At 39.4% G+C, this 72,089-nt stretch overlaps 1 protein-coding gene across 1 annotated transcript; it reads left to right on the top strand.

The window, feature by feature from the left end:
- Positions 1-35,496: 35,496 nt before the first annotated feature.
- Positions 35,497-39,694, top strand: HDGFL1 (HDGF like 1). The gene has a single exon (XM_042237526.2). It carries the CDS (start codon positions 35,564-35,566, stop codon positions 36,275-36,277), a length of 714 nt encoding a protein of 237 aa, XP_042093460.1. The 5' UTR covers positions 35,497-35,563; the 3' UTR covers positions 36,278-39,694.
- Positions 39,695-72,089: the final 32,395 nt, after the last annotated feature.

Genomic DNA, 72,089 nt, shown 5'->3' with positions numbered 1-72,089 from the left:
AACCTTAGCCCCGACTTTGACATATAAATACTCCACTCAGATTATTCAGTAGAATAAATATATTTGGTTGTAGTTCTCCCTTTGGGCAGTAGTCACTGCTTTCTTTTCCTCCTTATATGTCAAGTCATAAGTTTTTGAGGCTGTTCTTGCATTTCTACTAAATAGTTGCTTGAATATGTGCCACTTCGTGAGATAAGAAACCTCTATTCCCAACATATATGGAAAGAACAAACTATATTTACATAGTATTTTCATAAATATTAAAAGTGATGCTTTAAAATAAAGAAGATATTTTTACCTTTCCTCAAAAAGATAGAACAAGAAAATAGAAATGCAAGTACTCATGCGTGGGAGGAAGGTGATGTTTCATTATACTTTAAACTACTTTGGCAGTTGTTTTCCTTACATATATGCAGGATATTAAAGTGTTAGCTGTGTGTGTGTGATTTATTGTGAAGCCTCTTTGCCCAAAAAAGCCCTGCTATTTTAGGGAAGTTCAATATATTTCCTTTGGGGGAGATTAAATAAAATATGTTAACTCAGTTAAATTTGGAGTCTGATGACAAATGACTAAATGTGTTCAAATGAGGCAGGCACAGGAAATCTGTCCAGCAAAGGACTAAACTGGGAAATAATGTTTGAATGTCCACTGGCACAGTTTTGCAGTGTGTTGCTCTAGAGTTCGGTATTACAGTATGCCATTAATTTTAAGTAGTGAATTAAACAAGAGAAATAAGATTCCTTTATTCTGGCACATGCACGCAACTCAGCTCTTCAGCTGTACACTAAAATTCAAATGTACACATAAAGATAAAATTAGGATGGGAAAGTGGAACATATTTTAGATTTTAGTCTATGATATTTAAAAAAGAGAAGGATGTCTCAACCCCAAATTGCATGTCGAAGTACAATCAGGAAGTATTGGTATTATATTCTGATACTGAAACTAAAGTATCCTGGAGGTAGGAATGCTCAGTTCAGTTCAGTTCAGTCGCTCAGTCATGTCTGACTCTTTGCGACCCCTTGAATTGAAGCGCGCCAGGCCTCCCTGTCCATCACCAACTCCCGGAGTTCACTCAGACTCATGTCCATCGAGTCAGTGATGCCATCCAGCCATCTCATCCTCGGTCGTCCCCTTCTCCTCCTGCCCCCAATCCCTCCCAGCATCAGAGTCTTTTCCAATGAGTCAACTCTTTTGCATGAAGTGGCCAAAGTACTGGAGTTTCAGCTTCAGCATCATTCCTTCCAAAGAAATCCCAGGGTTGATCTCCTTCAGAATGGACTGGTTGGATCTCCTTGCAGTCCAAGGGACTCTCAAGAGTCTTCTCCAACACCACAGTTCAAAAGCATCAATTCTTCGGCACTCAGCCTTCTTCACAGTCCAACTCTCATATCCATACATGACCACAGGAAAAACCATAGCCTTGACTAGATGGACCTTAGTTGGCAAAGTAATGTCTCTGCTTTTGAATATACTATCTAGGTTGGTCATTACTTTTCTTCCAAGGAGTAAGAGTCTTTTAATTTCATGGCTGCAGTCACCATCTGCAGTGATTTTGGAGCCCCCCAAAAATAAAGTCTGACACTGTTTCTACCGTTTCTCCATCTATTTCCCATGAAGTGATGGGACCGGATGCTGTGAATGTTACATCAATTATTTTCTATAAGGAGCAATTGTAAAGATAGTCTTAGGAATTGACTTGGGTCCAATCAAGTTCATGCCAGTTGACTTGTTAGATAAAGCTAGGGCAACAAGTACTGAGGCATAATTGTTAAGTGTTTTGCTTAAGATCAAAACTGGAGTTGATGGCAGTTGGATATCCCAACTATACATGCTTCTGAAAGTAAAATTTCAGAATTAAGATAATCTTGATAATTTCACAATGACTTATGCTGAGAGGTTTAAAAGACAGCCTATTGCTATTAATGCTAAACTCACAAATGTAGGAGTAATTCTATGGTGTGAATTTCAAACCTTAGAAAAACATATACAGATATCAATAGAGACCTGGAGAATACTACTTATGCCTTAACATTTTCCTTTTAGTTACCTCTTGATGCTCAAACAGAGCTATACTCTTTAGTAAATACCCAGAGCACCCCTTTCATCCTCAGAATAGAAACTGGGTTCCACTGCTATGTCTGTTCATAGAATAACCTCAAGGGCAATTCATATGTCCAGCCCCTCATCTTCATTAAAGACAGAATCAAACTTAATGAGAACAGAATGCTGTTAATAGTAAAGTAATGTAACAAAATGGTTTATCTCAGTTTTTCTTACATTTCCTATGAAGCCTAGTCTGCTTTCCTAATGCCATAAAGCTCAACAGATTATCATAAGATCAATCTTTTCTCCTATACCATCCAAAATACATCTCTGGTATGATGTTTCCTACTGAAGATAAATTAAAAGAGAAGGTATTCATATCATTAAATCACACTGATCTGCCTTTTTTTTTTTCAATAAACTTATGTGTATAAACCCATTTCTGGTGTCTAAAGGAATTACAGCCCACCATTGAGGACAGGCCACTGAATTAAGGATGGATAGGATTTCTCTGACAAGTGGAATTTAATCTCACATCATGAACCAAAAGGATTTTAAAAGTTGATATTTTCAATGATGTTGAGTTAGCAATATTTTAAAATGATGCTTGTATTACCTTGAAGAAATGACCTCTCTATTTTTGTTTAATATATGATGCTACAGAAAATGTAAAATAAACCTGTACATATGAGACCCTGCATGAGCAGAGATAGGAGCTAAAAAAAATGGGAAAGTAAAACATAAGACTTCGTAACAACAAAACAAAAAAATAGGGCCTGGAAAAATATCTTCCACCAGACAGAAAATAAACTATTTAAACTATCCTTAGAGTGTTATGCAAAATCGGATATGTAATTGTAGTTTAGTTTGAAAGTTTCCCTAGGTCTTTGAAACTGTTCTGATACCATTTTTCTGTCTTGACACCAATGCGCTGCAACCAACCACTCGCATAAAGCATTAGTAGCAGAAGATACCATCACCTGTGGTGCAGTGTTGAACCTCTGTCGATTTTGATCAGTTTTAAGTGTAAATGATTGAATAGCTTAAAAATGAGTAGCTTTTAGAGAACTATTATAGGTGAGTAGAACTGCACTTAAAAGATCACAAGATGGGAGTAGGTTAATGTGTCTGGCAGTCTAATTGTTATTGGAAAAAATAATCTTGAGCCTAACAGCCATGGAGAATTAGGCAGCAGGACTTTGACAGATAGGCATCAGATCTCTTTGAACTAAGTGTTTTTGCTTTTATCTCTGTCTATTCATGATAACTTCTGAGGAAGCTGGATGACTCTGACCCAATTTAGTAGTAAGTTCAAGGTGTACCTTAATGTCAATTAATGTGTTAGTTTGCCACCTTGATTGAAAAAAAGTTTGGATGATTTGGGCTTATTTTTAAAAATTATTTTTTCTATCTTTTTGTATCAAAGAAAATAGCTAGGACCTTTCATATTTCCTTCCTTGATATAACTGTTGATTGATAGTACTTCTTCCATGGAGGCAATTTGTTTCAGATAATGTCTACATTTTGTTATGCGTGCTAAGTCACTTCAGTAGTTTCTGACTGACTGACTCTTTGAGACCCTATATACTGTAGTCCGTCAGGCTCCTCTGTCCATGGAATTCTCTGGGCAACAGTACTGGAGTGGGTTACCATTTCCTTCTCCAGGGGATCTTCCTGACCCAGGGATCGAACCTGTGTCTCCTGCATTGGCAGGCAGATTCTTTACCACTAGTGCCACCTGCAAAGACCTTTCAACATAAATAATAGTGGTGAAACTTATTCTCTTTTTAAATCAAATAATGTCTAGAAAAAATTTTCTGTAGTAGATAAAATGGAACCATGTCAATCTCTGAAAGCTCTAGCAACAAGCTAAGTTTGGTGAGACACCTGGTAGAACCTGAATCTTTTATAACCTATAGCTGGCAAATTTTGTGCTCTACCCATGTCTACCAATATATACACAACATTTTCAGGAACTACAGTATCTTAAAATACTACCCAGAAGATATCTTAGATGTACCACGAAGCAGGTCTAGTCAGTTCCTATGCAGTATCATTCCATTTTCCTCCTCTTCTACTCAATTCTCCTGCACTGTTAGAAAGTCTGTGCTTCTAAGACCCATTGACATGGCTTATTGCTCAATTCTCTGGGGTTGTCCAAGTATAAAGGCAGGTTGTATTCTAAGCAGTGGTTTGGAAAATCAGTTTCAACAACCTAGTGTTTCATATGTCCATAATGGTCATTTTCAAAATAACCCTTAAAAAATGATAGACCCTCCCCTTCAAACATTTCCAAGGCTCCTACTACTCCATTAAGTGGAACTTGGGCTGGGACTTATGGTTTAAGGTGGTGCAGTGGTAAAGAATCCACTTATCAAGGCAGGAGACAAGCATTCAATCCCTGGGTTGGGATGATCCCCTGGAGATGGAAATGGCAACCCACTCCAGTATTCTTGCCTGTAGAATTCTGTGGACATAGGAACCTGACAAGCTACAATCCATGGAGCCACCAAGAGCCGGACACAACTGAGCATACATTCACACATACAACAAATGTCCCTAGGAACAGCTCTCCCCACTGCTAATTAGGCTTTCTTACTGGACCACATTGGTCTGTAGGTTTTCTGTTACCATAGAGTTATCTTCCAGGAAACTGATCAGTCTCTTTAGCTGGTAGCCTTAAGTTAGGCTTAAATGCAGCTGTTTCAAAGCAGTAGCTTGTTAAGGTGGAGGCCATTTACATTCAGTTCAGTTCAGTTCACTTCAGTCGCTCAGTCATGTCCGACTCTTTGCGACCCCATGAACTGCAGCACGCCAGGCCTCCCTGTCCATCACCAACTCCTGGAGTTCACTCAGACTCACGTCCATCGAGTCAGTGATGCCATCCAGCCATCTCATTCTCGGTCGTCCCCTTCTTCTCCTGCCCCCAATCCCTCCCAGCATCAGAGTCTTTTCCAATGAGTCAACTCTTTGCATGAGGTGTCCAAAGTACTGGAGTTTCAGCTCCACTTCAGGATTCTTGCCTTGAGAACCCCATGAACAGTATGATAAGGCAAAATGATAGGATACTGAAAGAGGTACTCCCCAAGTCAGTAGGTGCCCAATATGCTACTGGAGGTCAGTGGAGAAATAACTCCAGAAAGAAAGAAGGGATGGAGCCAAAGCAAAAACAATACCCAGCTGTGGATGTGACTGGTGATAGAAACAAAGTCTGATGCTGTAAAGAGCAATATTGCATAGGAACCTGGAATGTCAGGTCCATGAATCAAGGCAAATTGGAAGTGGTCAAACAAGAGATGGCAAGAGTGAACGTTGACATTCTAGGAATCAGCAAACTAAAATGGACTGGAATGGGTGAATTTAACTCAGATGACCATTATATCTACTACTGTGGGCAGGAATCCCTCAGAAGAAATGGAGGAGCCATCATGGTCAACAGAAGAGTCCTAAATGCAGTACTTGGATGCAATCTCAAAAATGGCCATTTGCTTATCATCTCCATTACTTTTATAGATGAAAATCCTCTGGAGGATAATAAGAACTATTTTGGTGCAAACTGTTAGTAAATCTTCCCAGTCATCCTTTGGAGACTGGTAACTGCTGAGGGCAGAATTCGAATCTGGAGGTAGCTTAAGATGGGTGCTGTTGCAGGTTTCCCAATGAGCTAGCACATGCATTATTATTTTGGTTGTTGTTGCTGTTATTGACTCTTATGGGGCAGTCGTTCTCTGGAAATGTATTAGTGAAACACAACCACCCCATATGAGTAGCCACATATCAAAATACATGTATATTTTAAGATGCATGGAGATTTTCTCTGAACTAGAGAGATGCTGTGTCTATGGTCTTCTCTCAGAATTCCATGGCTTACGTTCATCTGGTGTCTGTAGAAACGTTCTCGAGATCTCATGAGCTTTTCAATACCCCACAGCCTTTTCGGTAATGACAGGGAAGCGGAAAGGGCTACCCTGTAGTTTAGTGAATCTCCCATCAGCCTTGGTGTGTGCAAGCAACAGCTTCATGGTCAGAAGTCCCCATCCAAAGAGCAAATGTATGTCTGATCCGTCTTCTTTCTTGGATGGACCCAGGACACACCTCCCTTCTCTGACTCTACCTGACTCCACAGACAATAATTCTTTTAGCGTCAAGCCAGTGCCAGAACTCTGGTACCAGCTTCCTGATTCTCCATAGTCTGTGATTACTGAAATATCATTGAAATTTGGACACAAAACTGAAGATAGTCAATGTAATATATGTGCTATATTGAGGATGTGTCTCTTTTTGCTTTTGCTAGCAAGTATCACAGGAAGAGTGTGTTGTTCCTAGAGACCTAATAAATCAAGAAGTTAAAATAGTTCACCCAGAAGGTAACTCCATCTCCTAAGGGCACAGCTGGAGAAAGCAAAGAAGAAATCTCCATAAATGGTATTTCCCCTGCACTTCAGCATCTTGCTCTTAAAATGTGTCTCAGATATTTTATACCATTTCAGGCAAGCAAAATACTATACTCTCTTCAAAAGAATAAGATAACCAAATTTCTCGAAGAAAAAGAACACACATTTCAAAATATTTTTTTCTAATTGTGGAAATAATAGATGTTTATTCTGGAAATAAAAAAGTTATATAAAGTAGGAAAATAATGTCCTTTAATCCCATCAGTGAATGTTAACAGATGTTAATGTTTTATTCAATTTATTTGGAGTCTGTCTGTCTATGTATACATACCTATCTATAAACTGCCCATACAATAACAAGAATAATGGCAATAATGAAAGCTAATATTAACTAATTTAGTCTTCATGTATTTCTGTGAAAGAAATGATATTAAAAAGAAGTAGTATTATTGTAGTATTGTAAAGAAATAGTATTATCCCTATTTTAAAGAAGAGAAAACTGAGATACAGAAAAGTTAAATAACTTTTTTCAGTGTCACATAACTTGCATTTGGTAAATAAAAGAAAGTCACACACACACACACACACACACACACACACACACACACACACGGAAACTCCCAGACCCACATATACATACTAACACACTTACCTAGACACCACACACACATACATTTTATGCAGCTTGGTAACAGTTAGCATTTTGCAGTGAAAGATCTAAAAGTAATATAAGCCTATTATGAAAACATAGAAAATGCACAAAAATTATAAAGAGAAAAGAATAGTCATCTAATCCCACCATTTAAAATAACCACCGTCAACACATGTAAACTATTTTGTTCTATTCAACTGGTGCTAAGTTTTAAAATATTTTTAAGTGGCTTTTTAGGCCACTGTGTGTTTTCACTCAGTACTAAAACAAATACATTTTTTCATAATATGTCATACCCAACATCCTGATTCCCTACTTTTCTATTCTGGATTTCCCTCAAGAACTGCCCACTTTTCTCCTCCTATTATGCAGAACAGTTTAGCACATGTTCTGACATCTTAGTGTGAGACAGCTCTTAGGCTCCAGGGAGGGAAAAGACAAGAACTCCCAGGCTGCACAAAGCATGGATTAAATAATTTTCCCAAAGGCAGTGTTCTCCCTAAGAGGAATTATGGTGTACATACATCTTCCTGTCTCATTATTCTGAAAATGAAAAAAAATATGTAATGTAACTAATATGCAACTTAACTGAGATTTATAGTGATAAATTAATTTTAAGTAAGAGTCAACATGTAGTAAGTGGTCAAAAATACATTATGGTGCACAGTTCAAAGTCAATTTCAGTTAAAATAAACAGGAACAACATATATATTCTACTTGCCTTGAGTAGTGTACTGTCTTATTAATGATACAAATACTACTTATAAATTTGTTATTATTTAGTCGCTAGGTCATGTCCACTCTTTTGCGATCCCATAAACTGTAGGATCATCGAAAAAGCAAGAGAGTTCCAGGAAAAGATCTATTTCTGCTTTATTGACTATGCCAAAGCCTTTGACTGTGTGGATCACAATAAACTGTGGAAAATTCTGAAAGAGATGGGAATACCAGACCATCTGACCTGCTCCTTGAGAAACCTATATGCAGGTCAGGAAGCAACAGTTAGAACTGGACAGGGAACAACAGACTGGTTCCAAATAGGAAAAGGAGTACGTCAAGGCTGTATATTGTTACCCTGCTAATTTAACTTCTAAATTGAGAAGCGTTAACTTTTAAATGAGAAGCATTGGGCTGGAAGAAGCACAAGCTGGATTCAAGATTGCCAGGAGAAATATCAATAACCTCAGATATTCAGATGACACCACCCTTATGGCAGAAAGTGAAGAGGAACTAAAACGCCTCTTGATGAAAGTGCAATAGGAGAGTGAAAAAGTTGGCTTAAAGCTCAACATTCAGAAAACTAAGGTCATGGCATCTGGTCCCATCATTTCATGGGAAATGATGGGGAAACAGTGGAAACAGTGTCAGACTTCATTTTTGGGGACTCCAAAATCACTGCAGATGGTGATTGGTGATTGTAGCCATGAAATTAAAAGACGCTTACTCCTTGGAGGGAAAGTTATGACCAACCTAGATAGCATATTCAAAAGCAGAGACATTACTTTGCTAACAAAAGTCTGTCAAGTCAAGGTTATGGTTTTTCCAGTGGTCATGTATGGATGTGAGAGTTGGACTGTGAAGAAAGCTGAGCACCGAAGAATTAATGCTTTTGAACTGTGGTGTTGGAGAAGACTCTTGAGAGTCCCTTGGACAGCAAGGAGATCCAACCAGTCCATCTTAAAGGAGACCAGTCCTGGGTGTTCATTGGAAGGACTGATGCTGAAGCTGAAACTCCAAAACTTTGGCCACCTCATGTGAAGAGTTGACTCATTGGAAAAGACCCTGATGCTGGGAGGGATTGGGGACAGGAGGAGAAGGGGATGACAGAGGATGAGATGGCTGGATGGCATCACTGACTTGATGGACGTGAGTTTGAGTGAACTATGGGAGTTGGTGATGGACAGGGAGGCCTGATGTGCTACAATTCATGGGGTCACAAAGAGTTGGACACGACTGAACGACTAAATTGAACTGAACTGAGACTGTAGCCCACCAGGCTCCTCTGTCCATGCAATTTTCCAAACAAGAATACTGGAGTGGGTAGGCGTTTCCTTCTCCAGGGAATCTTCACAACTCAGGGATTTACCTGTATCTCCTGGATTGGCATGCGGATTCTTTACCTCTAAACCACCAGGAAGCCCTATTTATAAATTAGCATGTACTAAAATTAATGTAAAGAGAAATGTCTCCAAATGGCAAACCATTTCAAAATTGTTATTCACAATGACCATCCCTTCCTCCCTTTGCAAAATGTCAGAATAGTTCTTTGGAGATAACACGTTAGGCTTTGGAGTAAGATTTTTTTTTGTGATAAGAAGGAGTGTTGGTAGCAGATGTATGGGTGCCATGTGAAATAGTTACAAGAAACTTTCTGAAGATGGCATGATTTTCTTTTACCTGAAAATAACTGAATTTTGATAGTGACCTAAAAACACTGCAACATTTTGATGAGCTGGATATGAATTTAACCAAATCATCATGGTGCTCACATTTGAGACATACTCCTAAGAAAATCCCTTCACTTAAAGTTTCTGCCTCAGATCTTGGGAAGCAGCTGCAAGTTTGCACGGTTTCAATGGATCCCTCAGCTACTGTCTGGGAATCCAAACATCCTCAAAGGCACCTTCTGACCCTGGTGATAGGCATCTTAGTCATATCTACCATATAGATTTAAACAGCAAATTAATTTCATATATTTGGCTTGTAGCTTATTTTATAATTCCTTTATTATAGCAGGTCTGTACTGTCAATGCTCCAATGATAAATATGTTTTGTGCCCAGCACAATAATCTCTATCCCCAACAAAGATGATAATTTATTTCACACTTCATTACAGCTATCATTTAGTGAATTATTTTCAATGCTCATCTTAATGTATTAATAGATATTTATAAACATACACAGGGTGTAAGAGTACCATATTTTTTTTTCTCGGCAGACTATCTGATGTTTCTTAGCTAATGAGAGATTAAATGAGAAATCTGATCACTGCATGGATCATCTCTGCCTGTGAAGTATTGTTGATATTCTCAATTCCAACATCATCTCAAAATGACACCAAAGCCCTAGGGGGTGCATAGCATAAATTTACAAACTGTCAGTATCACACTTTTTCTCTCACATACACAGGCTTAGTTACCTGCAAGTTTTCTAAAACTCTTTTTTGGTTATGCTGCTCCTGTCTTTAAATTTTGCAATGGTTGCTGTTATTTGAATTGAGATGGTGACTGTCACTTTCTTTGGACTAGAATTAAAATTTCTGAACCAAGTGCTAGCCATTTAGTAAATACTGAAACTAGCATCTTAATTGCATTGTTTACACACACACACACACACACACACACACACACACGGGCTTTCTAGGTGGTGCAGTGGTAAAGAATCCCTCTGCCAAACAGAACACGGGAGTTCAATCCCTGGGTTAGGAAGATCTCCTGGAGGAGGGCATGGCAACCCACTCCAATATTGTACCACCTGGGAAGTCCTGCCAAGACCATGCCATTCCAGAAATGCAGCCCAGATTCAGGAACATGATAAACTCTACAGAGCCCATCAGGCAGGCTCACTCAATCCAAACCAACTACTCATATGAAAGGCAAGCTATTGGAAGCCCTCATTTTAGACACCATAATATTGGGTTCTCAGTGTCATACAGTCTCATATTGACTTACTATCATCTAAATGAGGTTTATTATGCACTTGCTGTGTGTCTGACATTGTATTCAACACTAAGGACATACTGATGAATAAGACAGATTCCATCTTTTCTAAGTCTTTCTAAATGTTGTTGGCAACACACTGCTGGATAGTAAATACACATTTGGATAATAAGTCCTCTGCTGGCAGTTTGATGCTTTCCTGGAAAACACATTAGAATATTTTGTATCACAGTATACCTTTCACAAATGTGAAATATAAATTAATTATGATTTTCACAGATATATTTTTATGTTACATTTTTAAAGTTTAACATAAGCTGTAAAGAATAATGTGGTCAATTTATCTTGACTAACATACTGTTAGGGTAGAGTTTGTCCTAACTAATTTTATAAATAAAATGCTATTCTTTTTATGTGCTAAATTTATTTGATTATTACTATTATATTGAATTATATTAAAATGTCATAAAAATAATGTTTTATAATATATTCACTAAAATGTAAAAGGAATCAATATTCCTTTTATTCTTATTATATAAAATTATTTTGTATTTATTACATATATCCTTTTATTTTTCAAATTTCAAATAACTGAAAATAAGATTTTTATTGGAGACTCAATCCATTTTACTTTAATTCTTCAGAGTGTTATTTATTATGAAGCTATGTCAATGAATCACATAAATTCATTCATAAATGAGTGATGAGATTTCTTGTCATTTTCAAAGTACAGTGACCTTTCTTATATTGTAAGGAGCATTTCCAGAACAGGGCAAAATACTCCTTTCAGTGTAAAAAGGTGTCATTCAACAGTACACAACTAGATGCAAGTCAGGGTATTGCTAAGTTGTACAGCCTGCACACTTCATACTAATTTTTTCAGAGAGACAGCAGAATAATCAATTGGCAATATTCTCTAATCTGAAGGCACACTTGGAGATTGTCTCAGTGGCATACAAAGTGGAGGTTTAATTACTATCTATGTACTAGCAGATATTTTTATATTGTAGTTGGATAAAACAATTGGCTTTTCATTTAAATAATGATTATCCTAAAAAACAATATAAACTTGAAATAGCATTTGGTTCCTAACTGGCATAGTTTTAGCTATCTGATCAACAAGGACAGGCATTGTCACATGAACAAAAGAAGCTGCACAAAGATGACAATCCACTTACCACATTAATTAGAGGAAACAGTTGGGAAGTTGATAATATGTCTTTGAATTTTGATTCAGTGGTGAAGAAAAGAATTAAAATTGAAAATACAATAAAATTTTGCCTCTAAAGATACGTTTTTCCAGCATCATATACACATCTATGCTACAGAATGCTGATTGTCAAGGAAAGGTACTCATGTAAATATCCAATGGGGGCAAGAGAAAAGTTATTAAAAAAATAATTTCTTTAGGTGGTTGATAATGCCAAACAAAAAGTCAAGATTCTGTCAACATAACCTAATACTTCAGACTCAAACAATCATGGTTCCAAGTGCAAGACTATCAGGATTTCTAAAAACTGTACTGTCATCAAAATGATTTCATTGTCAAGAAATTGACTTTTTACTACCCTCACTGGAAGACAGTCAATCATGTATTACTCAACATGTTTTGGAATAGCATCAAATTTCCTCAACAGAACATCAATGTTTCCCAGCACTGAGAGCCTGATTAAAAAGCAGTTACTATTATCAGTCCTATTTGTGCTCAGTTGCTCAGTCATATCTGGGTCTTTGTGACCCCACGGACAGTAGCCTGCCAGACTCCTCTGTTCATGGGAGTTTTCAGGCATAGACACTGGAGTAGAGTGCCATTTCCTCCTCCAGGAGATCTTCCTGACCCAGGGATTGAACCCATGTCTCCTGTGTCTCCTGCATTGGCAGGCAGATTCATTACCACTCAGCCATTTGGGAAGCTGATGTCGTATGGAGTACATTTTCAGAAATGAGAACTTAGGTAGTAGAGATCTCTGATGACCCTCTGTAGGTGGCATACTTTAGAACTGTGGGTCTGTAGTTATTGAAGTACACAGATGCAGAACGGATGGGCTGTGTGCAGAAATATGTAAATAAGTAACGCTTAATTTCCTTTTCAGAGTCCAAAAACTTACTTGAAGTTAACCACAAATGAGAGAACTGCTTCATAACCTATAAAAAGCCTTTTTAAAATCCTAATTATGCACACTTTTAAAGAAATGCCAAATGGTGATGATTTGGAAAGAGCTAGAAAGGAACCAAACCTAGAAAAAGGGCATGTCCTTCCCTAAGTCCAAATTGACTGCACATGCACTTATTTAGCTTTCATTACAAAATAGTCTCATTTCCTTATTCATAAAATATGGAGCATTCTGATGTTGGGTTTTTTTTTTTTTCCTTCTTCTTTCCACACTGAGAATAAAACATTAACTTTGTCTTAAGAGAGTCACAGATATATACCAACCTTAACTCTGCTGCTAATTAATGCTATCAAAAGACCTAGCAGGAGTTTCTGCAGCCTTTTTATCTCTGCATGATGAGTGTCTTCAAATAGCTCCCATCTCCCCTTACCAGTTGGATGTCATCTAAAAACTGAATAATAGCGGCAACTGTTCTTAGGAAAAATACTGCAGCCACTTCCTCTAGAATATAAAGTAAAAGAAAATGGGCAGCACGTACTTATCTAATGACCAGGTTTTTTCCAGGGTAGTTGTAAGGTCAAGATTAGCTGGGAAAGTAACACCAGAATATTTTTCTGCTTTGACAGTAAGCAAAAAACAAAAAACCTCTTTACTTGAAACTTTTTTATGTAATTATTTCCATACTCTTTTTTTCTATACACACACCACCCACACTCACACATAATTCTTGCTCATCATTTTAATTTTAGAAAGAAATGTTCTCTACTTTCCTTAGCTGTGTATATTAGCAATGTCTGAAATGCTTCTAGGTGAATTAGTTTTAGGATTATATTGCACTATACTACAGGAAAACACGATACAGGATTTTTTGTAAAACATCTCCAGGATCTTTGCAATAAAATTCCTTTAAGAGGATAAGCCAAAGCTTACATGTTACTGTCACATTCTATATGATACTTCATGTAGAATATCATTAGAGGATACACTTAACTTTGTGCAGATACATAAATGACTCTTATCTTTTCCAACTGTACTTAAAAAATCATGTCTTCTAAATGCAATCACATCATTTCCAAAGTCTTTTATTTTTCTATTTTGCTATTAAGAATCAATTTATCCTATAAATGACTTGATTTCTAGTTTTAGTAAGTTGACAAGGTAAATCTTTTTACTCTAAGAATTATAGAATAGTCTGCATGGTTTTGTGAGCTAAAATTTTTAGGAACGAAGTTGGAAATATATAAAATAATTCCACATGCTCTACAATATTCCAAATAACTACAGTGAAAAATTTCTGACCAACTCTAGCAATTAAACAATATTTAATCCACTATAATTTTCAATAGGATCTAGGGGAAAAAGTTACTGGTATATGATTTCGTTATCATCACAAATCAAAAAACATAGTACCATGGTTTGAAATAGCAGGGTTTTTTTTTAAATAGAAAGTTATAATAGCTATTGAATAAATAATCAGTATTTGGAAAAATATTTTAACTAATCTTTTCCCTTCCTTTCTCAGAAGCTAAATTGTTTGCTATTTCTGAGACTAATACCATTGTACTTGTTGGATAATTTACAGTAAACACACATCCTCTTAATCACATCACAGAAACTTAAATAGATTTGTAAAACCATTAAAAAATCAATACTTAGCTTTTAGGTGATGAATTAATTAATGGAGTGTGAATGCTTAAAGTCTGTATTACCCAGCATGCACTGTGGCTTTTCATAATATCACTGTCAATGGGAACAGTATGCAAAGTAATGTAATGTAACTAGTGGGGAAGTGCTGATAAAAATATATCAATCTCTGCTACTCAATGAGAATATTCCAGTAAAAACTTCCTTTTGGTAAGAAATGCAATTCAATATTTTTCTGTTATGTATAATGATGGAAGAAAGAAGCATTGTTGACAAATGAAGTACAGAGTAAAAATTATCAGAAATGTCCCAACTCTTTTTAATTAATCAAGCAATAGATGTAATGGCAAGATATAAAATTATAGAGGTCTGTATAAATTGGGGAATGAGACTTTACTTGTTTCCTCCATTAAAGTTTTTAAAAAGCCTTTTTCTGAAAAATAGATCACATTTTCCTATTTTCATTTGTGTTCATTCTATCCTAACCGTCTTCCAGTGCTTCTTTCCACTTCTTTTAAAACTTCTTGCTCAAAGATACCAACTAAGGGACTTCCCTGGAGGTCTAGTGGTTGACTCTAAGCTTCCAGTGCCTTCACTGCAGGGGGCGCTGGTTTAATCCTTGGTCAGGGAACTAAGATCCCATATGCTGTGCACTGGACAGCCAAATAAAAAAAAAAGATACCAATTAAGATTTCTACGGAAAAGTGTAGTCATATATTGGATATTGGTAGCTGCCTTCAATAACTTACATTCTAGATGCATAACATTATAAAGTAGACTAATATTAACAACATAGGAGTAATGGAAATGGAGGAAGTTGCATGTTTAAGGTGGCAAAACACATAATTTTGGTGACAATTCTTAAGAACAAGTTAGAAACATAAAATTAAATATGAGGGTTTTTTACTTTTGCTATAATTTCAGCCAGACCTAGGTTGTCACTGAGAACAACCATTAAAGCTGAGAAAGTTTTCTTTAAAAGGGATCTGTTAAAAAAAACTAGGAAACTGTTGTGGCAAACAAGACTTTAGGGCAAACAATCTGATGATAGGAAACCACATAGAGAGGAAAGAATTCAACTTTAACTTCATAACTTTTGTCGATTCTGGATACAGGGGAAAAGATTTAGTTAGGATCCAAAGTGTTGGACAGAAAACTCCTACTAAGAGGCAGAGTAATAAGTAGAGATTTTGGCAATCTTGCAGGAACAGAGACCAAAATTACAGCCTCACAGACCCTAATTAAGTAAAAAATCAGTAACGAAAATAACAAAAAGTACTCAACTTTTAGCAAACTAAGCTTTACATTTCTAAATAATATGTTGGTCAAATAAGATATCAAAGGGAAATTTAAAAGAAATATTTTTGTGTGATAATGAAAATTAGATATCAGACGATTAGGATGCAGCTTACTCCTTTGAAGAAAAGTTATGACCAACCTAGATAGCATATTCAAAAGCAGAGACATTACTTTGCCGACTAAGGTCCATCTAGTCAAGGCTATGGTTTTTCCAGTGGTCATGTATGGATGTGAGAGTTGGACTGTGAAGAAGGCTGAGCACCAAAGAATTGATGCTTTTGAACTGTGGTGTTGGAGAAGATTCTTGAGAGTCCCTTGGACGGCAAGGAGATCCAACCAGTCCATTCTGAAGGAGATCATCCTTGGGATTTCTTTGGAAGGAATGATGCTAAAGCTGAAACTCCAGTACTTTGGCCACCTCATGTGAAGAGTTGACTCATTGGAAAAGACTCTGATGCTGGGAGGGATTGGTGGCAGGAGGAGAAGGGGACGACCGAGGATGAGATGGCTGGATGGCATCACTGATCAATGGATGCGAGTCTGAGTGAACTCCGGGAGATGGTGATGGACAGGGAGGCCTGGTGTGCTGCGATTCACGGGGTCATGAAGAGTTGGACACGACTGAGTGACTGAACTGAACTGAACTGCAAGCTGAGTTTAAAAGAAAATGTAGTCTTCTATTCATATATTAGAAAATTTGAAAGGCTGGAAATTGATGATCTTACTATTTTAAGAAATTAGAAAAAACAGTAAGTGAATATCAAAGAAATAAAAGGAAGAATATATAATAGCAGAAATGAATTAAATAGAAAAATCAGCTGCCTCTTTCTTATTTGTAAGCTATGTTATTACAAGTATTCAGAAATCCAATATTGTTTTTATTATCCATACAAAGTAGTGGTTATTACTGTTTTATACAACTGATGTTTGTTTACATTTACCCAGATATTTAACATTTTCTTTCTTCACCGCTTCTTCTGACATACTTTTTTCTTTTTACATGGGCCTTCAGAAGGAATATTTGTGAGGGATCGTTTTTGGCATAAAATCCTCCAAATGTCTTTACTTTGCCATAACATTTGAAAGGTAGTTTAACTGGGTGTATAACTCTAGATTGTGAGTTATCTCTCCCAGGACCTACAGATATTGTTTCATTGACTTCTGACTTTTACTGCTGATATTTTAGTCGTTTATGCCCTATGGTTTTTCTTTTTTTTTTTCCCCTTCTCACTGTGTTATTTCTGAGAAAGTTGTCCTTCATAATTCAAAGTTTTGTGGAAAATTGGAGGAAAGAAAGATGAGACGGACAGGGCTTTCTCCGCTCAGATATCTACTTTGATTGGGTACCATGTTTTGTTTTATTTTATTTCCTAATTATGCTTCTGTCCCCAGTACAGTTCAGGACCTAGCAGCTCTCAAGGAAAGCACTATTTCTAGAGTTTGCTTACCTCTCCTGCTTCACCTTTTCACATATTTCCCCCCAACTTTGAAGATTTCCTTTGCTTTTCTGCCAGTTAAGCACGGCTTTTGAAGATAAGTTAACACAAAACAGTTTTGGATCAATTGAAGTGTGTTTTGTTAGGATAGTTTCTGGAAATCTAGTCTCCCTTTTTACCAGAAAAGGCAATGTGACAAGGATTTGTGTATTCTGTCTTTGTATGTGTTTGTTTACCCTCCCAGACTGCAAACTTTATCTCATCTGAGACTCTATTTTAGTTATTTTTGATTCCCTTGACCCAGCATATCATCTGATGTGAAAAATACATATCAAGGGATCTTGAGTTTTTAAGGAGTGTGGCCAAAGAAAAATACAGTTAGTGTGACTTTTTAAAAGGAATGAGGTGTTCAGAGGCGCTGGAATGTACAACCCAGGGCCAGGAGAGGTCACTGGACACAGACATTAGAAGGTAAATTGGAAAAAACAGTTTGTAGGTGGTAGAGGGAAACAGAGTAGAGGGATGAGCAGAGGAGTCGGAATTAAATGGTGAAGGGGCTTCTCCAAGTAGAGTGTGAAGATGATGGGAAATAAAGGTGGACAGGGGGAGACTGATGGGAAGGGAGGATTAAGAAAATAACATTTCTTTTGAGAAAATAACATTTTTTCTATGAAAGATCTTTAATCAGAACTTAAGAGTGGGAAGATCTGATAAAGATTGAAAAATTAAAGAAAGAGGGAATTCTCTAACAGTCCACTGGTTAGGACTTTGAGCTTTCATCACTGAGGGTGCAGGCTCAGTGCCTGATTGGGGAACTAAGATCCTGCAAGCTGTGCAGCATGGCCAAAAATAAAAAAAGAAAGGGTGAATAACTGATGGAACAAGTTCACTGAGAAGGAGTAAAAGTATGTGATCAGGAATAAGAATGGTGAACTTCAAAACAGAATAGAGAAAAAAGAATAGATGGTAATAAAGTTCAGTTAAGGGACAAGAAAAGGAAGGGGAGTTTTTACCTGATGAAAATGGTTTTCTCATTTATTTATAATGTATTTCCCACCTATTACATAAAAAAGGATTAGAAGCATGTGGAATGCTGGTAAAAGGTCAAGAAAATGCATCCTGAATAATTTATTTTGGACAGCTGCAAGAGAATTTATAGATAGCTAACATTGAATTCCACATGAAAAGGTGACAGAGAAAAAGGATTTGGGAAACAGGCCCATAAAAAAATATCTATACTCTCATTTATTTTCATTTAGCACTGTCATCTGAGAGGTGCAGGACATGAAACTTTTATTGTGTAATAGTTGTCACACTTACCAGACTGGCAGAGGTTTCTTTAGACCTAAGATTTGAAATTCCAAGGGAAACACTGTGAGTCTTTCCTGAGACCAGAGTGGAAACATCCCTATCCTTATAATTAGGTGAAGACAAGAGTTGGGCCCAAGTCTGGACTGATTTTCCTTTCATTCTCAGCTCAGCTTTGAAGACCAGGGGACTCAGTGTCAAGTTTCAGTCTATGCAGAAACTTCAAAACATGGTATCATATTTGCTATCAAGATGCTGAATCATGTCATGCAAAATATCACGTGAATTTCTATATGAAGCAGACCTAGAGAACATTTTATAATTAGAATTTGCTACAGTCTTCATTAGCATTCCTGGTATAATTGTGTTAGAAACAATTTTTTCCCAAGACTTAAAATACTGTAGAATATTCAAGTTAAATAATATCCAAGGCAGGTAGGCCTTCTTTGAATCATTGGCCAGAAAGCATATATTTTGGAAGTCCCTCTTCTCGCCTTATATTTTCACAGCTGATTGCCTTAGGTAGAAAAATCCACAGTGCTGAATACCAACTTACTGACTCACTGAAAGGCAATGGCCCAATACAAATATCATAATAAAAGATGAAACTAAGAAGGAGCAAATAAGAGGCAAAGATCAAATGGAAAATGCTGTTTCCAAAATGAAACACTGAGTCCAGGAAACCCTCAAGTGTTAATCTTGAACCTGAGAAGAGCTTGGGTCTGAAATCTTGGCCTCCAGTATATGAGTGTATCTGTTACTCTCTGTGTGACTCCATGTGACATATACTCCTCAAGTGTGGAAAAAGAAAACAAATTCCAACCTGGAGTGGAAGGCTGTCTAAAGATAGCATCTCATTCATCAACCACCCCTGCCACCCCCTCACAGGGTGCTGTTATCTAATTTCCTCTTTCCAGTCCCAGGACCAGTGATCATGCTGTTCTCCTTGGGCCATGAAGGAGCCTCTCTCTGCTTCACGCACACCTTGTTCCCCATTTGCTCAAAGCATCACCAACTATAATAGTAACTAGGACTCTTGTTAGTAAAGGCCAGTGAAACTAATTCATCTTATGTAACGCATATGTTATTACAAGAGTCTTTTAAGGGAAAAGCTTTTATCCAAAAGAGTGGCTGTGATGGAGGTCATGTCAGGAGCTGGGAATAACAGTGGGAAAGCATGGGTTGAAATCCATTTTGTGTCTCTTCTCGCCTAAGACTTTCAAGGTGAAGAAGAATTTCTAATGTTTAAGGATCTCAAGCATATCCTTTGTGCCAAACACTGTGTCTATTGCTTTCACACCCAGTGCTTCTTTTACACCTTCCAATAACAAGTGAAGAAACACGCCATAGGGGTTCACAACTTTCCTGCAGAGGATTTAAACTCAGGTGTGTTTAAAACTTAAGTCATGATAATTCCCTATTCATGGTACTCTGATGGTTTCTCACTATACTTAAACTCCCAAGTCCACCATGTTCTACGAGGTCTTAGCTCTCTGGCCTCTGTCTACACCTCTGCCTTTATATCCTACAGTTACCCACTCTGTATCAGGTTACCCCCTCCCTATCAGTAGTCACTTTCTTGCTTTCTTTCTAACACAGCTAGTTTGCTCACATGCAGGGTCTTTGCATATCCTGATCCCACTGCTGGGAAAACTCTTCCCTCGGGTATCTGTATAGCCTCCTCTATTCAAACATTTCCTCCTCAGAGAAACCTTGCCTGCTACCTTATAGAAAGGAACACTGACCATCCTAAATCATTCTGCATTCCTTTATCCTACTTCATTTTCCTTTGTGGCCTTTTTCACTCTATGTCATGTTGGCAATATTCCATTATGTCTTGTCATATCATATTTTTGTTGTGTTTCCCACTAAAATGTAAGTAAACTCTGTGGGTGGAGGTATTGTATAACGAGTGTTTGGAACAATGTCAGGCACTTAGGAGGTGCTCAATAAATGTCAAATATCTGAATAAATTATATGATAGTTTTAGCTCTGCAGTCCTGCACACCATTTTGATGCAACAGTAATGCTGGCATTTTATAGTTGTTGCTAATGTTTACTGGGTGCTCACTGCATTTGAAGCATGAATTAAATGCCTTACAGAATTTATTACATTTAATTTTCACACACTCACATAAAGGCATATGAGTGAGATTTTTTATTATATTTTTACCACCATAATTTCTCCCTCATTTACATGATGACATGCTATGCTGCAAAAATTAAATAATAATCGCAAAACCAAATAAGTGGAACAGCTGAGATTTGACTCGAGTCCATGTCACAACCACTATTGACAGACATGCTCATATTGTCTCATCAGTGATTTTGTTATATCCATCTCCTACAAGAATCAGTGATTTAGTCCTGCCCCTTTTTTGTACAGATGAGAAAACTTGAGGCCAAGAGTAATTTTTAAAAAATATTTATTTATTAAACTGATCCAGGTCTTAGCTTAAGCATGTGGGATCTAGCTCCCTGGCCAGGGATCGAACCCAGGCCTCCTACATTGAAAGCGGACCACCAGGGAAGTGCCCCAAGAGTAATTTAGAGCAGCAACCTTTTTGGCACCAGTGACCAGTATTGTGGAAGACAATTTTTCCAAAGACCAAAAATGGGGAATAGTTTCAGGATGATTCAAGCATATTATATTTATTGTGTACTTTATTTCTATTATTCATATATGATCTCCACCTGGGATCATCAGGTATTAGACCTCACAGGTTGGGGACACCTGATTTAGAGAGTAGGAAAGATGGCAAGATCTAGAACCCATACTTCTTTACACTTTCCTGAATGTACTAAAGCAGCCTGGGACTAATAAAGAATTTGTTGAATACCAATCAAGAAGGAAAAATGTTTAGGTACTTCCTGACAACACTAATCAAAATAATACATTCGGTGGCAAATTCAGAAGAGAAGTATGTGAAATTGACATTTGGAAGTGTGAACAATATTTGGAAGAAATAAGAATTCTTTGGATATAAACTTGAAATTAGCCCACAGTATGTAAGAGATTTTAGCACATCCATGTGTGACAAAGGCAGCCTTTCAATTCCAAATAGACTTCTGATCCAGTTTGTAACCATATTGAAGATATTTAAATAAGTATAACCTGGATGACCAAGAAACTCACTCCAGCACTTATTTCTTCACATTTGAAGACGATTGTTCTCGGATGCTGGGGCAGATTTCATTGTGTTTTACTCACAGAGATTGAAAATTGCATTAACACTCTGTTACATGGGAGGGAAAAATCATCAAAAAACATGATGACTGAACTGTTTAAAAAGACAGAATATGGATGAATGGATGGATACATGTATCTGTTGGAATCACAACCTATATGTGTGTATGTGTGTGAGTGTTTAGTAGTTCAGCTGTGTCTGACTCTTTGAGACCCTTTAGACTGCAGCCCTCCAGGCTCTTCTGTTCATGGGATTTTTCAGGCAAGAAATACTGGAGTGGATTGCTATTTTCTACTCCACGGTATCTTCTAGACCCAGGGATCAAACCTGCATCTCTTCCATCTCCTGCATTGGCAGGCGGATTCTTTACAGCTGAGCCTCCAGGGAGCCCCTCTGCTTCTTGACCTTCAGCTTTTACACCAGCTCTCTAGAGAAAGGTTTATTGGGTGGATTGGGGTGAGTTCAGTCAGAACTCTGTCTCTTTGTGGATGCTTGTGATAATAAACAGCCACATTCAGAATGAGGGGACTCAGCCAATGACCATTCAAGAAACAATTATTTTTCATGCATTTTAAAGAATTTTTGTTTTGGACTTACAAAGACCCTAAACTTTATATAATTATGGGATCCCTCTCATTGTTTAGGATGATCAAATCACTGCATAGAATTTATCTCTATGAAACATATATTCAATAACATATTGAGAATTATAACAAAGGTTAAGAAATATAGTATGTGTATACAGGTATATATTGTAGAAGGAAATGGCAAGCCACTCCAATATTATTGCTTGGAAAATTCCATGGACAGATGAGCCTGGTGGGCTATAGTCTATGAGGTCGCAAAGAGTTGGATGTGACTGAGCATGTAAGCATGCATATGGGTATATATATTTACATTTATATTTATACATACATGTAATATATATATCTATATATATGTGTATATATATATATATATATATATATATATATATATATATATATATATCATGGACTTGACCCAGAGAACATTTGCTTTTATAAACAGTTTTATTGCTTAATTGGTAATTAGGTCCTGGCTTGCTGGTGTGTGGTATTAACATAAATTGATAGAGAGCCTCACCAGGTGCATTCAATTTAAAAAGTTTTAAAGTAAGGTATCATGTTTTACCACTTGGTTACATTTTGAAAACATATTTAATAGGTTTATTCCAATGTCAGGGTTGCAATAAATGGAAGTCAAGCTGACTTAAAACAGACCAGTCTGTAGGTTAATCTTCCTGTCTCCTGATTTCCATCACCTACTTTGAACCTATTTAGTCATCCATTTGCAGACCTTGCCATAGCCTGTGGCTGAAGCCTGCAGTTGCTCATTTCCATACAAGCTACATAGCTTTTTTTGCCTGGAATGTTATTCGTCTGAGTCAGACTAACCATCAGAACTAACGAGGCACAGGGCCAAATATATCCATTATTTCTGTAAAATGGCTGGGTGAACTTCGGTGCAGCATGAATAAGGCTTAAACAGAGGCATTAAATAAACCGTGAGCCTATTTGTGAAAAGCCCTGCCTTTGGTTACTGTTCATTTACTGGCTCTTGGCTTGTGTGCTGAACCCCTAGTATGGGCCCTGATGAGCAGGCATCAGAGGTATACTAGGGAATTATGTAATGTAATTATTTTTAGGCTTTTCTGAAGATATGAACAGTTTATGAAGTAGCTTAAAGCTGAAAATTCAGGCAGAAGGAGTAGGAGGAGTAAGAGACACTCAGCATTAGGTACTGGATTTCTCTGGGAAATGAGTCAATACTGATCCAATTAGTTGTTGCTAATACTTTCCTGGAAGAATATTCCTTTAAATGCAATAACATAGTAGTTATAGTCTTAGCATTTCTTAGAGGACATAGATGTGTGCACACATTTCAACCTCTTGCATCAGCTTCTGCAAAACTGAGTGACTACTGGGACAAGGTTTTATGTGAAACTTTTAGGGCCCCCTTAAAATTATCTAATATTCCCACTTGAGTGTGTACCCAGAGGTTTACAATTTAACACACTGTCTTTCTAATGGAAGTTAGTGAAAAGCCACTAATGGAAGTTACATATATTGCATCTTCTGGGCACATAATAAAGTGCATCTGTAAAGAATTAAAATTCATATATTTCCTACAAATCTTACTCATTCTGTAAGGAAAATCTCAACTCCTTCTGCTGTGTTCAAAAAGCCTTCCCTGATTATTTTGGTATAAATGGGTACACGTTTTTATTTTCATTAGAGTTTCTTTTGTATTCTCTAAATGTTTCTTGCTAGAATGTTTCATGTGAGAATCTTTTCTCCTCAATTAACTTGCAGACTGCTAAGGGGAAGGGTATGCATGACATTTTATAACTTCCTGATACCTAATTAAGATGTTATAAATTCACGCTTTGAGACCTTCCCTTTTTGATCCAACATATGGCAGAAAGCAGATAAAATATAAAAGATACAATTAAATATCTTTGACATACTGAAAGACCAGAAATGGGAGGAAATGCAAAATACTGAGAGAAACTAACATTGCAGGTCTGTTAGGATCTGAGACTAGAAACAAGGAAAGGCAGATTTCTTGGAGCAGAAGGAAACGTGGTTCCTTGGGTGCAATGGGGCGCTAGAGCTGGTCTCACTGTGGAGCTTCTTGACACTGAAAAGGAGCTGAAAAAAATCCCTGATTTACTACTTTGAGGGGACACAGTGCTTATAACACTGCCTCTTATAGAGCCACAAAGAAGCAGAGAGCCTTGCAGCCAGGCAACCTTGAGCCAAGCCACGACTTGGCAGCAGGAAATGAACTCATGACAGATTAAATGAAAATAAGAGAAGAACATCAATAGTGGTTTTAAAATAAGTATGTTTAGAATCTCTAAAGGGAATGAGAAATGAGTAACTCAAGAATGAGAAATTATGAAACCAAAACAGATATAAATGTAATAATGAAGGATAAATATAAAAAAATGAGATTCTTAAAATGAAAATTATTGTTTTTGAAATGGTCATAATTAGATTAACCTTTAAATGAGACATGGAGGATAAATAAATGGAAATACAGTTTGGGGGAAGTTTTACAGAATGTAGCACAGTAGATAGAGACATAAAAGATGTATAAGAAGTATGGGCTATGGATTGGGATAATTTAATGTAATTATATAAGTGTTCCAGCAGAGAAAATGTCTGAGGCTGTATTTAAAAATATAAGAATTTTCTGAATTAAGGATGTGTGCTAAGTCGCAGTCGTGTCCGACTCTTTGCCACCCCATGGACTGTAGCCTGCCAGGCTCCTCTGTCCATGGGATTCTCCAAGCAAGGATACTGGAGTGGATTGCCATGCCCTCCCTCCAGGGGATCTTCCAGGCCCCGGGATCAAACCTGCATTTCCTGTGGCTCCTGCATTGCAGGTGGATTCTTTATGGCTGAGCCACTTTTGAAGTCAGACATGAATTCAAAGTCTCCACCAACTATAATGGATGAAAATAAGTTGATAATGATACCTGTCTTAAAGAAACTGAAGTATATCAAGGATAAAGAAGAAGACATGACACTTGGCAAGGAATAACAATCACATGATGGGAGACTTCTCAGAAGCAGTAATAAATGCTAGAAAACATAATGCCCTCATAATATTAAAGGAATAAAATTTTATTTATAAATTATATACCCAGTTAATATACTTTTTATAATGAGGTTGTAATAAATATATCTTCAACTATATAAAGCTAAGAGAGTATATCTACTACTCCACACCATCACTAAAACAATTACTATGTGACATATTACCTTTATTGAAAGTAAGTGAAGAATGTGTAAGAAATTAATGATAAATATGTGAATAAATATAATAAATAATTGCAAAAATACCTATTATGGACTTTTTAAAATGTAAAATTTTAGGCAATTGCAAAGTTGAGTGTTAGGGCTACTTAAAATATGCTCAAGTCTTTAAATTTGGTTTAAAATTTTATTCTTCTGCATGTTAAATAATAATTACTGAAAATAATGAAGGAAGAGTTACCAACCAGCAAAGAGGAACCAGCAAAAAGGAAAACAATAATAATGATGATGATGATAATGATTTTGGCTACCCACTCTAGTATTCTTGCCTGGAGAAACCCAAGGAAAGAGGAGCTTGGTCGGCTACAGCCCATAGGGTCGCAAACAGTAGGACATAACTGAAGGGATTTAGCACACAGCACACAATGATTATATTACAAACTTTACTGACCTACAGGAAGGCAGAAAGGCAGAAAGGGAAAAAGAAAATCCTACAAAGTTGTAAGTCAAAAACACAAAATGAGGTGGTAGACACAGAATTAATTCATCACATGTTAAGAAAGTTAAATTCTCTTGATAAAATATTAAAGACAGTTTACTTACACAGTTGGCCTTCTGTATCCAAGGGTTTAGGGTCTATGGATTTGATCCATAGTTGGTAAAGACTCTGCCTGCAATGCAGGAGACCCTGGTTTGATTCCTGGGTTGGGAAGATCCCCTGGAGAAGGGATAGGCTACCCACTTCAGTATTCTTGGGCTTCCATAGTGCCTATGGAAGCTGGTAAAGAATCTACCTGCAATGCGGGAGACCTGGGTTGGATCCCTGGGTTGGGAAGATACCCTGGAGAAGGAAAAGGCTACCCACTCCAGTATTCTGGCCTGGAAAATTCCATGGACTGTATGGTCCATGGGGTCGCAAAGAGTCAGACATGACTCAGTCAGACTGAGTGACTTTCACTTCACTGGTTGAATCCACAGAGGTAGAACCAGGGATGCTGGGGTGAGGGGGGGAGATGGGGGAGGGGCTACTGTACTCTGCCATTTTATATAATGGACTTGAGCAGTGGGGGATTTTTGGTATCAGGGGAGATGGGTGGATACTATCTTGGAACCAATACCTGCCTATACAGAGGGCTGACCATATCCTGGTTTCAAGGGTATAACTAAACAAAATGACAAAGGAAACTTAAAGAACTGTTAACACTGAAATGCTAATCAAAAAAAGTAAAAGCAGCATGCTAATAACCAAAGCAGAAATTAAAGCAACAACCTTCAATAAGGCAATCATTTCATTCTAACAAAATGAAGATTCTAACAAAAGTAAAACAATATCAAAATAAAGAATATGCAGGTACTTAAAGCAAAATGGCTGTCTGGGGAGGCCTTACAAATAGCTGTGAAAATAAGAGAAGCGAAAAGCAAAGGAGAAAATGAAAGATATAAGCATCTGAATGCAGAGTTCGAAAGAATAGCAAGAAGAGATAAGAAAGCCTTCCTCAGCGATCATTGCAAAGAAATAGAAATAGAATGGGAAAGACTAGAGATCTCTTCAAGAAAATTAGAGATACCAAGGGAACATTTCACGCAAAGATGGGCTCAATAAAGGACAGAAATGGTATGGACCTAACAGAAGCAGAAGATATTAAGAAGAGGTGGCAAGAATACACAGAAGAACTGTACAAAAAAGATCTTCACGACCCGGATAATCACGATGGTGTGATCACTCACCTAGAGCCAGACATCTTGGAATGTGAAGTCAAGTGGGCCTTAGAAAGCATCACTATGAGCAAAGCTAGTAGAGGTGATGGAACTCCAGTTGAGCTGTTTCAAATTCTGCAAGATGATGCTGTGAAAGTACTGCACTCAATATGCCAGCAAATTTGGAAAAATCAGCAGTGGCCACAGGACTGGAAAAGGTCAGTTTTCATTCCAATCTCTAAGAAAGGCAATGCCAAAGGATGCTCAAACTACCGCACAATTGCACTCATCTCACATGCTAGTAAATTAATGCTCAAAATTCTCCAAGCCAGGCTTCAGCAATACGTGTGATGTTCAAGCCGCCTTTAGAAAAGGCAGAGGAACCAGAGATCAAATTGCCAACATCCGCTGGATCATGGAAAAAGCAAGAGAGTTCCAGAAAAACATCTATTTCTGCTTTATTGACTATGCCAAAGCCTTTGACTGTGTGGATCACAATAAACTGTGGAAAATTCTGAAGGAGATGGGAATACCAGACCACCTGACCTGCCTCTTGAGAAATCTGTATGCAGGTCAGGAAGCAACAGTTAGAACTGGACGTGGAACAACAGACTGGTTCCAAATAGGAAAAGGAGTACGTCAAGGCTGTATATTGTCACCCTGCTTATTTAACTTATATGCAGAGTACATCATGAGAAACCCTGGGCTGGAAGAAGCACAAGCTGGATTCAAGATTGCCGGGAGAAATATCAATAACCTCAGATATTCAGATGACACCACCCTTATGGCAGAAAGTGAAGAGGAACTAAAAAGCCTCTTGATGAAAGTGCAAGAGGAGAGTGAAAAAGTTGGCTTAAAGCTCAACATTCAGAAAATGAAGATTATGGCGTCTGGTCCCATCACTTCACGGGAAATAGATGGGGAAACAGTGGAAACAGTGTCAGACTTTATTTTTTTGGGCTCCAAAATCACTGTAGATGGTGACTGTAGCCATGAAATTAAAAGACGCTCACTCCTTGGAAGGAAAGTTATGACCAACCTAGATAGCACATTCAAAAGCAGAGACATTACTTTGCCAACAAAGGTCCATCTAGTCAAGGCTATGGTTTTTCCAGTGGTCATGTATGGATGTCAGAGTTGGACTGTGAAGAAAGCTGAGTGCTGAAGAATTGATGCTTTTGAACCATGGTGTTGGAGAAGATTCTTGAGACTTCTCTTGAGAGTCCCTTGGACTGCAAGGAGATCCAGCCAGTTCATTCTGAAGGAGATCAGCCCTGGGATTTCTTTGGAGGGAGTGATGCTGAAGCTGAAACTCCAGTACTTTGGCCACCTCATGCAAAGAGTTGACTCACTGGAAAAGACTCTGATGCTGGGAGGGATTGGGGGCAGGAGGAGAAGGGGATGACAGAGGATGAGATGGCTGGATGGCATCACTGACTCAATGGACGTGAGTCTGAGTGAACTCTGGGTGTTGGTGATGGACAGGGAGCCCTGGCACACTTCAATTCACGGGGTCGCAAAGAGTGGGACATGACTGAGCTACTGAACTGAACTGAACTGAAGTAACAGTAATAAAGCCTTGAAATGCACAAAGCAGAAATAAACCTAATTGGAAGGAAAAAGGACAAATCTAGAAATAAACCACAGAAAATTTTAAAATATGTTCTTAATTAAATAAAATAGATAAAATATTAGCAATCACATAGAACTATTAACAATGAGATTCTTTATGTATATTGAAAATGTATATATTTTAAAAGTGTGTAAATTATAAAACATCACAAATAATGTTTGAAAATATATCAAAGGACTGATATAACACAGACCACCTAGTGTGGTTAAAATATTCTACACTCATGATATATTTCTCATAGCATTAGCTGGTGGCCACATAGTAAGTACTCATAAACTGGATTGCCTGAACTAATGTCCTAAAAGATACATTACAGTCTAGATTTCAATTTTCACTGTTTTCTATATATGCAGCCTACAAACTGCCTGTCAACTTACAGGAGTCCTATAAAGTGAACAGAAGAAAAAACTGAACAAAACCAGATTAGTCTTTCCCAATATGAAAAAGCTATATGCTTTCATTCTTTTATTTCTTCCAGTTATATTTAAAAGTGTGAAACAGCTAAAATTAGTGAAGACTAAATAACTCAACTACTTCAAAATTATAATCAACTGAAGCGTCATTGTGGTGGTTTAGTCATTAAGTCATGGCCGACTCTTGCAACCCCATGGACTGTAGCCTGCCAGGCTTCTCTTTCCAAAGGATTCTCCTATGCATCATTAATTAATTATTATTAATTAGCATAACATTGTTTAATTTAATAGTTATGCATTTTTTAATTTATCTGTTCAATGAAAACTGTTGATTTTGCTTTTACTCAAAGAGCAAAAGGCTTGGTTCAGCCATCATGAAACAAATTAGTAGCTGATAAAAAGCTCAGAATATATGCCTTTTGAAAACTTCAAAAAAGTTCTCTTACATGGTTAAAGTTATAAATATCTGAAGAGAAAAAGAAGGGTGGGACATTTTTTAAAAAGAAGTACATTTTATCTATAATATTTATATTGTAGTATTTATTCCAATAAATAATATACATGTTCCCTAATACAGAAAATCCTAATCTCTTCAGGTGGCCAAATATTTCTCTCATAATGTTTAAAAGGAGAAAGTCACCCACCTCCAATAATCCTCTGGTTAAAAGATAACTATCAACTCAATACAGATATCACTAAATGAAAATTAAGTGAAAAGTTAAAGTCATTTTGTAATAATGAAATAGCAAAACCTTGATAAGTCAAAATGATTGTCCAGCTCCACATACCATTATCATTAATTCAAAATTAGACATCTTAGTTTAAAATTTTCCTCCTTTTCATTATTATTCACCTTGTTGATGACTTCCTTAACTTTTATAATTATTTATTCCCAAAGACTAATATTTTAGTAATACTATTTCATATATTTCAATATATGAAAGCTAGGAAACCACTGAGAAACAATTGAGGTAAAGACTGAAGTTACATCATCAAAAACTTTAGCCTGACTTTCTGAAAACTTTGGTTGGTTTAACCAAATTTGTGTGATATTTTAATGTAATGGCAAGAAGTAAAAAATTGAAATTGTAAAACCAAGTTCCATTTTAGTTATAGATATGACATTGTTGATCTTAAATCTTTGAAAATGTATTTTTATTTTATGAAGAATGCATCCTTTCCAAAAAATAAGAAAAAATATGATAATAAAATTAAAGAAACAACTTGAACAGGAGAAAATAATAGTTAAAAGAAAAAATATGTATCATATACTGCAAAAAAATCATACTTTAACAAAACAAAATAGAGCATGTTGTTATTGTTGTTTAATTGCTAAGTCATATCTGACTTTGCAACCCCATGGACCCGCCAGGCTCCTCTGTCCATGGGATCTCCCCGGCAAGAATACCAGAGTGGTTGCCATTTCCTTCTTCAACGGATATTCTAACCCAGGGATTGAACCTATATCTCCTGCATGGCAGGCCAATTCTTTACTACTGAGCCACCTGGGATACCCAAGATAGAGCTAGAAATGGCTATTTTAATAGCAATGGCTAATAGTAACTAAATACTTAATAGGTGGCAGACATCATACTTGACACACTGTTCTGCTTATTTTAAGCAGTATTTCTCTCAAGATTATCCACATTTTAGATTTAAGGAACTGGGTTTCACGTAGGCTAATATATTATTTATGTTATATATTTTGTCCTGTCTTTTCACTCAACTTCATATTGTAAGAATTTCCAAGTAACTAAATTATACTTTAAAAACTCTAAACACAGAAGATGGCCATTTAATGATATAATTATTGCATAAACAGATGATGTTGTATACTGCTGCTGCTGCTAAGTTGCTTCCGTTGTGTCTGACTCTGTGTGACCCCGTAGACGGCAGCCCACCAGGCTCCCCCATCCCTGGGATTCTCCAGGCAAGAACACTGGAGTGGGTTGCCATTTCCTTCTCCAATGCATGAAAGCGAAAAGTGAAAGTGAAGCTGCTCAGTAGTGTCCGACTCTTCGAGACCCCATGGACTGCAGCTTTCCAGGCTCCTCCGTCCATGGGATTTTCCAGGCAAGAGTACTGGATTGGGGTGCCATTGCCTTCTCCGATGTTATATACATCCAGTACCTAATTATTGAATATTCACCAGCATTGATAACTTGTTTAAACTTTGCTAATTATGTAAATAAAAGAAAAAACCCTCATATATTTTCACATAGCAGAGCTCAAATAAATATTATTTGATACATTTCATTTAAAACATTTTCCAAAGAGTAATTTTGAAAATCTTTAAGTGATCCCAAAATCAGTATGTTGTTGTGCTGGTGTGTAGTTGCTAAGTCATATCCGACTCTTTGGGATCCCATTTACTGTGGCCTGCCAGTCTCCTCTGTCCAGGGGATTCTCCCGGCAAGAATACTGCAGTGGGTTGCCATTTCCTTCTCCAGGGCATCTTCTCGACCCAGGGACTGAACCTGTGTCTCCTACATTGGCAGGTGGATTCTTGAACATTGATCCCCCAGGGAAGCCCTAAAATCATTATGACATATTCCAAGCCAGCCACATTTATTCATTTTATAGTGGTCATTTTCTTTCCAAGTTCACTAAATTCTGATCTCTCTATATGGCCCTTCTGACACTTCACCCTGTGATATTTATGACTAGCCTAGTGGGCCTGAATCATCAGTACACATAAACACATACATCACTTGGAAAATTGGCACTCCCATCTCTCCCCATGACCCCAAACTCATCATCAAATTAGACATAGACTTGACACACCGTTCAAATTGATAATGATACAGCTCCTTAGGAACATTCCTTAAATTATCCGTTAGTTGCGGGACATCCCCACAGATACAGAATTTTTCCACCCCCAGCAGATCCTGTGGATTTCAGAAATCCCTGAGGCTTTAAAGCCTAGGCTAAGTGTGCTTCCCTTGTGGCTCAGCTGGTAAAGAATCCGCCTGCAATGCGGGAGACCTGGGTTGGGAAGATCTCCTAGAGAAGGGAAAGGCTACCCACTCTAGTATCTGGCCTGGAGAATTCCATGGACTGTATAGTCCATGGGGTTGCAATGAGTTGGACATGAATGAGTGACTTTCACTTCACCCTGATAAAAAGAAGTGAATAAATACAGAGGTAGCTCACCTCCTATGACTTTTAAAGAAAGCAGGGTGGGGGATTTTCTACCCATGGTGGAGTAAGGGGCTTATTTTCTGTGTGATTATGTCGGCTAGAACATTTCAAAAAGAAAACCCTTGATCCCAAATACCAACTGTGTATAAATACTTCTATTGTATAAACCCAGAGGCAGTTAATATTTTTTAATGAAGACAAAAGCATGTAGAAGACAATTACATTTATTTTAAATCATAGTTTACACCAACGTAATTGAATTTAAAACTAATTAAACAAGAAAACATCAATTAGATATCTATTTTCTCTCTTGTACAATTACATTGTTTTATTGCCCATGTTTCATAATTGTTACCAAGCAGCTTTTAAATCCTATCATTAGTTTTCCAGAAAAGGAAACTGTGATGTGTTATCTGTTCTGGAATCTAAGGTGTTTTGATAGGTTTGCTGCTGCTGCAGCAATTAGGTCCTTTCTACAAATAGATGTTCTTGGTACATTTGATTTTATTAGAAATATGCGAGCTCATGGAGATCTAGTTTCTGAAAATTAATAATGAGAGTTGCTCATGAGTACTTTGTTTATATAATAGCCAAATATAGACCTAACCAAATTATCATGACTACTACTTATGTAGTCTCCTCACTTTGAGCGAAAGACAGACAATAACTTTAAGAACAAGTTGGTTTCAAGGGTAAAAGAAGCCAAGATCCTGTTATTTAATTCCATCAGGGAGCATGCAGGCACAAAAGGAATGGGGTATCTGTCAAAATGATATCAACTCTGTAAATGCATTCAACTTTGCTCAACCTTCCTCTTATCCTCCCCTTTTAGGAATTAGCTACCATTAGGAAATAAATTTGGGCTTCCCAGGTGGTGCTAGTGATAAAGAACCTTCCTGCCAGTGCAAGAGTTGTAAGAGATGCAGGTTCAATCCCTGGGTCAGGAAGAGCCCCTGGAGGAGGGCATGACAACCCACTCCAGTATTCTTGCCTGGAGATCTTATAGACAGAGGAACCTGGTGGGCTATAGACCATAGGGTCACAAAGAGTCAGACACAAATGAAGTGACTTAGCACATATGCACGTGATAAATTTAAAGAACACTGCTTTAAAAAAATAATATTTCCATGTAGGAAAAACTTTTATGTTGTTTCATATAGAAATTGTGCTGATATATAATGCCATATGGAATTCCAAGCTTAATAGAGAATATGGTTGGTAGGTAACCTTTCTTCATTCTTCCGTGTCCTTAGTCATGACTCTATTCTTTTTGACATACGTTTTCTTTCATTTAGCCTAATAGCCCGATTCATCCATAATGAAATTCTATGACATACTCTTTAGTACATTCTAGAACTTTATACCAATTGTCTGTACTTTAATACCCATAATCTCATTAATAAATATTTTAAAATCCTGAGGGAAATTCTAAATATTACTTTAAACACCTTAAGACCTTATAATAGAAGCTCAGAAAGATTATATCTATTCCAAGCTTTACAAGGCTGGTAAACAAGTGAAGGATGATACCACATTCCCACTGGTTTCTCCTGGAATGCCTTCAATATTTATGTAAGAACACATGATTTAACACTTGAAGACTAGCTTGCATTTCTCCTAATGAAGTCCCTGATGCTTTGCTCTTAAGTTATAAAGTCCTCAAAATCAGCATCTTTTGTGCCAATTGTGGGCAACGGGTAGCAGTACAAAAATTACACCCTTTTGCCTAACAGAAAATCTATTACCCTTTGGGATCCTTCTTTACTAGATCTTTTCACTCCTTCCTTAGTTTTTGTTTTTGTCTCAAATGCCTACCTGTTCACCTGCAGTGATCCAGCTCTCCAACAGTCTTTGGTGTTTGGCTTATACCCCTGTGATCCTCTTGCTGAAAGTCATGTTCAACTAGGGCGGGCAGTGGTTCTAATTCTCCACTAATCACTGTTGGTTACCTTTAAAAAAAAAAAAAAAGAAAGAAAGAAAAACTTTTGTATTTAAATTGTGTAACTGACACTGAAAGATCTTTGTCATAACAGCCCTTATAAAAAATTTGGCTAGGTTTCAGAGTGCAAACTCATAGCTAGCTAGCAGGGCTCAAAAAAAAAAAAAAAAAAAAAAAAGTGTAGACAAACGTGTAACAAGGGCAGTTACACGGAAACTCCCATAAATATCAGTGAAGGAGAAAAGTCTATCCTTTAGACGATGCTCTTTCTTTAGTCTGGGCCCACCCCCTACTCCCCAACCAAGAAGTTCCAGATACCAACAAGATATTTGATCTGAACAGACCTCTATCCAATTCTTCAGCTCAGTTTTCTCCTAGAAAAATACTAAGAGCATTTGACATCCTTTCCATGTTATAAACGCATAGACTTATCTCTTAAAATATGCAAGGATAGTTGAAAGGGTAAAAAGTCATGACCAGCATCCCATCTAAAGTACATGGCCAGTTTGGACATGGTCATGATGCCTCTCTACATTTGTAACCCCACCCCTACGCCCCCTCCCCGCCACTGCCTCCTCCCCCAAAGTACTACACCTTTAGGACACTGGTTTCCAAAAGAGTCGCCCTCTAGACATCCTATCAAGGTGGCTGACTCCACTGTTTTTGAATCCCCTTGCAGGCACCAGCATTAGCTCTCAAGGAAATCAGAAACGGGGTGAAACCACTGACTTAGGGAATCTCCTGAGGCGAGAGTGGAGTTTTCTGTCATGAGCAGATCGGGATCCCCAACAATCCTGCAAATGTGCCCTAACCTGTGACTAGTCTCATGGAAATGGGTGCTCATCCTGTCACTGTGTTGTCTCGCCACATTGCCTCGTCTCCCTTTCTAGGCCCCTCTGGCTATCACAATAAACGAGGCCTAGTGATGGATCGGCACAGCAGAGCCGCCACCCGGGACACTGAAGCTCCTCAAGCTCTCATTCTAGGAAAAACTCCAGCGTCGATGCTGGGCCCAAACAGGCTTAGGCTCTCCGAGATACTGCACTCTTCGCACTAGAACCTTCTCAGGGCGCCGGAGCGTTGAGCCCACAGGGGCGCGTGGGGGCGTGGGGGCCCCTCGAGGTGAGGCGCGCGCAGCCTCAGCCCAGCGGCCGCCGCCGTGCTTGCCACGGTGGGTCGCCTTTCTCGGCCGCTGAGGCCGCGTCCCACAGCCATGTCGCGATTCTACCGTCGCAAGTACAAGTGCGGGGACCTGGTGTTCGCCAAATTAAAGGGCTACGCCCACTGGCCCGCCAGGATCGAGCAGACGGCCGAGGCCAACCGCTACCAGGTGTTTTTCTTCGGGACCCACGAGACGGCCTTCCTGGGCCCCAGGCACCTCTTCCCGTACGAGGAGTCCAAGGAGAAGTTTGGCAAACCGAATAAGAGGAGGGGCTTCAGCGAGGGCCTGTGGGAGATCGAGAACAACCCCACGGTCCAGGCTTCCGATTACCAGTGCGCCCTGGAGAAGAGCTGCACTGAGGAGCCCGAGCCCGAGCCCGAGGCCGCCGAGGGCGGCGAGGACCTGAAGAGCCACACCAACGGCGGCGATGGCGATGATCAAGGGGAGCTGGGCGTCGACCCGCCAGCTGAGGAGGAGAACGAGAAGGAGCCGCTGAAGAGGACCGCCGAGGACCCGCCAGAGGACGTCGCCAAGCGTCCCAAGGAGGCTGATGCGGAAGAAGGAGAGGAGATGAAGGAGGCGGCCGCTGTCGCCGAGGAGGCCGAGGATGCGAGGCCACTCCTTGTGGAGGCGGAGAACGACCCTGCCGCCTCCGGGCCGGGCCCAGCCTGGGGGCTGCCGGCGATGGAGCAGGAGCCAGAGGAAGAGTCCACCGAGAGAGAGGCCCAGGCCCCAGGCGTCGGAGGCGGCCACGAGAGCCAATAGTCACCAAAGTTTCCAGAAGAGCCCCCCACCCTATTCCTGCTGCGGCCTGGCTGTCAGGGGGAACTGGCCACGGCCTGCAAACTGGGACCGCCTCCCCCACCCCACCTGCTCTCCACCGCCCTGCCTGCCTCTCCTGCCCGGCCCTCGGGGATTGACCCGGAGCTGGCAGCCCACCAGGCCTTCACCTCTGCGCCCCACACCCTGGGATGTGAGCCAGCGCCTCTGCTCCCTGGGGCGAGTGAAACCACCGTGTCCCCTCTCTGCCTGGAACTGTTTGCCAAGGCTTCTGTTGGAGCCCAGACCGGCCGTTTTCCACCTCCTGATGCCCCTCTGTCCCTCCCCTCCCAGGCATTCTGGAGTCCACGTTGGAATCAGAGCCGGTAGTTTCGGAAGGGGTGAAGGATAAGGAGCCGGGTAGGGGGGCACGTCCAGGGACCTGGCAGGGGCAACCCTCAAGCTGTGGTGGTGGGGATGGCAGGAGGGTGGCGTCTTCCTGAGCTAGCGTCCACTCCTCCCAGGCCTACGGTATCTGAGGCCTAGATTCTGAGAAAGTGAACGGCTTTGGCGGGAGGCCCTCCTTTTTTTGCTGACCCAGGGAGTTATGGGAGTTGTAGTTTTTCATCAGATAAGGTGGCACTTCCAGGTTGTCAGCGCGAGCGGAAGCTTAGCTTCGCCCAGCTTCTTGGGTTGTAAGGCTGAGGAACATCTGTCCCCATTTAGATCTTTTAGAGGCTCACAGGATGTTCTGGGAAGACCCCTGGCCACCCCTTTCCCTCCTCCCCCAGCCTCAAGGCCACTGCAAGTCGTAAACATCACCCAGGTATAAAAGAACTGGGCACCTCCACTCTCCTCGTTTTACCGTTGCAGTTACCCGTTTCTGAGATGAACTAGGTGGTTCCCTTTCTACCTGGAGTTTCATGGCTCATTTATGTAGTTAAGCTTCGCTGTTCCTTTTTTCCCACCCACATCCCCGGACCTGGTCCCCTCAGTATTGTCACCAGATCTGATGTGTAACCGACTAAGTCAGGAAAACAAGGGGCCCCTCCCCCACCTCTTCCTGGTGGTCTCTCTGCCTTCCTCCATCTTTTGTCTCTCACCCATGCCCTTCTCCCTTGGGCTCTGAGGAAATATTGTTGACAGTAGCTTTCGAAGTTTAGATCTGAATATTTTCAGTTCTGAGGAAATAAAACCCGTTGATTACTTTAACAAATCTCGTCTGTTCCTTTGGTTTCTGAAGAATTTGCCCTTTAATGTTCCTCTTTGTTTTCTATACATCCTATGTTAAAAGCAATTATTTGTAATATACAGGGCTCCTTTAGAATCACTCTTGATAAACTTCTGTTAAGGTATTTACAGTTCACTCTGTCTATAATGATTACTGCCACTGATTAGAATGAGTAGAAAGAACTGAACTTAAAATGCTGGAATGGTGACACCTGGGACAGCAACTGAGTTTCTAATATTCTACAGGCTTTGCCAAAAAACAGATTCAGTCTTTCTTTTGTTCTTGCCGCTCTCCCAGATCTCACTACTCCCAACACTTTTATGGAGGTGGGGGGAGGGGGGAAGCAGTTACTTTTTATTTCCAGTTCTTAATGTAGTATCTGCAGAATACTTTGTGTCTTTTCAATGCTTTGTGCAAGTATCTGGGGTTATGAGGATCTACTTAATGGTACTCATGCAGGGTTCCAGTTTCAGTATTGGTCAACACTGCATGCATACAAGGACTTAGTAAATACTCAAGTCCTTCTCATAGAACCTGCCAGGCCATTGCTAACCTTACTGGTTAGCAACTGAAGACAGTCCTATTTTTTTGTCCCTGTATTAATGGTATTATTTTATTCCAGGGCTTCCCAGATGGCGCTAGTGTTAAAGAACTGGCCTACCAATGCAGAAGGCAGAAGAGAAGGGGATTCAATCTCTGGATCTGGAAGATGCCCTGGAGGAGGAAATGGCAACCCACTCCAGTATTCTTGCCTGGAGAATCCCCCCTAGACAGAAGAGCCTGATGAAGAGCCCTACAGTCCATGGGGCTGCAAAGAGTTGGACATGACAAGCAGCTTAGCACACACACATGTTTTATTCCAAGGCAGATACATCAGATGATTCATTGCTTTTCAACTATTTCTGTTTCAGTTCAGTTCAGTTCAGTCGCTCAGTCGTGTCCGACTCTTTGTGGCCCCATGAATCGCAGCACGCCAGGCCTCCCTGTCCATCACCAACTCCCGGGGTTCACTCAGACTCATGTCCATTGAGTCAGTGATGCCATCCAGCCATCTCATCCTCTGTCATCCCCTTCTCCTCCTGCCCCCAATCCCTCCCAGCATCAGAGTCTTTTCCAATGAGTCAACTCTTTGCATGAGGTGGCCAAAGTACTAGAGTTTCAGCTTCAGCATCATTCCCTCCAAAGAAATCCCAGGGCTGATCTCTTTCAGAATGGACTGGTTGGATCTCCTTGCAGTCCAAGGGACTCTCAAGAGTCTTCTCCAACACCACAGTTCAAAACCATCAATTCTTCGGCGTTCGGCTTTCTTTATAGTCCAACTCTCACATCCATATATGACCACAGGAAAAACCATAGCCTTGACTAGATGGACCTTTGTTGGCAAAGTAATTTCTGTTTACGACAATATTAATACTAAGAGTTACTATTCAGTGAACGTTTACTGTGTACTGAGAAGAATGGCCCCATTCAACTATTGTAATCTGACAAGTAGGTATTAGTATTCAAATTTCCCACTGGAAGCAACTCTGATTCAGAGAGCAACTCTGGCTTTTCTTGCACTTCACAGAACACTCAGGTTGCAAATACAAATTTTGCTAGTCCAAGCCTAAGCTTCTCCCCCGAGTTGCACATTCAGAAAAGCGACGCCATAACTACACAGTCCATGGAATTCTCCAGGTCAGAATATTGGAGTGGGTATCCTTTCCCTTCTCCAGGGGATCTTCCCAACCCAGAAACTGAACCCTAGGTCTCCCTCATTGCAGATGGATTCTTTACCAGCTGAGCCACAAGGGAAGCCCACGATAGCTTATCCCTTCTCCAGAGGATCTACTTGACCCAGGAATTGAACCAGGGTCTTCTGCATTGCAGGGGAATTCTTTAACCAGCTAAGCTATCAGGGAAGCCCTTCAGAAAAACAATACCATGAAACCAGAGGTTTAAAAAAATGTTATTTTCATATCAGTAACAAGTAATCATGAGAGTAGCTAGTACTGAGTCTCTAAAATGAGTCAGGCCAGTATACTGTATTCTATACATAATGTCTTTATTAATACAACTACCCAGTTAGGTACCTAATCAGCAAAGCTGAGAGAGATGAGGGTCAGAGTTGTTATTTTCCCAAGGTCAGACAACTAGACAATGAACCAAAATTCAAAGGCAGGTGTCTCTTCTTGTAAATCATGGGTGCTTTGTTTTTATCATTCCCTATTGTATAAAATTTCTTATTGAATAAAATGGAAGTACTCATGCTCTACTGTTTTGAAGTGACCATTTAGAAATTTGTATGGCAAATAATATATTAGCAAACATTGCTTGTGGGTGTGCAAGAAAAACCATTTGGGACATTTGACAATTGTTTTGTCATTAAATGACTTTGTGAAATGATGAAGGCAATTGCACATTCAGTATTTTTCAAGAAGTATATGACTATAGGAATTCTGAATATGGATAACTATTTGCCACAGGCAGGCATGCAGGTTTGATAAGGTTTTTGTGGAGGTACATCTTCTGAAATGATTCAATAACCTGAATGACATCATGTGAAATTACTATTATACCATCTGAGTCTTTCTCTTTGTATTCTTTCTTTCTTTCTTTTTTTTGTTTAAATGTTGAAGATAGAAAACTTTAGTGTTTATTAGGAAGCAGCCTTCTTGGTAAGTATAATATTGTAGTTAAAATGGTGACCTAAGTAATAGTGCACCTAAAGAATGATTCACAAGAGTTAGTAAACACACACACATACAAAAACCCAATAAAGAAAGGGAGGCATGGAAAATCTGTGTTCTTACCCTTCTTCTTCTGGGCAGGAGGCCCTATATGTATGCTTTGGTGACCAGGGAATGTTGTGTGGACTAAGAAAAGACACTGCTTTCTAAAAATTTCTTTGATTTTAAAATCTCCCATAATTCTGGTGCTATTTTTTATTTTCTCAAGCATGTCTCAGTGACAAAATTACTGATCAAGAATTAGCTACTTTACTGAACAAAGGGCACCTCCTGGCCTTTTACTGATGCTTTGTTGGGGGTATTCAGTCAGATGCATTTTTGAATGTTCTGAAGATCGTGTTCAAGCATTCCAAGTAAATGTGTGTTCATCACATTGTCAGTGATCTGCAGACATATTTAGCGTTCTGGTTTCTATGAGGCTTTCCAAGTATTTGGTATTTCACACAAGCATCAGTGATTACATCACTTTGGCAGGGGACTAAGATGCCACTGAGGGTTGTAAATTTTGTTTCTTTCAGCTCTCACGCCTCTGCAGATTCTCATCCACAGTACACATTCTTCCTTGTGGTTCATACATCCATTTTAAGTTTCCTGAAACTGTAGTAGGTGTTCAGGGTACATAGGGCAACTTCTCTTTGCTTCACTGTCATCACTTTAGTAAAAGAAGTTTCTTCTACACATGCTATGCACACATGCTGTCCTTGTGTTTAAATGACTTTGCCGCCTTCTTTGCGCCTGGCCAAGTACTCAAGGCAAGAGCCACTCTGGGTGTTCCTGGAGAACTTTATATCCATACTGATCATATTCTACTTTCCTGTCTATTTGTTACCCTTCCGCTAGACTAGAGGAGAAAGAGAATATGCTCTCTTACTCTCGGTAAATCAGTAAAACTTATTTACTGGTTTGTATCAACCAATAGGCTGTACCTTCTCAGCAGACAGGAACTATGATCGTTTTGCTTATTCTAAGAATCTAGCAAGGTTCCTGGTTCACATTAGGCACACAATGTGTGTATGCGTTAGTTGTTCAGTTGTGCTGGACTCTTTGTGACCCCATGAACTGTAGCTCGCCGGGCTCCTCTGTCCATGGAGTTGTTCAGGCTAGAATACTGGAGTGGGTTTCCATTCCCTTCTCCAGGGGATCTTTCCAACCCAGGGATCAAACCTGTGTCTCCTGCATTGCAGGCAAATTCTTTGCCATCTGAGCCACTAGGGAAGACCAGGCAGTCAATAAATGGTTGTTAATAAAGAAATAAATGAATGAATAAGTCCTGCTGCTCACCCTCATCCCAGCCCTTTGAGGAAAAATGGGGAATTCTGTTATGCTTAGTAAAACACACTACGGATTTTTTAAGTGGATGTGTGTACCATTTTTTAAGATTTATTTTTTGTCATTATTATATAGAGGTATGTGTTGGTCTCATTAAATAACAAGCCTTAGCAAGACCCTAGGAGGATAAATCAAATTATCCAAGTTGGCCATCTGACTCTGAGTGTGAATAAGCATATTACATGCAATATCCAGTTCCTTAAGTTATATTTTCTCTTTAATAATTTGATACTTTATTCTCAACTTCCTTTGATGCAGCAAGCAGCTTGATGGCTCCTGGCTTTGGAGCCACCCATGCTTAGATGTGATTCCGAGCTGTTGAGAACTGTGTGATTTCAGGTTCCTCCAGTTACACGTGGTGATCATGCCCTTTGTGTGACAGTTTTGTTGTGTGAAGCCAAAGACTTCATATATGTTAAAATATCAAAGGGGACCCAACACAAAATCAGCATTCTATACAAGTAAATTCACTTCCTTTCTGTGTCATCCAGAGAACTAACCATACCATTTGAAATAATTATGGCCCAGTGCATCACTTTTATTTAGGAAAACACTGGAAGCCACTGACCAATGCCCAGTTTCCTGGTTGGGAAAAATCCTGTATTTATCCTGTCCATACACAGAGAGAAACAAATTTTATCCTCCCATTTACTCACATGACTCCTTCAACTAGTTTCTTTAAATTCCCTTGATGTTAACTGAATTATTTCATGCAAACACATCCAATTTTAAACTTATCTTTTGGCATGACACATCCCTCCTGTGGCCAGTTTCATTGCTCCTATTATTCCCAGGGGATCCACTCACTGTTTTCCAATGAGTATCTCTCCAGTCCATCTCCTCCAGAATCTTCCGGTGCTGGTTTTCTGCATCTGTGGATATAGCCATTGCTCTAGTTTTGTCTCGCTCCTTTGCCTTTTTGCCAGAGTATCTATCTATTCACACATAATTTTAATGAGCTGCCCAATTTGATTACTAAAAGGCATCGGAGTGTAACGAGGGATGGACCATTCTTTTCAGAAGCTCTCTTAGGTTTCATGTCCTCCTGTGATTTACCAAGTGTCACTTAATTTTGCTTTTTTTTTTTTTTTTCGCACCCTGGTCAACTCTTCATCACAGTCATTACCTACCTCTCTTGGTGATCTACTTAACACCTCATTAAAAAATATGTTCAACTCAGCTACTTTCTCACTGCTCATCACTTGTCAGCAAGGCCTGCTTGTCCCCTTCCACTTGTGATTCTCCTGGTGCTTGGTATATTTCAGTCATTCCTTCGGCTCTTGGTGCAGTTTTTTTAATGTGCCTTTCCTCTGTGATGTTTGTATTTCAGCCCTAGGCTTATCATCACTTTTTTTTTTCATCTTTGTTTTACCCTGAGAGGCTGAGACAAAAGCATTGACTTTTTTTAAAAATTTTTTTTTAATTTTTTTATTTGGACCATTAAAAAAAAAAAACTTCATTGAATTTCTTGCAATGTTGCTTCTGTTTTTTGTTCATTTTGGTTTGGTTTGGTTTGGTTTGTTGGTCAAGAGGCATGTTAGCTCCTGGCACCTTAGCTCCCTGACCAGTGATCGAACCCACACCCCCTGCTTTGGGAGGTGAAGTCTTAACCTCTGGACAACCAGGGAAGACCCCAAAGCACTGATTTTAGTCAGTGAATGCTTTGATGACTGCACCTCAAATATACTTTAAAAACAAAAACTTGAAAAAGATGAGTCGCTGTTCCATAGTGTGAATCACTTTGTGTTTGTTTGTTTTTTTTTTAATTACAATCTGCTGAATGATCAGAAATGGAATAACTGCTTGGCTTTCACAGTTTGGGGGAAGATCCCACATGCCAGGGAGCAACAACTAAGCCCATGTGCCTAGCTACTCAGCCTGTGCTCTGAAGCCCGGGAACTGCAACTACTGAAGCCTACATACTTTTGAGCCCATGCTCCACAACAGGAGAGGCCACCTCAGTGAGAAGACCCAGCACTGCCACTAGGAGAAAGCCCATTCAGCACCCAAGATCCCAAGACCCAGCACAGCCAAAATAAATAAGTAAAACTAAATAAAAATTTAAAAAAAAACCTTAAAGAAAGACTACACTTAACAAAGGGACTAAACTTAACAAGACTACACTTAACAAGGGGACGACAGAGGATGAGTTGGCTGGATGGCATCACTGACTCAATGGACATGAGTTTGGGTGAACTCCGGGAGTTGGTGATGGACAGGGAGGCCTGGTGTGCTGCAGTCCACGGGGTCACAGAGTCGGACACGACTGAGCAACTGAACTGACTGACACTTAACAAATAAGAAAATTATACTGTATGTTAGAAAGTTATAAATGCTGTTGAATAAGAACAGAGCAGGATAAGAAGGACTCCACGAGGGAAATGGTGTAATGTTAAACAGGGCAGTGAGGGCTGGTGGCCAGGTGTAGGTGTACACTTGGATCTTTCACTTTCCCCATCCTTCCATGTGTCACATTGGAATGTAAGTGCATAGAATGGCATTCTTATAAAAGTGGCCTTGAATTGATATAATTATGAAATCACAAACTCAAAATGCTCATTACTTATAATAAGTTACAGGTGACACAACTTACAGCAGAGAAGACACACAGATTTTCTAATATTTGAAATGGGAATTATTGCCCCAAAGCATTGTTGTGTGTATTTATCAGACACATCCATGTGATCTTCTTTGCTCTGTGATATAGACCAAGATTTTGTCTTTGTGACATTTAACATTTTATGTGTTTTTTTTTTCCTCCCCAAATAGAAACTGCTCAACCACAGGGGCCATAAAATGTTCCATATCTTCTGCAATACCTAGGAGAGCACTTCACAAGGAACAATCCATTTAAAAAAAAATGTTTTTATTGTGGTAAAAATTACATGATATAAAACATACTATTTTAACCATATTTAACTATACAGTTCAGTGGCACTAAGTACATTCCTATTGTGCAGCTCTCACCATCATCCATTTCTCCCGAATTTTTCACCTTCTTAAACTAAAATTCTGTCCTCATTAAACACTAACTTCCCATTTGCCCTCCCCACCCCCCACCCCTACCCTCCATCCCATGGCAACTACCAATGTATTTTCTGACTCTCTAAATTTCACTATTCTAGATACTTCATATAAGTGGAAGGAAACAATATTTGCACCTAATGTTTACTAGAATACATTTTTAAGGCGAGCTTAATGTACGTCCTACATACAGATGGCAGTTTTTCTTTTCCCTGTGCTATACAGTAGATTCTCATTAGTTACCTATTTCATACATAGTCATGTATATATGTCTGGAGAAGGCAATGCCAACCCACTCCAGTATTCTTGCCTGGAAAATCCCATTGACAGAGTCGGACATGACTGAGCGACTTCCCTTTCACTTCTCACTTTCATGCACTGGAGAAGCAAATGGCATCCCACTCCAGTATTCTTGCCTGGAGAATCCCAGGGACAGGGGAGCCTGGTGGGCTGCCGTCTGTGGGGTTGCACAGAGTCGGACACGACTGAAGTGACTTAGCAGCAGCAGCAGCAGCAGTGTATGTATGTCAGTCCCAATCTCCCAGTTCATCCCATCCCTTTTGCCCACTTAGTGTTCATAAGTTTGTTCTCTGTGTCTCTGTTTCTTCTTTGCAAAATGTTTATCTGCACCGCTTTTCTAGATTCCACATACATGCATTAATATATGGTATTTGTTTTTCTCTTTCTGACTTACACTTTGTATGGTAGTCTCTAGGCCCATCCATCTCTCTGGAAATGGCACAATGTTATTCCTTTTTATGGCTGAGTAATATTCCATTGTATATCCACATCTTCTTTATCCATTCCTTTGTCAATGGACATTTAGGTTGCTTCCATGTCCTGGCTACTGTAAATAGCCAATTATAACCTAATGGAATCAAAGTAGATGTTAGCAGTGTACCACAGTATCCTGAGAATTCTGTGCACATGTGAGATAAGCTTCACATGTGATGCCAGATAAGGTCAGGTCTGGATGTTGGTGTAATCTGATGGGATATGCGTGAGGCACATGGTGACTGCCTGCCTACAGATTAAGGTTTGCAGTGTGGGTATTTTTGCTGGAATGGCTCCCTACCCCAGTCTTTACTAGCTAATTTCCCTGAGTGATTCATATTGGAGTATGCATAGTGAGGGAAGTATGTGTGCAGGTGGAGAATATTCCAGAGACAAATTTTTATTGTAACTCTCAAGGTCAATTTTTTTTACTTAGATTGCATACAGATAGGTTGAATTTCTTAGTGTTAAATCATTTTAGATTTTTGAAAGCCATTTTTTTTCTTCTGGTCCAGAATCTGAATTGTTGTTTCAGGAGCAGAGTTTACAATCAATATAATAGATATAAATGAAATACGTTTCTGGGGTCCTATTTTGCGTTTGGTCTCCCACAGAGAGGCCTTGTAGCATCCGGGGTTTCTTGAAATGCTAATCTTTGAAATTAACAATATAAGCCTGGATCGGGTGATGGTACAGAGGGTGCAGAGATGGGTTTAGGAGAAGTTAAAAGCCTCCTTTCACACTAGAGAGAAAACCAATAGTTTTAACTCTTTCCCCTCGATTATCTTTTGTAACTATGGCTCACCTGTAGCACGCGTGGCCTTGTGGAAACATCCACAGTCAGGTTCCTCAGTGAGACAGAAAAGGGCGGGGCTGCATCAATGAATGAGACAGCTGAGTATGCACCTTCTTGTGTTTCTTACGACTGTCATGAGAAATGGACATTCTAACTATATTTTAATCACGCTGATTTATATGTATTTGAATGCCAAGCAGATGTCACCATACAAGCAGTACAAGCAGTGCAGGTACTCTGTAATATTTGACTCCGTGGCTTAAAAAGAGAGAGATGAGGAAAATGACATTTTACATCCCAAGTGCTAAGCATAGAGCAAAAACACCCAAAATAAAACACAGTCCACTTTCTCTTGTCTTCCCCTCAGTCCTCCTCCCTCGCCCCGGAAAACATCACCTCTCTCAGCTCCCAGAAACAAATATTACCTCATGCAGGAGACCAACTCTCTGGTCCTTTGATTGTGCTTACCTTGGGAACTGTTTAAAGAGATTACCTCAAGTGAAAGTGTTAGTCACTCAGTCGTGTCTGACTCTGTACAACGCCATGAACTGTAGCCTGCCAAGCTCCTCTGTCCATAGGATGCTCCACGCTAGAGTACTGGTGTGAGCTCTCATGCCCTTCTCCAGGGTATCTTCCCAACCTAGGGAGTGAACCTGGGTCTTCTGCATTGCAGGCGGGTTCTTCACCATCTGAGCCACCAGTGAATACGAATAATAATTAACATGTTAAAAACGGTGGATGGAAAATGGCCCCCAAACTCTTATGTTGACAGCATAACCATATGTGTTATCAAGGAGATTAAAGAGAACCTTCCTTCATAGAAGCTGCATATTGAATCTTTTTTTTTTTTTTAGTGATCTTATGAGACCAAAATGGATACCACATATTTATCAAATTAAAAAAAAACAAAACAGACCTCAAGCCACAGATGGTTAATGGCAAGGTGTCTCTTGCTACACTTGAAGGGCTGTTTTGGCTGCTCAGATAGAGATGCCCCCAAGAATTACATCACAAAAATAATTAGCATAGTGTATATCTGCAGGCTACTTTTTCCACACTTTCCCCCTCTGGTTCAGGAGGACAGATGATGGTATATTGCTCCTGCGGCCATCACCTCCCTCTCATAACGGCCATTATTCATAGCAGGGCACTGGGGTCACTGGTGTGGTCTCCGTGCCCGGGACCCCGCTAGTCATCCAACGTGTCCTCTAGGTTATGAGCTAAGGCACACGGATTAGAAAACCAGTTTGTTCTTTGTATATGAGATGTAGATTTGACCTTGCGTTGTCCTTCTGCATCTTCTATGATCTGGCAAACCCTGGATGCAAGACTTTCAAGCAGCCTTGTAAAAAAAAAATCTCCAACTGTGCTTTGGTTTTGAGTTTAAATCATAGTATTCCAATCATTTGTTGGTTTTGCTCTAAAGATGCCTGGGGCATCCAGCTGCAGCTGAGAGGGCAGACCTGTCATTGTTAGTAATTAGAAGGAGCCTGCTAGTGATTCAAGGTAGCTCAAAATTCATACATTAAAAAAAAAAAAAAAAAAACCAAATGTGTTAGTGAGATGTAGTTTGCTGAATTCACTGTGGCTGTACGGCTGCCTTTTTAACCTTGCTGCCCTGCTCATTATACATGCAGTCAGTCACCAAAGACCATGGTTCCCTGTTGTGTTCCTGAAGCCTGATGAAATGCATCAAATATTAGCTGAATCTCCTGGTCTTCCTCTCTGTTAGTCACTGTCTCTGAGATTTCAAGTGCATTGATGGAGTTCTACATTGCAATACATTTCTAACATTTAATATATGTACTAGGGTTCAGTAGGCACAAAATAAATGCCTAATGAATTAATTAATAAATGATTGAATAAGAGAACATCGCTTGTGATCTTTCAATGAATTATTATTTTTTAATAGAAATTGAACAATAGACGATTGCCTAATCCTGCACACCTAAAGAATACTTACCAGGGGAGGCAAAATTCAATGGCTTCTTTTCAGTTTTGGCTTAGTTACTGTGCAAGCAGCACCTAAATATATAAAATAGTTGCATTTTACTTAAGACTTTATTTCAGGGGTTATTTTATTGTTACTAAAGAAGATATTAACTGAACTCTGCTCTGAACACTGCCTTTCTGAAAATAGCCAGGGATGATGTTTCAGGGGAAACGTTCATTTTAGAGGTAAAATCAGGAAACTTTGGTGGCATAAATTCCAGAGCTTAAGATTAAGGTAGACAAGTTAGAGGGTTTCCCTGGTGGCTCAGATGGTAAAGAATTCACCTGTAATGCAGGAGACCTGGATTTGATCCCTGGGTCAGGAAGATCCCCTGGAGAAGGCAATGGCTACCCACTTCAGTATTCTTGCCTGGAGAATTCCATGGATAGATAGCCCGGTGGGCTACAGCCCATGGGATTGTGCACAGTCAGACACTGAACTACTAACACAGACACAGAGGAGTTATAACCATTGAAACATTTATGAATTGTTTACATTTTCATTTGGTTAGCATCTATGTGTCTTATGATCTCTTCTATTAAAAATGAAACTTCATTCAGCTTTCTTAATCTAGATATGCAAGCATGGTTTCTCTGGAATTCAAATTTGTTTGGAATGGAACCAAATTGCATTTTAATGAAAATATGCACAGAAATGATAATTAATTTCCTAATTAGGTTTTACCCTCAGCCCGTAAATACCTTTGTTTTTCTTCCTAGTATTATCAGCCTTTCGAAGCCTTATTGGATGATGAACAGTTATGATCATAAGCAAAAATTGAGCCTAACTAGAAAGAAAATGAAAGAATTGTTGTAAAGAAAAGAGGAAAAGGGGACCTGGAGTCATTTTTCAGAATCAAGCAAAACAATCAGATTTTATTTAGTTTGAATGTGAAAGCACATGATGAACCCTGGTGAGCAGCCACTCATTGCCTCATGCCTGACCCAGGGATTCTATCAGCATTTTCAAGTAAACTCACCAGAGACACTTATTAAGAAATTTGGGGAAATCAACCACAGAAGTATTTTTATGTAAAATCATGCCCCGTTCCTCAAGAAGAACAAATTTCCCTACACACACCTAGCAGCAGGCATTTAGATAGTTTCAAAACAAATTTTTTTAAAGGCCCAGCTTTCTTTATGATAAAATACTTTCACCTCCCTTTCTAAGATGATAATAGTAAGAAGTTGGTTCCCCCCCCCCACTCATGGTAGCAAGTTATAAATTTACATTGGAAATTTATGAGAAAGAATTTCTGAAAACTGTAGATTAGCATTTATAACTTCACAGAAAATTTTTAAACAGCTCAACATTTGAATATTTTTGCATAAATGGAGAAGACGGCTATTTAGTGAGATCTAAGGATGGATTATGAGTGTTAATTCAATGTTCTTTGAAAAATGAAGAAAGTGCAATGATTTAAAACAAATTCTAAAGCAGTTATGCACAGTCTTATCTGTTACTTGCCTCCTGGTCAATATTATTTACAATGTATAGTTGAAGAAGTGTTAAGTTTCTTTAAACACGTGTGAAAGAAGCATAAGATTTATGAAGGTTGTAGGTATAAATGACTTATTTAAAACCCTTCTTGGTCAAGCAGAATGGTACGGGCTCATTGTTGTGATGGTAGAAAACATCAGTATTTAATCTAAATCCCTTAATGGCCCCTCTGTATTTAAAGTATTTGGCAGACTTGTTTAATGTAACTGTTTCTTTTCTGGCACGTAGAGCTTTATTTAGTGACTGGGATAACTCGTTACCCAAATCCTACAAATAGAGTTTTCCATGAGAGTCAGCGTTTCTAGTTTCTGATTATGAACTCAAAAAAGTGATGAGGTTCTCAGGAGTTTAAAGCTAGTGAGAAGAAAACCATCCACTGTCAGGATACTGTGGTTTTACTTTCCTTACAGAGCAAGTACCCTAAGAAACAATGGAAAATGTAAAACATTTTAACAGAACTATTTCATTCTGCTACTAATGTGGTCACAACTTAGTTGGAGCCACTTGCTGCCACTTGCCATCACAAATTTTCATCAAGGAAACAGGAAAATATAAGAATAGAGAAAATTGATGTGTTTGACAACTCTTGACAGCGTTATCATAGACAGTCAACTTGACCAATGTCTTTTGTGCCATGTGCAAATGAAAGCATAGTAGCAACCCTTGAAGCTCAGCCCCCAGAGTGGCTTATGTCCAGACAAATGAGACTTTGTCTCATGGCAGGCTTTGCACTGCAGCACAAACCAGGGTGGGTGTCTGACCACTGGTTTAGATGGGTATCTGATACTGACCTGTAAACATGGGTGATCTTCTGTTGCCTGGATGAATATATAATACTGACTTCATTTTACATCTGAGTTTTTATGAAATACATCATCATTCAGAGTAAAATAGTGAAGCCAAAAATATGAAAGAGAACAATCTTCAGGCAGCCAAAATAGATGTCAATAAAAGCCGTGCTTGACAACATCTGTCCCTGGGAGTCTGGGGACATGGTGAAGAGCTATGAAGGCAGGTGGTCAGTGTGCCCTTTGAGGAGACCCCAACATTGAGAGACTGAGGATGTATTGTGGTAGGCCAGGGCCAAGGGGTGCTGTGGAGGGAGCTTACACTCATTCACAAGGCTCATGGGGAGTGGAGCTTCTGGGGAGACTTGAGGGACCATGATTCTCCCCATACCATAGAAAATAGCCATCTACCTGTGACACAGGGCTGGGGCCAGAGTCTAAAGGTGACCCATAGCAACACAACCATCCTCCTGGTGGGACAAGGCCAGTGTGGGAGAGCTCAGAAGAGAGAAGAAGATAGCAGGTGGTGGCCAACAAGGTTGAAGACCACCTTGGAGGGGGAGAAGCAAAAGCAGTATACTGCTGCAGACAGAAATTTCAAACAGAGATTAGTCTGAACTTTTAAGCAACTGATACTAGTTAAAAATGATAGCATTTGATGGAGATGACATTAAAGGACATGGAAGGGAGATTTTACGGAGCAGGTTTGAAAACAGTGGTTAGAGAGAAATAGAAGAATCTCGTTTCCGTCCTGTTAAGTACACTTCTCAATTCAACTTCATATTCAATACCTTTTTTCTTTTCCCTTGTTGTTATGTTGAATGGATGAGTGGATGAACACATGAATTTGGGCCTTATCACTAACTGCAGAGTTCAACATGTGTTTTTCTACATTTAAAACAAAATCAGAGCCTCGGTGAGCAGATGGTAGAAGCTTTTCTTTTCCAGAAGACAAAGAACCTGCCCACATATTTTTAACATCACGACAGCGGGAGGCTGCACTCCCCCACCCCCACCTCTACTACAGTTAGCCCCAGGAAATCAGGGAATTGCAAATTGTGAGGGTAGCCATCTCAGCTTTTACATGTATATCATGTACAGTGTAAAAGCATCTTGTTTTTCTAACTGTTTGATTTTTGAGAAAATTAATACATTGGTGTTTTCACTTCTATTAAAACTGAAAATAATACATTCAAAAGAGAACAATCAATTTCTAAACCAGGATTCCCAAGAATAAAAATTTAAAATCCCAATACTTGGTATTGGCACTGACAGAGCCTAAGTTCCAAAAGGATCTCTGTTTGACAATGTGAACTAAAATATGCCAGCTCCTGCAATGTCACAGTTATTCCAAGAAAAGAAACTGAAGCTATACTTGTTTGTTATTTCATGGCATAGGATATTTGCTCTTATCAGAGTCTCATTGTTTGAAAGAGACTCTTTTTTTCTTCTTCTAAATGTGAATGTGAAATATCTCCTTTGGGGTTCAAGGCATGCATAAAGATATATCATTTGCCTTTTAATGGGGCTTTCTGGTGACTCTACAGTTTTAAATGGTTCTCTATGCATCAAATATTCCTTACCGAATGTTCTTGCTATGTGCTCTACAAATATGGATGGAAATAATTATAGTGAGGATGGCTTCATATGATGATGTCATTCCAGAGAAAGCCTGTACCGCAGGGAGCATTTCCAGTAAAGTATGGCAGAAACTGCAGGGTAATCAAAGTGCAAATTCCAATTTATTTAAGCAATATTGTTCTTGCTCCTCCATTTCACAAAGCTGTCCTTTCTCATTAAATTTTTGAAAGAGAAGGGATGAATTTTAGCAGCATAAATCTGAATGCTGGTTGACCTTTTTTGAAAACTCTGCCTGGAACACTGACATCAGCTGTCTTTTCACACATGTGGTGACAAAGGGATGAAGTTGAGGCTTATAAGGAGTAAGCGGAATAGAGGCAAGGCTTGATGCCAGCCACCTCAGTTTCTATTTGAAGAGAAGTCTGTGTACCTTGAGGGAAGTGCCTTGTTTTATGACCCCCATAAAGGCCTTGTTCTGGGTGGACATTCCAGGGATGGGCTTTGATTTGACCATGCTTTGGCTCTCTGGCAAAATCAAACAAATGGATATAAATAGAGTTGTTATCACCCTACACTGGCAAGAATTCAGCAGTTAAGTGTCTTTACTTATTTAATAGCTTATTTTTAGCAGATGTTTATTAATCATCTACAATACATCAATTGATGATGTACAAGGTGGAGGGATTATAAAATCAAACTAAATGCAGTTCTTGTCCTTAACATGCAAATAATTAGGAGCAGTCTTCTCATTAGAAGATTATACTACAGCGTGGCCAATTCTATGATGGAAGGAGACCCAGGGTGCTGGAGAAGTACCAGGAAGGGACCCTTACCCAGATGGGTGTGAGAAGGGTTTCCCATATATGGTGATATCTGTGTTTGAGTCTTTAATGGCCAATTAATCAGGAAGGAGTGAAGTGAAAGGGTTTGAAAGCAAAAGGACTAGAGTTTTTCAAAGCACCCAACATTATAAAAAATGAAAAACAAGAATAATTTGTTTTTTTTTCCTTTGGTTGGGGATGAAAACATGGAAGAATGAGGAAAGCATCAAGTGGAAAAAAGAAAAGCAAGTTTGCGCATAAAAACCCTTGTCTTCTCTATTGTGTTTGAAATATATGAATTTTAGTGTAAAGATCAGGATAGCCATTGACATAATTGCTCATAGTCTCAGGTGAGAGGGGCCGAGGGGGCTTTAATGTCTGTCACTCCAAATCTTTGTGACGAGACAAAGAACCAAGGAACATACCCTCGCCTGACAACATTACAGTGAATTCGTGAAGTTGCTCAGTTGTGTCCGACTCTTTGCGACCCCATGGACAGTAGCCCACCAGGCTCCTCCGTCCATGGGATTCTCCAGGCAAGAATACTGGAGTGGGTTGCCGTTTCCTTCTCCAGGGGATCTTCCCAACCCAGAGATCGAACCCGGGTCTCCTGCACTGTAGGCAGACGCTTTACCATCTGAGCCACCAGGGAAGTCAATATTATAGACATATATAAAATCTATATTTGTGTGCTTTTATTACCCATTCTAAACTCACCAGACTAAACAGAATACTAAAATATGCAGAATAGTGACACACTTTAGTTATTTTTGCTATTTTCCTGACTTCATATTTAAAAGAACATAATTTTACATGTTATATATAAGACAATGTAATATAAAGGCATATTTTCCCCAGAACATATTCTATTTATCAATTTATTAAATTGAATAGTTTTTATATATTTAACCATATGTATATGGGATCCTATTTGTACTCTTGCCCCAGGCCTTGATTACTGAAATGTCTTAAGCAAGGGAATCCAACACTTCTCTTGAGAGAGATCACTCCATTAAAGACAGTAAGACCAGTTAGGAAACTGGTCTCTTTCTGTCTGGATAATGTTTTGACCTCTAGCCTGACCTTCCGATTCAACCCCCCTCATTTATTTCCATATCATATCTTCAGAGGAGGTTTTGAGCCCTGCCACTGTAGGTTTCCTGGCCAGTAATTTCCCAGCTACAGGCCTATCCATTTTCAGAGCAGGCATTTTTGACAGCTCAGCCACAGAGATAGATAGATAGTCTTCTGTCCTTAACTAAAAAGAAAGCTGAGAATCCACAGGAGCCTGTCTTGAGTTTCAAATCCCAAGGCTTATGCAATATCTAACACCAGCCATGAGCCACAGGAACTGCTCCACAAATAACAGTGTTTTGAGTCTCCTGGAAACCCATTGGTGGGAAAGTCCTGTAGACATGAGTTTCCAATTGGATCCACCATGGACTCCTCAAGACTCAGTCATCCAACTTCTTTAATAACAAATAGACAAGAGCTGGGTATATTTGGGATGCTATTTCAAATATTCTGCATAGGTTCATTTCATGGGGAGGAGGGAATTATAAGGACAGAAACCAGAGCATTTTTTTTTTTTAAGCATTTTTCATTCTGGCTTCAACTTGGAATTGAATGAGAAATCTCCAGCCTACTGTCAAGCTGAAATAAGATGTAGAATACATCTTAAGCCAGAGCCAGGGATTCTAATTATAGTTTTTCTTGGACTTACAGATTTGAAAGCTTTCTTCTCTATTTTTATCTTAAAGTAAAATACAGAAGTTAAATTTGATGGTAATGCCTTGGTGACATCAAGTTTCTAAAATGGGAAGTGAGTTTTGTTTAGAAAATACATTCTGTAATGCTTTTATGTTTTCTCATCATTGATGGGCGAATATATTTTGATGGGAATATTGAACTTTAATAAGTACTAAATTATTAACTAGGAGATGAAATTGAGTAGTCCTGATAAATTAAAGTTTATACTTGTAAATGTATAATTTATGTATATGTGCATAAATTTACATATGTGATAATATAGAGATAGTATTTTAATAAGCAGTATAATTTCTGTTTTCAATTTGTATAGATTTTGTGAATTTCTCATCACATCAGTAGGACTTCTGGAATGAACTTACGTAATTAAAACTAGATTTTAAATAATTTTTGGATCTATTACTGTGATTATCTTATTAGCAGTTTAACTTGGCCCTAATACATTTTATTCAATTTTATGCATGTCATCTCTCCATTTCCCACAGGAGTGGGATGTGGCAGCATCGTCAGCTCCAAAGACAGCTCTGCACAAGATTAGGATCCTCAACAAGAGTGTCAGAGGTATGTAGATGAGGAAAATGCAATCACAATCACTTACTGTGAATTTCCCAGGACAAAATTATGCTTAAATATCAACAACAAAAGTTAAACTTGGTTAAGATGATGGATGGCCAGTTCTCCCTCGTTCAACTTTGTTCAGAAGACCACAGGTTATACCTAACAGGGTTCTCATCAAACAGTCAATTACTATTCTGGTTTTGGCCTAGGATCTGCTACTTATTACATGTAGGACCCTAGTTGAGTTAACGTTTCCCTTTTTCAGTGTACTCATCTGTAAAATGGGGAGGAGAATGGTACTTGTTGGGATGTAATATAGAAATAATACTTCTGGTAAGGGTTAAACGATATGCTGGGGATAAAACACTTAACACAGAGACTGGCACGCACTAAACTCAAAACATATGTCAACCATTAGTGTAGTACCTGAAAAGTATACTCTACTAATAACTGAACAACTGATTTTTCTTGATAATCATCCACAATAATTGACCACCTTGGATATTTGTTTTGCGCCATAATGACGATGGAGTCAAAAAACAAACCAGTCATCACTCATAATTGTAAAGAATCATCTTTAACGAACCTCAGTTATAAACTCCCAGGAAAGAATATTCTTTATGAGGCCAAAGATAAAGAGAGCCAAAGCCGTAAAGAATTGTGATCCACTTAAACATTCTTTTCCAAGCCCAGGACTGTAGTTCTTGCCTCACTAAATGGAATCTTAAAGCATTACTCCCAATCTCTTCACAGGTATGTTTCAACTCAGTAGAGGGCTCAGCCTGCTGTACAAGATACCTAAAGCAGGACAGGGCGGCTTTCCAACAGTCCAGACCTATAGCCTCCATTGAGAGCCCACCGCAGGAAGCCAAGCAAGCACGAGCCACAGCATGGAGAACTCACAGGTTAGCACTTCAGAATATTTATTTTGTCTACTTCTAAAATATTTAGTCTGAACCGTTTAAACTGATACTTTATTGGTGGACACACTTGTCCAAATTTATAGCAACCGACACTGCGTGGAGCTTTAGGGACTCCAGGTTCATGGCTAGCTGATTGTTTAAAAAGCCCATATGTGAAAAGCCAGATCTCTCTGTGAATGTAGATAAAAAGTGGGTCAAGCCAAATGTATGGAAAATGAGATAATGGGAGATTCAAAGCATATTCCCATGGGGGCCAGTTTCTCTGATGTCCAACTGAACTCCATATTAATGAAGGATGAAAACCTCTCACAACTGATAAGCAGGCTGTCTCCTGGCAATTATCAGAGCTCCTGTTGCAAAATAGGTGCTTTATGTGCGCTTTATCCATTCCTTGACTTGCTCTCCGTGAGGAAGCACAGCCTCAAATAATTGCGGGTCTATTAGCACATCAATTATCTAAAGACCTTGATTTTAGCAAGGAGTGGATTTTAATCAGTCACTGCAAATGTTATCGAGAGATTAGTTGTCCCAGAGAATAAAATAAAATTAACTACAATTAGACTGTAATAACTTGCAAGTGCCATGAGCATACATTTTCTAGTTCCTTTAGAACGAACGATTCATCTCTACATTGTATAGAAAAAAGATGCTTAGACTTTTGCAATAATAACGGGAATTAATGGGACCTCTTATCTCCCTTCCCTGTAAGGAGCTGAAAGTACACAACTAAACTAATAAATAAACAGCTCATACTTTACCAACGATCTTAGTAAATAAGACAATGTAAGATAACCGGGAGTTGGTGATGGACAAGGAGGCCTGGCATGCTGCAATTCATGGGGTCGCAAAGAGTTGGACACGACTGAACTGAACTGAAGATAACAGAAACTAAACAATTTGTTAGAGAAGGATCTCATTTCAATCCTGGAGTTCAATCTTACGTTTTTAAAGTGCTGGTATTTGGAAAAAGGAGCGGATGATGAAGAGTGACAAGAGAAGATGCAGAAAGTTTCAGTGATAGTACCTCACTTGAGGTACCAAATGACAACATGGTAGATCTGAGGACATGTGAGCATTCTGTCAGGCATCCAGAAAGACTCAGTGAGAGAATTAAAGTATCACGCTTGTTACTTTCAAGCTGAATGGGGGACTATTACAAGTGTCTGTGATGATTTACTTTAAAACACTTTGGCACACACTGTACAATATTATGTGCATGCTAGTTAGTGTAAGCTTCAACTCTAGGGCCATTCAGTATCTCTAATCAAGAATCTACACTCCAAGGAAGGTGCTTAACATCATAGGAAAAAGGCTAATTCCAAAGGTGACTACTAAAAGCCTTTAACTATCTATAGCTCAATCAACATCTGAGGATTTTCTAATCAGCATAATGAAGGTCAGACAAGGGTTTACTCAGTGAAATTAGTGACTTGGTTTTTGGCATGATCTTGAATAGAACCGTACTCTGGTGAGATAAAATGAAAACTGTTCTGGAGATGTGGCCTGGCTGAAATATTTTAGTGATGTTGCATAGATGTGCATGGACAGAGGGTGTAATTCAAGGAGGATCATAGCCTGTGGTTCTCAGGGATGGCCTCTGATGCTTGAACCCTTAATGACTTTGTGGCTGGTCTTGATGGCCTGATGATAACTATTAAAGTCACAGTTTTACATACCGCAAATGTTAAAACACTTACCTGGAGAGAAAGATTCATGCAAGATGGTAGGCAGGAAAGCGAGGTTTCATCCAGCTTACAAAATAGAGATTTGATTGCATGTAAATGTTTAATATTTTCTATATTTATAACAACAGAATTTTCTCTAAAAATTATTTTGTTTATAACTTGGTATAAGATTCTCTAGCTAACTTCCTCTCACCTCAAACTATTCTGTAATTAACTTTCTCCACCAAAGAGTTGTTCTTGTCCAAACTGTCTTAGGCCACTTTGAAACAGTCATCAGATTATTCTTATAATGAAGTTAAGCGGAAATACCACATTGAAGGGGTTTCCCTGGTGGCTCAGTAGTAGAGAATCTGCTTGCAGTGCTAGAGAGGATTCATTCCCTGGGTCAGGAAGATCTCCTGGAGAAGGAAAATGGCAACCCACTCCAGTGTTCTTGCATGGGAAATCCCATAGACAGAGGAACCTGGGGGGCTACAGTCCATGGGGTTGCAAAAGGGTGGGACACGGCTTAGGGACTAAACAACAAAAACAAACATGTGAAGACTAAAAGAGTCAGAGCTATTTTAGTTGCACTTTATTTATCAAGTTGCACTTAATTTATGATCTTTATAGTATTCTATAAAACAGCGATTCTTAACATAAACTTAAGAGGCTCATAACCTGGAGGTGGAAACACTACATTTTTAGTTTCCTTAACCACTAAGAATTTATTTCCCTTCATTTTTGAATATAGACAAATTGCATTTCAGCATACCCATGATTTTGGTACTAATAGGAATCACAGCTCTTTCTTTTATCACTTTATATTGGTTGCAGATAGCTCTGAATATCATTTAGGATTGTCACCACTTAAAAATAATGGTAGTTGTTAGACCAACTGATAGATCTTTTTATTTAATGTATCAATACAGAACTGCATAAATAACTATATCACAGCCCTGTTTTTTGAAACTTAAAAAAGATTTTTTTTTGTATTGTATTTTTTTGTATTTTGAAACTTTATTTCAATATAATTGACTTTCTTTTTAATCCTGGGCTTTTCCCATGTAGCGCAGTGGTGAAGAATCCAACTGTCAATGCAGGAGGTGCACATTTGATCCCTGGGTCAGGAAGATCCCCTGGAGAAGGAAACGGCAACCCATTCCAGTATTCTTGCCTGGAAAATTTCATGGACAGAGTAGCCTGATGGGCTATGGTCCATGGAGTCACAAAGAGTTGAACATAACTGAGCAATTGAGCACATAAGCATGCACTTTTTAATCCTGTGTATTTCATCTTATGCATTTAAAAACATTATTTGGAGAAGGGGTTGATGGCAATCACCAGACTGTGAAAGGGTTTCATGCTACAAAAATGGTTAAGAACCTCTGTCCTAGAAAGTTCCTTCAATGCCAAATTTTCCTCTTGCTAAAATGAAACCTAGCTGCTTGAAATATTTCCTTGTTTCTGTGATGTCTTAGAAATAAGTTAATGGTGTGTATGTATGTAAAAGAGGTTGGGTTTGAGGTGTCAAACAGAAGGTAAGAATAAACACAGCTAGTAGAGGGCTTCCAGGAGAGGCAGAGGATACAATAAGAATGGAGTTATTGGAATGATTTACTTGAAAATCTCTTTTCCAGTTTGTACAATGGAAGACGCAAATTTCATAGGAACCATTTATTAAGACCCTTAGCCTAAACTTTCTCATGCCTCAACATCTCTTTCTGTGGGCCAAGGGGCTTGTGAGCTAAAAAGGCACTTTGGATGGGAGAGATAGTCAAACAGCTCCAGCTTTAAGAGCTGTGATCCAGGTTCACAGACCTGAAGGTTTCAGATTGGCCATCCCAGTGTCTGGGTTTCATCTGACTGGGAAAAAAATCTGAGAGACCACATTCATTCAATTCAGCTTTCTTATCTCCAGGTGTGTGTTGCCCAATTAGGAAAGGTCTTCCAGATCTTTGATTGCCCTGAAGTAGATGTGTCTATGCTTGGCAGGTCTTCCTGGAGAACCCTTGCACTGCTCATCTGTGAAACCTGGGGCAGGGGGCGGGATGGCTCCTAAGTGTCCATGAACTTGTATATAGGTCTCTCCTAGGTCTCCACTGACTTCTCAGACACGGTCTTATTGGTCTCTGCCACGGGAAACCTCAGATGCAAAAAAACAAAGACTGTGAGCATGGACTGGCCTGGTTTGACTCCTGACTAGGCACCTTGTTGTTAAAAAACCTTATACAAGTCATTTCCTCTTTGAGAGCTCAGTTTCCACATCTATAAAATGCAAATAATAGTAATAATAATATGTCATCTCCCTTTTGTGTTGTTGTGAGGTGTAAAACACATCTAAATGATATGTGGCACATATAGGTACTTACTTAATGTGAATTTTTTTCACAACCACCATTCATCCCTTCTGAAGTCAGATAGCTCCAGATGCTGAGTAGCCTCTCCAGGGGTAAATCTGCTGTCTCTGAAAAGCCTGTTTTATGATATTTTCCTTTATTTTTCATGTTTCTTTTCTTAAAAGTGTAAGGAAGTGCTACAACTTATTTTTATCCATATTTTAGTAAATAAAGATCAAGGACCCCATGACAGGGCTTCACAGGTGGTTCAGTGCTACAGAATCCACTTGCTAATTCAGGAGACATGAGAGATGCAGGTTCTACCACTGGGTCGGGAAGATCCCCTGGAGTAAGAAGTGGCAATCCACTCCAGTATTCTTGCCTGGAAAATTCCATGGACAGAGGAGCTTGGTGGGCTACAGTCCATGGGGGTCACAAAAAGTCCAACATAACTGACAGACTGAGTGTGTACAGGCACACACACACACACATACTCCACAATAGAGATTAATGCTCTAGGAGAGCACAGTAAAATTAAGCAGTAGAAAAACAACTTATGATAGTAGCGGTTTCATTTTCCACTTGAGGACATGTTCTCTCATTTACTCATTTGTTCAAAAAGCATTCCTTGTTTTCAGACTGTCTGAAAACATTTCAGACATTTTCAGACCGTTTGAAAAAACAAGGGTAGGGAGAGTAAACCATTTGTGGCAGGAACTATGCTCTTTCTCCTCAAGTAACTTACATTATACGTAGGAAAACAACAAAACGGTATCCAATATGAGAGTTCCTGAAGAAGTCAAAAATCCCAACCTCTTTCTCTCTTTTTTTTAAATGTAACTCGGTAATTGGTATACCATCCACCCTTGCTCCCCCAAATTAGGAGTTATACTTGTTTCTTTCTTCTCATTTTCCTACATTTACTTCATCAGCAAGTCCATTCTTGCTACTCTAGGAAAACAAATGAAATCCAATCACTATGAGACCAAGCTGGCATCATCATCATCTCTGGCCTGGATGCCTAAAACAACATCCTGAAGCATCTCCCAGCTTTCTCTCTTCCTCTTTCAAAATCAGTTCTCCACGAGACAGCCAGAGTAATATCTTTAAAAATTATACATGGCATCAAGTCACTCTCAGGCTTAAAACCATGTAACCTTTTCCCCTTCCATTTAGGCTAAAATCCAAGTGCGTTTACCAGGCCTTCAGAGCCCAACGTGAGACAGAGCCTTGTGTGCACTCTCTCCTATCTCAGGGTCTGCACCTTAGCAATGCCCTCAGTCTCTCATTGTTCTCCCTGATCTTCAGATGGATGGCTTTTTCTTTGTTAGTATCATTCAGTGCTCAGACTTCTTTACCGGCAGTACTTGATCTGATCGCATTTTAATTCTCTGCAATGACTGCTGTTGATTTTTGCTTATTTGGTTAGTAGTTAACATTTATAAAGTGTGTGCCACTCATTTTCTCAATCTTTACCCATTTTAACTACACCCCCCCTTCTGGGATGATCTCTTGCACTCCTAGGGTTTCAGTAATTATCCACAAGTAGGTCCAGGGGACCCCACCTTCCCCTTTCACTGTTGTTTCTCTAGATTGAGCACAAGGTGTAGCACAGAGGAAGTGCTCAGTGACTGTTTGTTCAGTAAATGATTGGTGACTCCTAACTTTCCCCTGGACTTGACAACTGTTAATTATTGTAGATGGTAAGACAGGGATCTCAAAACTGTGTTCAAAATGGAATCTCTAACCTACCCCCAGGACTCCTTTTTCCTTCTGTGCTCCATACTTGGAGAAATCTTTACAACATCTACACCATTCTCAAGCCAGAAACATTGTAACGCTGACCCTGAGCAAATTCCTCCTCTGCTAACTGCTACTGAATTAGTCTAAACTCCTTAAAACAGAGGTCCTGCATGAGCTAGAGCTCACATCACTAGTTTTATTTCTCTCGACTGTGTCCCTAGGCCTGCCTCGCTCCACACTGTATGCTATGCCGTGATCATCATAAATGCTTGCTCACATTTAAGGTGTCATGCGTGCTGCTCCTTCAGGTTGTAACGGCCTTCTCCCACCCTCATTGTATTTGGCCCACCAGCCCTGGCCTTGACCCGCCCAACCGTAGCCACACACTCGCCTCTCCTTGATCACTTCCCGGCATTTTTTGAGACTCGTTTCCTCTGGGAAGTGAGCTGTCTCTCCTGACCTTCCTGGCTTGCTAAAGCATGGTTCTGATTCAGGATGCCTGGAGCAGAGTTCTGAGAATATGTATTTATAAAAACCCTTGGGTGATTCTGATACTGCACGATCGTGAATCATCATTTAGTAAATACTAACACACTGTATTGTATTTGGCCGTTTATTTGTCTATATTCTTCACTAACCTGTGAGCTCTATGAGCCAGGGGACATATCTATCTTGTTCACTTTCTAACAAGGAGACAATCTAGCAATAAGAGACACTCAATACCTTTTTGTCAAATAAATACATTAACTTTGTGACTTTTAGCGGGGGCTATCCAGGATTCCAACCTATAATCTTCAGGGTTGTGAGTAGGAGTATCTGGTGTGTGAAATGTAGCTAAGTGATTTTAGTAAATCATATCTCACACCAAACTACAATAATATTATTCAGATGTTTGTCATAGCTCTGATATCATTCCAGGATTGTTCATAAGATGCATACTAAAGCTTAAATCCTGAATGCTAATGGTTTCTGATTTCTCTTTTATATAGAAATGAGAAAAAAAAATGTTAAAAGTCAAAGCCAATATTAGCTTCCCTGTCAGATTCCTTATCCTTGACCAATATTTACTAAGAGTTTCTTTTGAGAATAAAATTGTAGGGTTTGTGTTAAGGATAAATTGTTAGGTATAAATGCCATTACGAAAGTCCAGGTAAACGTCAAGGTAAATGTAAGTAAAGGTGAAATAGAAGTGTTCGTGCATATGTACACACGCACACCCTTTAATTTTAAGCCGGGGTAATATTTTAACCTGTGAATGTTAACATTTTCCCAAGTGTTATACTGAAACTAACTTGAAGGTTTATCAATGGAAATAGAAAATGGTTTTCCCCTTGAGGACAATTCTTTCTTTGGAGCCTGTTGTGTTCAACTTACTAATCATCACAGGCAGCTTGTTTTGTCATTTCCCTTCTCTCCTTGCTCCCCTAAAAATCAAAGTCTTAAACCGTGATTGAAAAATCAATCCTGGTCTTTATGGCTTTGCTGCTGCTAAGTCGCTCAGTCGTGTCCGACTCTGTGTGACCCCATAGATGGCAGCCCACCAGTCTTCCCCCGTCCCTGGCATTCTCCAGGCAAGAACACTGGAGTGGGTTGCCATTTCCTTCTGCAATGCATGAGAGTGAAAAGTGAAAGTGAAGGGGTCAGTCGTGTCCAACTCTAGCAACCCCATGGACCGCAGCCTACCAGGCTCCTCCATCCGTGGGATTTTCCAGGCAAGAGTACTGGAGTGGGGTGCCATTGCCTTCTCTGTTTATGTCTTTAAAATGACATAATTAAATATGATTATCTTGGGGGTACTTATAATTCTTAGAGAATTAGGTAAGATAAAAAGATTTGCTCAGATAATTTGCATGACTTTCCATTTTGGTATTGTCAGAATGAAATCTATTTGTTGGTAACCCTGTCTTTAAATTATATAGGATAGTCAATTTCCTAATGAAAACTCAATTTGTATCTGATTATTAACGTGATGCATCATCATAGCACATGTTGATCATTTAGAAAATAAAAAAATACAACCCATAATGCAATATATGGAGATGATTAATAGCTCAAGGTTAGTAGCTTGTGCCTAAACTTCTTTTACAAGAGTAGAAAATAGATTTCTTTTTCAGGGTGTCTTCTATTAACTGGTACAAGCTATTTGGATGACTGTTCTAAGAAAAGCAGGAACTGCTTCTAAGCAGAAATGGAAAAATAGTAGTGAACAATTAGCAAAGACTAATGTGGTGGGGTTGGGGAGTGAGAGATGTGGGAATTATGCCATATATTTGTTATCCTTGACTTTGAACAAAATACCATGTGGACAAAGATGGGTAAAATTTATTTTTTAGTATATATAAGGCTAATTGTTGAGGAAGTTAGTGAATTTGTGCAAAAAAGCTCTCAAACCCTCCTACTCAGTTGTGAGCAACCTATAATGTCATTCCTTATATGTGGAGAATTAAGCACATTTTATCAAAATAGAGCATTAACATTTATAGGCATATTTTTTTAGTGTGTCTTCTTCCATGAACATGGCCCTTTCTATACAGTGCCTTCTTTCTTTATACATTGCCACTAGGGGCTAGGCATTTGAGGTTCACCCCTTGATTATCACCTTTTAAAATTTGCTTATCATTATTCACTTACCATTTTTTTTCCCCAGAAAAGAGCAAAATGAAGAGTTGGGTGGAGGAAGGAAAAACAGGAAGAAGAAAGAGAGGCAGGAAGGGAGGGAGGAAATGAGACAGTTAAGGAGGAAGAGAAAAGTTGAAAGAGGAGAACACACTGATTTAGAGAGATTAATTGCAACGGCAAATCCCAAGAGAAAAGAACAATGAATCCTTAAAAGGAAAGTGGAAAAGCCTCAACTCTCTCAGACAGTCTTCTCTGGGGATGCTGACTGGACACTCTTTACCCCTGGTAATCGATATGGTCATTTGCAATTAAGCTAAGGGAAAGGCTGAGGGGAACAGGAGTCTCTGCCTCCACCCACGCCTGTGATCTGAGCTGTGGGAGCAGAGAGGAAGTCTGCAAATGGATACATGATGTCATGGAGCCGAGGTGGAGATGGGAGCAGGGAGGGAGTGAGAGGCAGCAGGCTCAAGGAGCTTCCCCTCCTGTGGTGGAGACTTGGCGAGCTGAACTGAAATTAGCTGATCCTGAGGAAAGTCAAACACAGGCAGGAGGAAGTGGCAGCGAGAGGGGAACTGTGGGAAGTGGGCTGCAGGAGGTTTTCCGTGTCCACAGTCCCAGAGCAAAGGAAGAGGGCTGCGGGGCCATGGCAGCTCACTAATGTGTCAGGAGATGGCTGAAAACCCTTCAGCCAGACTTCACTCAGTCTCTCAGTTGTGTCTGACTGTTTGTGACTCCATGGACTATAGTCCTCCAGGCTCCTCTGTCCATGGAACTTTCCAGGCAAGAATACTGGAGTGGGTTGCCATTTCCTTCTCCAGGGGAATCCTTCTGACCCAGGGATCAAGCCCTCCTCTCTTGCCTCTCCTGCATTGGCAGGCAGATTCTTGACTACTAGCACTACCTGGGAACTAACCATTTGTTAGTGGAAATGCTGGGGAAAAGATAGAAAAGCATTTGTGCTCAATGTTTGCACTTTGGCTTATATGGCAGAGGGAAATTGAGTTCCAAAATCTGTAGCTTCATTAGTGGGCTATGCACACCGCCATGCAGAGACCTAGCCCTGTCCTCCAGCAGGCTGGCAGCAGCCTCGAGCCTCCCTGGACCACAGTCAACTTATTCTGCTCTCTAGCAGATCCCAAGCAACTACACAAAGCATGGCCTTATAGCCAACCAGGCCAGGGAACCAGCCCCGCCTACCAGCACACCCACAGTAACTGGCCCCGCCACAGCAGAATGATGTAGCCTGCCCACGTAAGGGGCACCCCTAGAGCACACACTCTGTTGAACAGAGGGAGCATGTTGAGGACCCCACAGGATGTCTCCTACACAAGGCTGCTTCTCCAAGATTGGGAAACAACCAATCCACCTAACACAAGGAATAAACACAGAGAATTGGGCAACACGAGGAGACAGAGGAGTGGGTTCCAAATGAAGAAATAAGACATAACGTCAGAAAAAAAGCTAAGTGAAGTGGAGATAAGTATCTAAGAAAAGAGTTGGACACGATAATTCCAAAGATGTTCACCAAACTGGGAAGAAGAATGAACATAGTCTGAATTTCAATAAAGAGAAAATAGCAAGAAGAAATACAGGAGTCAAACAGTGAAAAATGCAGCTGAAATGAAAAATATATAAATTCTCCAGTACACAGAGGACTTAAAATAAATGTTAGCTCTTTTCTGTTTACTTTAAATGTTTAAACTTAATTTATTGGCTGATGTACGCTAAGGCAAATGTTCACCCATTGTTTCAAGAATCATATAATGCTATTCTTTTATAATTAATTCCAATGAAATATCTTAGATTGATTACATTGTACCCTTGATCTTCTATAGTAAAATAATATTAATGTTGCTAATATATATACCATAGTAATCCCCATATAATATTTTTGTAATTGAATGTTGTAAGTAAAGCCTGGTATAGCAAGGCAGGAAAGTGACAGTATGCTCAAACAAAAAGAAATTAATGTATGGAATTTTCAGGGAGGTATTTCAAGGTGAAGAGAACAAGGGAGTCTTGAAGCTGTCTGTGAGGGCAGCCAGATGGAACAGTGGCCTTCCGTGGAGAAATGTAACCCTACCATCCAGCAACTGAGCTCAGGGAGAACTTACATATCCTGACCTCCCTTTGTTCCTGCCCTCTGTTCTACCAGAGTCTCCCATCAGCTGAATTGAATGAGAAACCAAACTGGATTCGGGAAAAGAAAAAAAGATTAGCCAGCATAGTTGTGTATATGTGTACATACACATATAAAATCAAAATCAAAAGAGGCTCAAATGAGTGCCTCCACCAAGAGAATAAGGTTATGTGCTATAACCTGATTTGGGTTTGGAAGATAAATATCAAGCAGTCAACTCTATCAGGGCAGAAGTTCAGAGCAGGGATTCATCAAGTTCTTGTTGTACACCCCTAGTGTTACCTGAGAACAGAGTTCGTCTCTTTTTTTCTTTTTTTCAGAGTTCACCTCTTGATGGGTATTGAGCCAAAACAACCATGCTGAAGATCAGAAGGAAGGATTTATTACTACTTACAGCAAGTAAGGAGAACACCAGGGATCTTTCCCAAAGCCGTGTCTCCCTGAACAGTAATACTGCTGCTGCTGCTGCTAAGTCGCTATAGTCGTGTCCGACTCTGTGCGACCCCACAGACGGCAGCCTACCAGGCTCTCCTGTCCTGGGATTCTCCAGGCAAGAACACTGGAGTAGGCTGCCATTTCCTTCTCCAATGCATGAAAGTGAAAAGTGAAAGTGAAGTCGCTCAGTCGTGTCTGACTCTTCACGACCCCATGGACTGCAGCCCACAAGGCCCCTTTGTCCATGAGATTTTCCAGGCAAGAGTACTGGAGTGGGGTGCCATTGCCTTCTCTGGAACAGTAATACTGGGGAAGTTTAAAGCTAAAAGTATTGGGTTGGCCAAACAGTTCGTTGAGGTTTTCCTGCAACATCTTATGGAAATCCCAAAAGAGCATTTTGGCTAACCCAGTATCGTATATGCATATTCATGAAGAGGCTTGAGTGGTTGATAGAGTCCAAGCTTTAGTTGATTGAAGTCATAAGGGTCAGACAAGGTCAACATCATCATCCATTAGGTTCCTGTAAATCTGGTGGCTGAGTGCTTCAGACTGATCTTTCCTAGTGAGTCAAAACTGGCAGTCTTCACAACTAACATGTCACCTTTGCTATCATAACTTTTCTTGCTTGGTAACAGGCAGTGTTTCTGTATTCTTTTGTTCCCTTAGATCATTAATTACTGAGACCTGTTTAAGGGCAAGCATTATGGCCAGGTTTAGATCACAAAATGACTTAGGCCAAAAACGGCTTCTCCTCTCTCAAGAAAGCATTCCTGGTTCTCTTTCTTCTGGGAACCCGTAGCTTACCAGGTTACAACAGGATAGCTGGGAAATGATTTAACTAGCCTGAAATTCAGTCTCTATTCTTTGGAGGAAAAGAAAGATGGCTCCAGACTGAGATCGGATGTGAGTGGGTTAAAATTTCCATCTGCATCTTGAGAAGGGCTGAAGTCAACTCCCCAGTGAACAGACCATCTATTATTTACCTCACTTAATCTAGTACTCATGGCACAAGAACTATCACCACTGGGATTCTAGCTTGCCCTTTTGACTAATAACTTTCTTTGGAGGGATCCATTTGGCAATGAGAGGAGCACTGGCTGTTCTATCATATGAAAGCTTTCAGATGTTAATGAAATTGGACTCATCCTTGACCCATTTCTGGTCATTGGTATTTCACCTGAGAGTGACCTCAAGTGATAGCCAAGGGGGAGATAATGTTCTAACATGCTTCGAACATTTGTTTTATAGGGGAAACTAAGATATTTGTGACTTCATGTCTCACAAAGATGATAAGAAGCATTTCCTATTTTCAGATGAATTGAGAACAAAGATTAGTGAGCTGTAATTAGTGAGCTGACAATCTCAGCTCAATTTTTAGGGATCAGAGTTAACAGAGGAAATGATCTCTGAGTTTTGGGATGATAATCTTCACAAAACCTAGAAATCATACCTAAAATGTCTTTTCACTCACTTAGTTAGAGACATGCAGAACTCTGAGGAAGGCAAGCCATAAACATGGTTACAAATTCTGGCAACCTAAAGAATTTTTCATATTGTGTAGTGATGATGTTGAGTCATATGCTATTTCTTTTTTTGAAAAATTTTTGGCCAGCCTGTGCAGCCTTTGGGATCTTAGTTCCCTGACTGGGGATCAAACCAGTGTCCTTTGTAGTGGAAATATGGGGTCTCAACCACTGGACCAGCAGGGACATCCTATAAGCTATTTCTTTATAACTCAGTTTCTCTTTAGAGAACCTTGGGATAAGACTGTCCTTTATTTCTGATCTTCCTTAGATTTCTATGAATGTGAGGGTAATGCAATCAATTGTAAAATTCCTAGATAACCCTGTATGCGAGACAGCAAGAGACACAGATGTATAGAAAGAACGGACTTTTGGACTCTGTGGGAGAGGGAGAGGGTGGGATAATTTGGGAGAATGGCACTGAAACATGTATACTATCATGTAAGAAACGAATCACCAGTCTAGGTTCGATACAGGATACAGGATGCTTGGGGCTGGTGCACTGGAATGACCCAGAGAGATGATATGGGGAGGGAGGAGGAGGGGGGTTCAGGATTGGGAACTTATGTACACCCATGGTGGATTCATGTCAATGTATGGCAAAACCAATATAGTATTGTTAAGTAAAATAAAATAAAAATAAAAATCCTAGAAATAGCCTGAAAAATGTAGAGGAGAGAGCACTGATCTGGGTGCTGCTATAAAGCATTTTAGAGAATGTTTTGTCCATTGGAAAGTAGGTCTATTGATGATTCAAAGGTGTTTCATTTCCAAATTTTCTCAGTACGGAAGCAGGCTTCTATGTAGCGCACCAGAGTGATTTTTTCAAAGTGTAGGCATTGCGTTTGTCTTGCTTAAAGTCCTACAAATGTGTTTTCATTTCAGTTAAAATAAAAACACATGTGTACATGTGGCTAATTCATGTTGATGTATGGCAAAACCCATCACAATATTGTGAAGTAATCATTCTCCAATTAGAATAAATTAATTAATTTTAAAAAAACACCAAGCCACTCATTATGGTTTTAAAAGCTTGACATAATCTGCTTCCCATCTGCCTTTTCCATGCCATTTCCTACTGTTTCCTCACTCTGTACTCTAACCATGCTGAGCCCCTTGTTGGTCCTTGAATGTGTCAGCCTTGCTCTGGCCTCCTCAGGGTCCCTCTGTCTAGATGGCTCCTCTCTCAGATCTTCATTTGACTCCTTCTGTTTGATCTTTCAGTTGTGTGTGCAAACGTGACCTCTGCAGAAAGGCCGTCCCTGAAGACTTTTTTGAAACTGGTTCCTCATCTCAGTCAGGCTTTATCTCTAATCTCCATTTGTGTTTTTCTCAGAGCATCTACATGAAAGTAAATCTTGTTTATCTATAGGCAGCCCTTGGAGATGCTGCAGTTTTGGGTCCTAACCACTGCCATAAAGTGAATATCGCCAGAAAGCCAGTCACACGAGGTTTTTGGTTTCCTGGTGTATATAAACTTATGTTTACTATACGGTAGTCTGTTAAGTGTGCAATAGCATTATGTCTAAAGAAATGTACATACCTTAATTAAAAGATATTTTATTGCCAAAAAGTCAGCATGATCTGAGTCTTCAGTCAGCAATATTAGCTACATCAAAGGTCACTGATCACAGGTCACCATAGCAAATATAATAATGAAAAAGTGTGAAACACTGTGAATTATCGAAATGTGTCACAGAGACATGAAGTGAGCAAATGCTGTTGGGAAGACGGCACCCATAGACGTGTTGAGGCTGGGTTATCATGAACATTCACTTTGCAAAAAAAAAAGAAAAAAGCAGTATCTGCGAAGTGCTGTAAAGTGAAGCACAATAAAACAAAGTCTGCCTGTAAGTACATGCACGCGTGCCAAGTCCCCTCAGTTGTGTCTGACTCTTTGCAACCCTACGGATTGTAGCCCACCAGGCTCCTCTGTCCATGGGATTCTCCAGGCAGGAAAGCTGGAGTAGGTGGCTGTGCCCTCCTCCAGCGTATCTTCCCGAACCCAGGTCTCTTAAGCCTCATGCATTGCCAGGTGAGTTCATCACCACTAGCCCACCAAAAGTAGGTGCCTATAGCGTCTATCTTTGTAGAAGGTGATCACCTAGAGGGAAAAGACCTCTCTGAAGACCACTTTATTTCTAGCAAAGAAAATAATAGTTGGCCAAAAATAATTGTTTCACAATAAATGGCTCATGAGTGAATGAGTGCTTGCACCTCTGGATTGAAGCCCTTCATCCTAATTCCTCTTCTGGATTTATCCTTAAAACAAACATGACTTGGATTTGGTTTTAATGGCTTTAAGCTTTTGATTAGCACTAGCAACTTCCTTTGAGGATCCCACTCCCTAAGCGGCTTGAAATTCTTCCATGCAAGTTACTTTAGGTGTCAACATTATATCTGTAGCCCTATGAGAGCCAGGAGATGAGCTTGATAACATATTTGGGTGTTTGAGTAGCAAGCTTGAACAAGTGTCATTGAATATAACTAAATGCTTCTTGAATTAAACTTGCCCTTCATACTTAGTCAAGGTTCTGGGCATTTGCAGTAAAAGGGTATTTATTAGTCCACATGTACTCTTCTTGTATTTGTATACTGTTGCTTTACATGGAGGGTTGTTTTCATGGAGTAAATGTATCTATCCTATTGAAACAGGTATATTTACTAACTTACCTGTATAATTATGCTTTAGGAAGCATCACTACAAACAAAGTTAGTGGAGGTGATGGAATTCCAGTTGAGCTATTTCAAATCCTAAAAGATGATGCTGTGAAAGTGCTGCAGTCAATATGCCAGCAAATTTGGAAAACTCAGCAGTGGCCACAGGACTGGAAAAGGTCAGTTTTCATTCCAATCCCAAAGAAAGGCAATGCCAAAGAATGCTCAAACTACCACACAATTGCACTTGTCTCACACTCTAGCAGAGTAATGCTCAAAATTCTCCAAGCCAGGCTTCAGCAATACGTGAACAGTAAACTTCCAGATGTTCAAGCTGGTTTTAGAAAAGGCAGAAGAACTAGAGATCAAATTGCCAACATTTGCTGGATCATGGAAAAAGCAAGAGAGTTCCAGAAAAACATCTACTTCTGCTTTATTGACTATGCCAAAGCCTTTGACTGTGTGGATCACAATAAACTGTGGAAAATTCTTCAAGAGATGGGAATACCAGACCACCTCACCTGCCTCTTGAGAAATCTGTACACAGGTCAGGAAGCAACAGTTAGAACTGGACATGGAACAACAGACTGGCCAAATAGGAAAAGGAGGACGTCAAGGCTGTATATTGTCCCCCTACTAATTTAATATATATGCAGAGTACACCATGAGAAACGCTGGGCTGGAAGAAGCACAAGCTGGAATCAAGATTGCTGGGAGAAATATCAATGACCTCAGATATGCAGATGACACCACCCTTATGGCAGAAAGCAAAGAACTAAAGAGCCTATTGATGAAAATGAAAGAGGAGCATGAAAAAGTTGGCTTAAAGCTCAACATTCAGAAAACTAAGATCATGGCATCCGCTCCCATCACTTCATGGCAA

This window comes from Ovis aries, chromosome 20 (genome assembly GCF_016772045.2).
Source record: "Ovis aries strain OAR_USU_Benz2616 breed Rambouillet chromosome 20, ARS-UI_Ramb_v3.0, whole genome shotgun sequence".
Classification (NCBI taxonomy): Eukaryota; Metazoa; Chordata; class Mammalia; order Artiodactyla; family Bovidae; genus Ovis; species Ovis aries.
Note: the sequence above shows the minus strand (reverse complement) of the source record. Positions and strands in the feature narration are given on the sequence as shown.

Coding starts and splice junctions, on each gene's coding strand:
- HDGFL1 (XM_042237526.2), top strand. CDS start 35,564: ATGTCGCGATTCTACCGTCGCAAGTACAAGTGCGGGGACCTGGTGTTC.